This window comes from Microcaecilia unicolor, chromosome 7 (assembly GCF_901765095.1).
Source record: "Microcaecilia unicolor chromosome 7, aMicUni1.1, whole genome shotgun sequence".
In the NCBI taxonomy this organism is placed as follows: Eukaryota; Metazoa; Chordata; class Amphibia; order Gymnophiona; family Siphonopidae; genus Microcaecilia; species Microcaecilia unicolor.
Window position 1 is genome coordinate 75,410,372 of NC_044037.1, and position 72,089 is coordinate 75,482,460.

At 43.4% G+C, this 72,089-nt stretch overlaps 1 protein-coding gene across 2 annotated transcripts; it reads left to right on the plus strand.

Annotated features, from left to right (window-relative positions):
• The first annotated feature begins 2,916 nt into the window (after positions 1-2,916).
• Positions 2,917-48,792, plus strand: APLN (apelin). Of its 2 annotated transcripts, XR_003942732.1 has the most exons (4): positions 2,917-3,363; positions 38,924-39,094; positions 44,173-47,841; positions 47,926-48,792. XR_003942732.1 is itself a non-coding variant. In XM_030208715.1 (3 exons), the coding sequence occupies exons 1-2, from the start codon at positions 3,297-3,299 to the stop codon at positions 39,088-39,090; spliced, it is 234 nt and encodes a 77-aa protein (XP_030064575.1). In that variant the 5' UTR covers positions 2,917-3,296; the 3' UTR covers positions 39,091-39,094; positions 44,173-48,792. The 2 variants fall into 2 exon arrangements, 1 of the variants encoding a protein (XP_030064575.1); XM_030208715.1 differs by having other exon boundaries at positions 44,173-48,792.
• Positions 48,793-72,089: the final 23,297 nt, after the last annotated feature.

A 72,089-nucleotide genomic window follows, 5' to 3' on the forward strand; every position in this document is an offset into this window, starting at 1 on the left:
TGAATTGGTTAACAAGCCAATCAGTGCCAGCAATTGGATATTAACAAGCAATTATTGGCACTAATCAAAATTTACACACACTACTCACTAACAGCCTAATCATCAAAAGTCTACGCGAGCGTGCAAGTCCATTAGCGCTGTTTTTGCGCACGCTTTTAACAATATGGGATGATCAACGTGGTTACCGCCATAAACTGCAAGCATGCCAGGCACTTGCGCACATGACATTTAAATGTAGTCAATCTCATGTAAATAAGGTCATTTCGCGTTCCTCCTGGATGAACTAAAGTGTATTCTATAAAGTAGTCCGCGTAAGTTCTACTGCAAGTATCTCAAAAGTGGGTGTGGCCAAGGGAGGAACACGGGCGGGTTGTGGGCATTCCTAAAATTTACGTGGTTTTATATAGAATAACCCGTTCCACGCCTAAAGTTAGGCACGGACATTTACACCAGCTTTTCATTGGTGTTAAAGGCTGCGCCTAAATTTGAGTTGCGTGGATGGTGCTACTCATATTCTATGAACTGTACCTTACAGGCACGGTTTATAGAAGACACATAGGTGCGTTTCCATCCTTGCCGATTTTTTTCAGTGTCAAATATAGCATCAGGCCCATGATGCCCAATTGTGTGATTTTACAGGATTGCGCTTGAGTGGTAGTGTTGGGTTGCTCGTTCATTGTTAAATTTAATAATCAAAATTGTAGGTGGTGGGGGTGCAAGGCTGAAGGTTCATCTGGAGCATCTAACCCCCTTGTACTGGCTCTGGATTCACTGAATACAACAAAAACAGTAGGATATTCATCCTGGAGTATTCAAATCAGTTCAACTGCTGTGACTGGACATAAGTGAACCCCTAACCAGCTTATTTTCGAAAGAGAAGGCCGGCCATCTTCCGACACAAATCTGGAGATGGACGGCCATCTCTCAAGGCCAGCGAAATCGACATAATCGAAAGCCGATTTTGGCCGGCCTCAACTGCAGTCCGCCGCAGAGCCGGCCAAACTTCAAGGGGACGTGTTGGCAGGGTACAGAAGGCGGAACGGGGGCGTGGTATGAGATGGCCGGCTTCGCCCGATAATGGAAAAAAGAAAGCCGGCCCTGACGAGTGTTTGGCCGACTTTACATGGTCCCTTTTTTTTCAGGTCCAAGTCCCAAAAAAGTGCCTGAACTGACCAGATGACCACCGGAGGGAATCGGGAATGACCTCCCCTGACTCCCCCAGTGGTCACTAACCCCCTCCCACCCTCAAAAAAACAACTTTAAATACTTTTTTTGCCAGCCTCTATGCCAGCCTCAAATGTCATACACAGCAGTATGCAGGTCCCTGGAGCAGTTTTTAGTGGGTGCAGTGCACTTCAGTCAGGTGGACCCAGGCCCCCCCCCCCTACCTGTTACACTTGTGGTGGTAAATGGGAGCCCTCCAACCCCCCCAAACCCACTGTACCCACAAAGAGGTGCCCCCTTCATCTATAAGGGCTATGGTAATGGTGTAGAGTTGTGGTGAGTGGGTTTTGGGGGGCTCAGCACCCAAGGTAAGGGAGCTATGCACCTGGGAGCTATTTTAATGTTTTTTTTTAATTTTTAGATGTGCCCCCTAGGGTGCCCGGTTGGTGTCCTGGTATGTCAAGGGGACCAGTGCACTACAAATGCTGGCTCCTTCCACGACCAAATGCCTTGGATTTAGCCGGGTTTGAGATGGCTGGCCTCGGTTTCCATTATCGGCAAACCCAGCCCCAACCGTATTATCAAAATGAAAGATGGCTGGCCATCTCATTCGAAAATATGGTTGGCCCCGGCCCTTTGCGGCGCCGTCCTGGGAGATGGGCGCCCTTAGAGATGGCCGGCCCCTTCAAAAATGCCCCTCTAACTTATTATGGGACTTGTTAAGACAATTTTTGGTATTGGAGCTAACTTGGGTTTGCTGTGAAAGCCTATGCAATCAAGACTTTTTGGTTTTCTATTAATTGCTTTTTAACTATTTCCATAATAACTGTTTCTCCTTAAAAGTCGAGAGTATGTTGTGTAGATCAATGGAACAAACTCCTACTTTAATGCATTTGAATTGTATTTTGTAGATAACAGAAGGTGAAAGAAATGCACAAGGATATTAAGACATTTCCAAGGGACTATGTATAAGACATTATACATTCACCTGTAGTACCATACACAACGAGGATTCACCTGAGTTCTGAGCTCCGAGATGTTGTACTATTTCTACTGATTACTGCTACTACTACTTAACATTTCTAGAGCGCTACTAGGGTTACGCAGCGCTGTACAGTTTAACAAAAAAGGTCAGTCCCTGCTCAAAGGAGCTTACAATCCGGCGAAATGTCAAGTTGGGGCAGTCTAGATTTCCTGAATAGAGGTATGGTGGTTAGGTGCCGAAGGCGACATTGAAGAGGTGGGCTTTGAGCAAGGCTTTGAAGATGTGTGTATGTGTGTTTGGGGGGGGGGGGGAGGTGGGAATCGACCAAATGTAAATTCCCCTGTGAGTTGAGGGGTCAGTTCACCAGCTAATCTTGGGGCCAATTCTTAAGACATCACATGCCACTGTACTCTAATGCTCTGAGGTCTTTGCTACAGAAACACCTAGGCACTAAACACCAATAATAATACAGCAATAAGAGGGCAGCCCCTTACCGTTTCTAGTTAGGGAATGAATATTATCACTTTTTGTGTCTGAAGCATCATAGCACCAGGAACCTGGGGCAGCAGGAGGTGTTGGGCTGGGCACCATTCTATCACTAGATCTGATAGGGGGAGGGGGCCAGGCACCCAGGAGGAGAGCTTTTGTAATTGCTTCCCTCGCATAGATCAGAAAAGCCTAGAGCAGAGTTTCCCAAAGTTTCCTGACAGCTGGTGAGGAAATGAGGCAGGGAAACGGTTAATATTTTTTTTAAGGGGGGGGGGGTGGAGGTAAGCTTTCCTGTGTTTGCATCCAACTAGCTGGAAACCTTCCTGGCAGCGATCCAAGCTGCAGTGCAATGCGAGTTATTTGTCAAAGGCAACCGCTTTGTTGCACTAACCCTCGATCCCTCAGCCTGAAATCGTGGAGCGAGTGCTAAGAGAGAGAGAGAGTGGGGGAGGACCCCTTCATCGATGCTCGGCTGACCACATGACCAGCTGGGGTCTGATCCAAGCCAGCCGGCTCCAATACAAAACGCAGGCCACGGGCAGAGGGAGAGCAGTGAGCAGAGCTCCTCCCGGCAGAGACGAGCCCCCCTATTGCAAGGAGCGCGCCTTGGAGACAGACGCCGCCGCCGCTTGCACTCCCGCACTGCTGCACCGCCGACATGGATCTCCGGCTCTGGACTCTGGCGCTCCTCCTGCTCTTCTTAACCTTGACTTCTGTCTGTGGAGGTGAGTTTGCCTCTCCGTCCTAAGTTGTAGAAACCCGACGGCACGAGTTTTCAAAGCTGATCTGCTCGGTGTTGGAGGCGACTGTAGGCACGGTTAATTATTAACGATCAGGGCTAGTGACCAGTCAAGTTTCTGCACTTAAAAAAAAAATCACCTGTTTTCGTGCTTCTCCTGCTGCAGTAGAGCATGCATTTCTCGACTTGGTGGCAGGCTGGCATAATTTGGCCTTGACTTAAATCCACACAGACATTGCTGTTTCTATTTTATTAATTGCATGTGCATATATACATAGCACGCCTACACACGTGCAATTAATAAAATGTTATATAAATATGTGCGCATGTATGTTATGCGTGCATATATGACATCTCTACATGCATCTGATCTTTTGCGGTGTCTCTCATTTTAAAAGCAGAGAGATGAGGAATAAGGGCAAAAGAGATGTAGGAACGTGAATAGCAGTTGATAGAGAGGATAATGAATATTCCTGCACGGGTGTATTCTGAGAGAGGCAGGGCTGTAGAATGAAGCTGCAATTTCTGTGGACCTGCTGTCATCAGCGAGGTGGAGGACTTCAAGCTTGCATGGCCGGTGCCCCACTTGCGACCCTGCACTTGTTGCAAGAAATGAGCCCTTTTCATTCTGCAGCCGCTTCTCGCAGTGTCGGTTTGAGAATGAAGCTTTGTGTGCCCCGCCAGGGGGTTGTTGTATGGAAGGTGGGAGTGGAGCGAGGAACAGGTTAATGATATATCAGGGGGAGTCACCTGCCTGGGCTGTCACAGTCATGTTTGCTGTGTATCAGCAGGGTGCATGACCGATTTGCAAACCCTGCTGCTTGACATTGAAATCAAAACAGTATCACTTCGTTATTGATGCAACTGCATTTATTTATTTATTTATTTTATGAAGGTACTGCTTTGAAAAGTTTATTCAGGTCCACAGGCATTCAGGCTTTTTTTTTTTCTTCCACTGCCAAAAATGAGCAGTCCAGGGTTACATTCTGCAGAGGTTGATGTCAAATTTCTCTCTCCTACTTGACATGGTATTAATATTGATATTAATTCGATCAGCCTATAACAATTTCTACTAACAAATGAGCTGATTTAAATCGACACACCATTATATCAGGGAGCTTTTATTTTGTGTGAAAATAATATTCATGCAGCCAGGCTACCAGTTGCTATGCCCAGCTGAACTGGCTTATTAGAACCAGCCGCCCCTTAAAGGGCAAGAGAAGCTTTGCCCATTTTCTCCCTGTTATTCTACATGTTGCCTCTATGCTAGCATCTTTAAAGGCTCAGGAGGAGTTACCTTAACAGAAGGAATGAGAGACCAAGACCCACAGAGGGAAGAAAACAGCAAGTGAGGCACAGGCAATTTTTACGTGGAGAAATACAGAAGGAAGAAACTAGTTCTTCCCTTGGGGCACCGTTTATGCCCCCTACATGGGTGACTGGAGCTCTGTTGTTTATCCCATTGATAGGGGCTTGTGATCTATTCCATGCAATAACCCTTAGGAGGGAGAGAATGAGGTATGTTAAGGTTTATAACTGATATTTGTAACACTTTGTAGGGGATCCTATAGTAAGGGTAGGTAAGGGTAATGCATTTGATATACCACCTTTCTGAGTGGGTTTTACATGTTACATACAGGTATTTGTTTTGTCCCTACTGGACTTACAAGCTAAGATTTTGTAGCTGGGGCAATGGAGGGTTAAGTGACTTGCCCAGGGTCACAGAGCTGCAGTGCAAATAAATCTGTTATAGAATGTGATAAACTGATGTACTGGATAAATGTGGACCAGGAGCTGGTAAGGGATGTTGAGTGGTGAGTGACTTCCCCTGCCAGTCACGAATGGCTTTCCTCTTATGTTCCAGACCTGTCCGAGTTCCTGGAGTGATCTTGGATGCCTCACTCTCTTTAAAGCCACAAATTAATGGTGTAGTGTGCTCCTAGTTCTTTGCTGTTCATCTTATTAGGGCTATCAAGGCATATCTTTCAGTTAAACACCATTGAAGCCTTGGTCTCTCTCTTGCCACTTCTACTGCAGTGCCTCTATAACAGGGTTTCCACTGGTTCTGTTAAGGCAGGGGAGGGCAACTTTTTTACACAGAGGACCACATGAATGTCAGCACTATGCCTGCGGGGCCAAACACATAAAATGTCCTTGCTCCCCAGATAAAGTCCCCAGATTAAATTACCCCAACATAAAATTTCCCACCCCCACATAAAATTATCTCCCTCCACATAAAATTCCCCCCACAGACATAAAATCCATGTGCCACCTACATATAGCCTTCTTCATTTCTCTTCTTCCCTATCTCCCTTTCCACCCCCCATGGTCTCCAGAATCTCTCTCCTTCCCTCCCTCCCAATGGTCTCCTGCATCTCAATCTCCTTCTTGCTACCTCTTCCATCTACCTGCCCCATGCACTGTAGTAGTTCCCCTCTCTCTTCCTTGCCTCATAATTCTGTGTCCTGCGGTTGCCCTCTCTCTTCCTGATCCCACAATCCATGTGCCCTGGTTCTACTCTCTCTTCCCTGTACCATAATCCATGTGCCGCGGTTGCCCTCTCTCTCTTCCCAGCCCCACGATCCATGACCCGTGGTTACTCTCTCTCTCTTCCCTGCCCCACAATCCATGTCGCGGTCGCCCTCTCTCTTCCCTGCCCCACAGTCCATGTGCCCTGGCTGTCCTCTGTATCTCCTCTCCTCCCCCAATCCCAACATCATCCCCTGTCTCTTTCTGTCATTCATTGTAAGCAGATTTCCCTTCTTTTATCCAGTATCACGGGACTGAAGAAAAGTACCTGCCTGGCTCAGTATCGGTGATGAACTTCGGAGCGGAGGAGCCTTGGTGCCACATGAGCAAAGACCCTGCTTGTCCTGCCCCCTCTGATGTGTTCTGTGCATATACAGAATGCATCAGAAGGGGCGGGAAAAGCAGAACCTTCGCTCGTGTGGTGCCAAGTCTTCTTCATGCCGAAGCTCATCACCGGTACTGGAGCTGGGCAAGTGCTTTTCTTCAGTCCCGTGGGACTGGAAGAAAGAGGGGAGATCTGTATACAGGCCAAATAAAATTTGTTGTTGGGCCGGGCCGTAAGTTGTCCACTCCTATGTTTAGGGCTTTCAATTAGTTTAGTCCATCGCTGTGAAACTTATCCATAATGCACGTTCCTATGATCTCTTTTTTGCAGTCTGAACACTGGCTCCCTGTCTCTGCTCATATGCTCATTCTTGTCCCCGTCCATAGTGCCCTGCTCATGGTTGCACCCTCCTATCTTGCTGATTTCCTTCCTTTCTGTATGCCAAGTCACATCCTTTGTTCTTCTTGGGCTTGTCCTCTGTCTTATCTCTGGATATCTCTAGGGATGCAGCATTTTCCAGTTTAGGACCCTTACTAAGGAATTCACTTCCACTGCACTTATGGCAGGAATCCTCCCTTGCTAAGTTTGAGAAAGTGGTCATGACCTGGCTATTCCAATCAGCCTCTGCCTAGGTTCTGGCTCTGAGAGAGTACTGGTGTTGCTTCCTTTTCATGTCCATCATGTTCTTTTCCCTTTCTCTTCCTCCCATAGCTACCATCTTCTATTTCAGTATTTTAAACCATTTTGATGTAGCTTTGGGGTGAAAGGCAGTATAACAAATGTTTGTAAATAAATGTTATGTTTTCCCCATCCTTAGATGCTATTGGTGTCACTGTCCCTTCCCCTCAAAGGTTCAAAGGTTAGGTTTATTTGATTACCCGCTTAGGGTCAGTCCTTCCCTTTCCTAGGAATGGTGGACATTGCTCAGGGCAGAAGCCCTTCTCAGCAGCCCAGCCATTATGTCACAGCTTCCACTGCACAATGAGAGAGCTGCAGATGTGAAGGAGAGGCTGATACTGGCAAGAACCTCCAAATCTCATCTGACTCACTAGAGCTGTGAACCTTGTATCCTTCAATGGGGCTTGTAAGTACACCATCTAATGGAGCCGATTGAGTGCAGGTTGTGGCCTGGGTCTGTCTCAACATTTTGCCACACCCCTAGAATATTGCTGTCCTAGGTACAGGCCAACTAGGCTGGTGTGGAAATCCAGATCTGGCCACAAGAGAATGTAGTAGAGTAGTCCTCTTTCTGGTGGTTCCTTGAGATCTGAATACTTGCCCACAGTCTTTTCCAAGGCTTGGGAGAGAACAGATGCCAAATGCTTTTACCTTTATCAATTACCATTTTACAAAAATGGAGGTGTAGGGCACCTCCGTTAGCATGAAGCTTGAATAATAGTCTTGAATCGCTACATGTTTACTGTTTCCTGTATCTTTTAACACTGATTAAATATTTGTGATCAGCCTCTTTGGTTCAGTCTCAGGCTTATTTTCGAAAGAGAAGGGCGCCCATCCTTCGACACAAATCAGGAGATGGGCGTCCTTCTCCCAGGGTCGCCCAAATCTGCATAATTGAAAGCCAATTTGCGTCCTCAACTGCTTTCCGTCATGGGGACGACCAAAGTTCACGGGTGCGTGTTGGAAGTGTAGCGAAGGCGGGACTGGAGCGTGCTTAACACATGGGCGTCCTCAGCCAATAATGGAAAAAAGAAGGGCGTCCCTGACGAGCACTTGGCCAACTTTACTTGGTCCATTTTTTGTTACGACCAAGCCTCAAAAAGGTGCCCGAACTGACCAGATGACCACCGGAGGGAATTGGGGATGACCTTCCCTTACTCCCTCAGTGGTCACTAACCCCCTCCCACCCTAAAAAAAAACTTTAAAAATATTTTTTGCCAGCCTGTATGCCAGCCTCAAATGTCATACCCAGCTCCCTGACAGCAGTATGCAGGTCCCTGGAGCAGTTTTATTGGGTGCAGTGTGCTTCAGGCAGGTGGACCCAGGCCCATCCCTCCCCTACCTGTTACACTTGTGTTGGTAAATGTGAGCCCTTCAAAACCCACCAGAAACCCACTGTACCCACATCTAGGTGCCCCCCTTCACCCCTTAGGGCTATGGTTGTGTTGTACAGTTGTGGGGAGTGGGTTTTGGGGGGCTCAGCATCCAAGGTAAGGGAGCTATGCACCTGGGAACAATTTCTGAAGTCCACTGCAGTGCCCCGTAGGGTGCACGGTTGGAATTCTGGCATGTGAGGGGGACCAGTGCACTATGAATGCTGGCTCCTCCCAAGACCAAAGGGTTTGCATTTGGTCGTTTCTGAGATGGGCATCCTCGGTTTCCATTATTGCTGAAAACCGGGGACGACCATCTCTAAGGTCGACCTAAATGTTGAGATTTGGGCGTCCCCAACCGTATTATCGAAATGAAAGATGGATGCCCATCTTGTTTCAATAATACGAGTTTCCCCACCCCTTCGCTGGGACGTCCTGCGAGGACGTCTTCAGGAAAACTTGGGTGCCCCGTTCGATTATCCCCCTCTCTGTCTCCCTCTTCATTATGGACTTGTCATTGCCTTCTGGCTGCTGTTTATACCAGCCTAGATAGCTTATACATAGAACATCCATATTCTTAGTGCAATGGATGGAAAGTTTTCAGATATTGCAGGAATCCACATCTGTCTCCCTTATAATGAGTATCCTTCGGATACTGTATACATAAAAATCAAAGAGGAGAGATGTTGGTGGCAGGAATCCATGGAAGCAGTACATGATGGGGGGAGGGGGAGGGATATGAATGTATACCAAACAGGAAAGAGATCTCAGAGTGATCATATTTGATGAACTCAAGCTCATAAAACAGTGTGACAAGGCAGGGGTCAGAACTAGATAAATGCTAGGATGCCCTGGGACAGATATCACCAGCTGGAAAAAGGAGGGAAGTCTTATTGCAAATAAGAGTGTGGGTGCCACCAGTAGGATACAGAAATAGTAGAGGCTGTCCATGGAAGAGTCAGCAAACTGGTTCAGAGTCTTCCTAAAACATATAGTAGACGGCGGCAGATAAAGACCTGTACGGTCCATCCAGTCTGCCCAACAATGTAAACTCATTACATATGGTATGAAATGTTACATCATACGTATACCTGTTCTTGATTTATCCTTGCCATTTTTAGGGCATAGACCATAGAAGTCTGCCCGGCACTGGCCTTGTTCTAAAATTTTTGAAGTTGTTGTCAAAGCACCCGAAAAGCTCCACTCCAGCCCCTCCAAATCTACTCAGTCTCAATAAGGGCACAGACCATAGAAGTCAGCCCAGCACCGGTTTTCCTACCTAACCTCCGCTAAGCTTCTTTGGATCTGATCCTTCTAAACAGGATTCCTTTGTGTTTGTCCCACTCATTTTTGAATTCCATTACCGTTTTCATCTCCACCACCTCCTGTGGTGACTTAAGGAGTACTTAAGGAGCAATGGACCTCTGAAGTACATGCATGTCTCTGTACAGCGCACAAGAAGCAAACATTTTTCATTGGAAAAAAAGTTTTAGAACAGGAGGTCATGATACGAGATGGAGTAACCTTCCCAGAGAGGGTGGTAGATGCATGGAGCAACCTGTCAACAGAGTGCCAGTCACTTTGGGCTTTGGACCCCCCAAACACCGAGATCTGGCTAAGCCCCTGATGATAAGTTCCCATTTCCAATGAGTTTATCCATGTCAGTGTTTTTTTCTGGGAGTCTAAGGTAGATCTTTGTCACGTGTCATGGAAAATTAGTTTTTTGACATTTTTGGGGTGAAATTAAAAAAAAAATCTTTACCATAATGATCATTTTCTATTTCTTTTATCAGGTTTAAAAAAAATGTCCTGTGATTGCATGTATGATTTCTGCATTTTTGTTCCCTGGTTCTATGACATTTCTGCAGCTGGGAGGATCAGCTGTTGTTCTAAGAGATCATTTTCTGATTTGAGGCCAACTTATTTTTCCTGTTAGTACTTATTTGTTCAAATGGCTTAAAGATGCATGAGTTATTTTAGATGAAATAACATCTGTCATACTGCTGCTCTGCTTTGTATGGTGCATGATTCCCCTCTCCCCGGGTTTTTCCATTTTTCAGTTTACTTTTTGCAGCAAAAAAAAAACAAAAAACAACAACTCTGCAGGAGTGGTTCCCTGGTTGAGGTATGTGCATGGTATCTGTCCTTAGCCGAGACTGGAGAGGGAGGGGTCTATGGTTAAGAGCACTGACTGAAGTCCAAGCCAGGAAAAGTTCTGGGAGTTGAGTTTAAGACTCAGGACTGGGGTTAGGGGTGTAAGCAGGGCAATTGCCTTGGGCCTCCATGCCACAGGAGGCCCTAATCCTATCTCAAGCAGAAGGAAGCAAAGCCTGAAAAGGGAAGCCCTCCCCAAAGGGGCCCCTGCGTGTCTAACAACAGGTCTGTTAAAGCTCCCCTATCACTGATTCTCTGGGCTACTTACTTTATCTCCTTGTGTTTCACTTTACCCAGATTTCATGGAGGCATACAATAAAAATCATTGTTCCATTTCCTCTTCCCTGTTTAGAAGATTACATATAATCCAGGTGTTAAAAGTGTACCTCCAGGCTATTCATCTTAGTGGTGGCTGCATGTCTAGTTGTGTAATGCTACAATTGAAAAACACAGAAGGGTGGTATATCAAATCCTATTACCATTACCACATGGTAATTCTCTTTAGATGAAAGTTGCTACATAAATTCAAGTTATCACTGTTGCTGAAGCTTCCTGTTTTGTTCTTTTTGTTATAATGTTAATTTATGCATGGGCAATCAATGTTGAAGTCAAGTTATATGGTTTTCTCAGCTGTACCCTGCTGCGCATCTTGGTGGTATTTACTGGAGGTAGCTAAACTGGCCAATCAGCTTGTCCAACGAACATTTCTTGGCAAATATCGCCAAATATGATGCAGTAGAGACGAGTTATCATCAGGAGTAAGTGACTGGATAGATGTATGTGGAATTCAATTCTGACCATTCTCATGAGTGACTGCACATCCTGATGCATTCCAGACCTAGCACATTCAGGAGTCATCTTTCATCCTTTATCATAGTGGCGCTCAATATCTATGAGATGTTTATGTACGTCATTATACGACCAGAACAAAACATTGTTTGGAAAGGTGGGAGAGAGAAGTCACAGAACACTTGTTCTAACAAGAAAACAAGTCATTTGCCAACAGACATGAAAACTATTTGAGAATGATGGATGAGGTGCCAGGTAGGAGTAGGCTACCGTCTAGTGAGATGTCAGTTAAATCTGTGAATGAATTCTCCACTTATTCGGGCCTGTAAGGGCTGAGGAAGCAAAGCTGAGCACTGCATCGAGAGTAAGTGTCAAGCATCCTGAAGAGTATGATGTTGTGGTAGTTATGTATATTTGTGTGTCTGTGTGTGTGTGGGGGGGGGGGGGGGGGGGGGGGGGGAGTAAAATTGAAGTACTACGATAGTAACAGTGACATTTCTTTGAAAGTTATGAAACAGTAATGTGAGCAACAAGTAAAACTCAGTAGTTTATGGTTCTTCATGTTACAGTAAAGAAGACTTCCTGACCACAGATTTCGTCCTTTAGATTGTAAGCTCCTTTGAGCAGGGACTGTCCTTCTTTGTTAAACTGTACAGCGCTGCGTAACCCTTGTAGCGCTTTAGAAATGTTAAGTAGTAGTAGCTTCCCACTATTAGGTTGCCAGTCAACCTGAAGATGCATTTGGATTTAGATCCCTTTATGATAACAGTTTGTAGTCTAATAGTCTCTGGTGCTGGAGCTGGCCCAGCTGCCGAACTGAAGGGCAGCAAGATATAGTCATGTTCAATAGCAGCAGACTCCATTTCAATCTGAATGCACATAGGTAAGTCAGGTAGAGCAGGTTCAGACACAGGGTTCCTCTGCATTTAATACAGAGGCAGCATAGAGCTAAATGTTCAAGTTACTTGGAATTCTTCTTTGTTCCCCTTTCAAGGACCAGAGTGCTAATTTGGTTTCTTTAGGGGTGGGGGAGGTAAGATCATTTGATCTGGCCTTAGACTCCTTCCTTCCATCATTTTCCATTTTGACTGCTTGGCCCGGTGACCAGAGCACTAGTTTGTTCCCTTTCCTTTCATCAGCCAAACCTGATAGTGACTTAGGAGTCAAAATGTTAGAATTCTACAGGATCAAATGGAGCTAATACATGAAAGCAAAAATGAAAGGACTGTTAGAATGAGACAGGCTTGGTTTACTTCTGAAGTCACTGAGTGACTATGGCAAAATGCCATTGGCCTAGAGTTATGTCAGGAGAGTGGGAGGCATGTCTCTGGACTCTATGCAAACTAGCTTTGGCAGTCTCTCATGAGGTACTAGAGTAGTGGGAAGTGCAGTGCACTGTGGAGAAGGAGACCCAGGCCCATAATCCTCTCTAAGTGTTACACTTGTGGTGGAAAGTGTCAGCCCCCAAAAACCCAGCAAAAATGTACTGTACACCTGCAGCCATAAGGGCTATTGTAGTTGTGTATAGTTGGGTACATTAAGTTTTTCGTGGGTTTTGGAGGGCTCACCATACAATATAAGGGGGTAAGAGTGAGATGTGTACCTGGGATGTTTTATGTGATATGTACTATAGTGCCCCCTAAGGTGCCCCACTACTCTGCTGGGATGTGTGGCTAGTCTACTAAGAGGCAGATGCAGCAACCAAACGTAAAAAAATCTAAATCGTTAAAGTCCCTAACGATTTTAAAATAACGAAAAATGCACCAAAAAAAAAGTCACACATGCTGAGATCGGTATTGAAACGTACAATGTATCAAAGAATCACAATACACATCGTTAATCGGCCCCCAAATCATGCGCAGAGCAGCCAAGCGTTATGTTAGCTGCTCTGCGCATGCCACAAACAGTCAAAACACAGTCAAATCACAAGCACATGGCTCCCAAATCAAAACAAAAATAAAAAAAGAGGGTCGGGAGGGGGCAAGGGCGCTCATCAGGAGCGTCCTGTACGGACGGCCTTGCCCCCCCCCCGCTGCTCCCCACTTTCCGCCGCTCCCCCCACCCCGAAAAAGCAAAATTCAAGCAGCCCCTGCCCCCCTCCCTTCCTCACTACTCTCTCACCTCAGCTCCGCCTCCCGACATCCTCCGTCCTGTGCCCCGCCCCCTTTTGGGGTCGTCGCCGCCATTCCCCTCCTCCATCGGGCCCCCCTCCCTCTTACCGGGCCCGTGCAGCGCCTCTCTCCTCTGTCCGAAGGCGCTGCACGGGCAAGAAGAAAGCTGATGCCTGCCTTTGCCCAGCTTCGATGGCGCGTCTTTCTCCTGCTGGGCCCGCCCCTGTCTGACGTCAGTAACCTACGTAGGTTACTGACGTCAGACAGGGGCGGGCCCAGCAGGAGAAAGACGCGCCATCGAAGCTGGGCGAAGGCAGGCATCAGCTTTCTTCTTGCCCGTGCAGCGCCTTCGGACAGAGGAGAGAGGCGCTGCACGGGCCCGGTAAGAGGGAGGGGGGCCCGATGGAGGAGGGGAATGGCGGCGACGACCCCAAAAGGGGGCGGGGCACAGGACGGAGGATGTCGGGAGGCGGAGCTGAGGTGAGAGAGTAGTGAGGAAGGGAGGGGGGCAGGGGCTGCTAGAATTTTGCTTTTTTGGGGTGGGGGGAGCGGCGGAAAGTGGGGAGCAGCGGGGGGGGGGGGGGCAAGGCCGTCCGTACAGGACGCTCCTGATGAGCGCCCTTGCCCCCTCCCGATCCTTTTTTTATTTTTATTTATTTATGTGTTTTCTGACGTCCTTTGGACCAATCACAGCGCTTTGAGCTCTGCTAATGCGCTGGGATTGGCTCAAAGTTTGTTTATTTTTTTACTTAATGATTTTTCCTGGCACAGAGCTGTCCTAACGAGTGGTCCAGACCTCTCGTTAGATTTCCTGCCTTTTTCCTGCGTAAAGGCAATCGGAAAAGGTTAGTGCATGTCGTTTCAATGGGGTTTTCACACTAATTGCTCATCTCCATTCCGTTTTCGTTAGCTGCTGGCTTCCTCGGTAAAAGCCCTTTGATGCATGCAACGGATCAAATTTTCCTCGTTGGAGAGTCATTAAAGGCTCATTTAGCTTTAGTGCATCTGCCTCTAAGAATGCTGGCTCTTCCTACATCCCAGTGGCTTGATTGTGTGCATTTTTCACGTAGACTTTTTTTTTCGAAAAAGGTCCAAAAAGATTGATGCACTAAGTACAAAACGTCTAGAAAATGGCTAGGAAATGGCCATTTTTGAAACAAATAGATGTTTTTCAGGTTCGAAAATGGCCATGTTCACCACTTGATTTTTAGACGTTTTCGGCAAAACGTCCAAAATCAGATTTAGATGTCATATCGAAAATGCCCCTCCCAGTCAGAATTTTACCAGTAGTGCCTGGCTAACAAAATGCTGGTATAGTGATTCTCTGCCATCAGTCTTCTCATAGAAGTACCAAGTTTACAAATGCCGTTATTGTTGAATTCCCAGATCCAACATCCTGCCTTTGAAAAATGAGCTATTAGTGAATGATAAGGGAGGATAACAGTATAGGTGTAGCCAGCTGTGTGTATTATTGCACGAAAGTGTATTTAGACAGAGTCTTCTTATTTCCCTTATCTCTTTTTTGGAAATGAAATCTGTTTTATTTCCCCCTTTATACATGCATATTCGTTATGGGTATCCTGGAACCCTGACCTGTGTGTGGCTCTCGGACTGTCAGTGAATGCCATCTGTATATCCCAGCAATGTGATTTTGGATCCTGGCATCAGAACTGTTCATTTCCTTCACCGCATGCTTGATGCAGCCACAGAAATGACATGCATACAATGGAACGAAGTAACAAACCTCTCAGCTCCAGTTTTGAGAATATACAAGCAGATGGACAGAGAGGGTTATATTTAGATGCTGCATTCCAGTTTCTGGATATATGTAGGTAGGTGTAGTAGAGCAAGTGTTGAAACCGGCAGGACCTGATGAGGAAGGAAGGATACAGGCACAGCTGATGGAAGCTTTACACAGCTGGAGGTTCAGTCATTGCAGAAAGCTCTGGAGAGAGGGCTGGGGGGAGGCTGAGACAGTCGCTGAGGTGGTCTGTGAAAAATATGGGTCAGAGATTGCAGCTCTGCATTATTTCACAGAATGCATTACATAACATACACATATTTTTCTAGGGAGTTCTGTGGGTTGGTGAGAGAATTTATCTGCTTGGTTTTCTCTTCCAGTCCTGGAGGGCTGCTAGTGCGTCAGTTTTTCAGGATATCCCAAACGAATATGCATGAGAGAGATTTGCATGCAGTGGAGGTAGGAGGCATGCAAATCTGTTTCATATATTTTCATTAGGGATATCTTGAAAATCTGACCTGTAGATGGTCCTCGAGGACTGGGAGTGGCTGCTTTGGTGCACCACATAAAGGACACCAAAATTCCCTACCACTGATGTTCTGCTTCAGGAGCCACCATGTTCCTCCCCTTGCAATGTAGTACCTCTCCCCCCTCCTCTCTACTCCTGAGTCCAACATCCCCCCTCTCTTAGCCCCTCCTTCACTGCTATACCTTAAAATCTCCTCCTCATTTCACACTTATTTGTTATATAACCCCCCCCCCCCCATCACCACCACCACATACACTGTAGCAGTGGCAATGATTTTACATATGTTGCCTGCAGCCAGCCCCAGAGTTTTCCCTCTGCTGTGTCCCACTGCCTTCTGGCATAACTTCCTGGGTAAGACTTGGCAGAGGAGCCAGCCGCAGGCTGCATTTGTAAATTGCTGCCGCTACCACAGACACATTTTAAGCTAAAGTGTATGTGGTGGTGGCGGTGGGAGGAGGGGTTTATATGAAATAAGTTTGAAATGAGGAGGAGATACCTATCCTAGGGGGGAGGGGAGGGGCAAGAGATGCTGAACAGGGAGGAGGGAGACAGAGCTGATGCCAGCAAGGGGGAGGAGGGTGCCAATGCATAGGTGAGGTGAGGTGGGGAGGCAGTGATGCAGATGGAGGGGGCACCACAGCAACAGTTGACTCAGGGCGCCACAACCCATTAAGCTGGCACTAAATAACATTCAAGTAATATTCACAGCCATGAGCTCTGAATAGCTTTATGGATAATCCCAAGTTACCATAGATTTATGGTTGCCAGCTGGTCCCAGATTTTCAGAACTGTGAGATTCAGGCCTGGTTTTACCCCTTGGCATGCAGGGACTTGTAATCTTGCTTTTTTCAGGATATGTAATAGGGACATCAGAACTAAAACCCTGGCATGAACCTATGCTGAAGCTCTAGAGCTAGTTGGCAGCCCTACATAGATTAGAATGGACATGAAATGCTATTTTAATTCATTATATTTTATGCTTCCTCACAGATGCAGCTCCTCAGGTGCCAACTAGGAAAAGTAGGTGTGAAGCACACCATCTGATGTGCTTCAGAGGCCTGCTCCTTCCTCAGGGACTTTTAGAATAGATTTATACAGCAGCAAACAAACTTTAGCTGTGTTCAATAGCACTACTACAGTCAGCTACTATTATAAGTCATTTTTACAGCGCTAGATATACATAAGAAAGAGTCCCCACCCCATGGAATTTACAGACAGGGCAAATAGGCAATTCTGCAAGGGGGCACCTAGATGTAAGTGCCCCAATGGCATGTGGGTGCCCAGATTCCATTATAGAATACAAGCATAAACCCGCACCGACAAACCTAAGTGTAAGCGCACCCATGTATGCCATGTTGATATCAGGTATAAATGGAAGCATCTAAGTGCAAAAATGACAGTATTCTATAATTTGAGCGTGTATGTAGGAGACAAGCCCATGCCCCACCTGTTCTCTGCTTGTGTGAATGTCCGCTTGCAATTATACGCTAAAGCACTTATGCTGCCTTTATAGAATAGCTGCCTAGGGTGCTTAAGTGGTGCACAGTTATAGACTTGCCCATATAGGGCCAGATTCTATATACGGCGCCTAAAATATCCATGTGGTAAACTTTTCCTTCTAAGCATATTCTATAAGTGGCACCTAGATTTAGACGTGGTATATAGAATATGCTTAGTTGATATCCCAGCACCTAAAACTACATGCATCCATGTACACCAATGAAAAAGTGGTGTAAATTCTTGCACGTAGATTTTGCTGCAGTGGGCCATATTCTGTAACTACACGCGTAAATTTTGGAACCTCCATGAAATGCCCATTTCCCAGCCCAAAGCCATGCCCCTTTTAAACTGCACGCATTAGAATTTAGGCGCAGTTCATTACAGAGTATGATTAGGGATTTGTGCGCATAAATTCTAATTATTAACAATTAGTGCTCATTATTGCTTGTTAAGTTCTGTTATCAATGCTGATTATCTTGTTAAGCTAATTAAGTTATGCACATTGTTATGGAATATGCTTAGATTTTGGCTCGAAATGCTAGGTGCACTATATAGATAGGGGGTAGTAGTTTGCCTAAAGTTAGGTGCTGGGATGCTGCATGCTAAATGTGAATTCTGTAAAAGCAGTTGCCCTTATAGAATGCTAGTGTAAGTTCACAGTTATGTGCCTAACTTTAGGGTTATAAGCAGGATGAAAAGAGAGCCTCTTCCTTGATAAAGCATTATGCGAAACTTGGCCATGTCGGCGGGGGTTCCCTGTTACTGTTAAATTGCTGCCTTACAGATAAGTGAATGTTTGGAAAGAATACATATAATGTTTCACGCGTATTTGCACAGCTTTTGATAATTAAAAAAAATATAAGATTAATGATAAAGAAACAAGGGGAGTACATGAGGATTTGCTCCACACCATTTCGCTTGTGCGAAAGAACAATATTGTTCATATGGTTGTGAGAAGCAGTTAATCTGATTTTCCCCATGTACCAACTGGTATGTTGCTAAATCCTGCGTGTGATATAAATGTTTGGGACACTAATTATTTATTGTAACTTTAGGCGTGAGCATTTATGTTAGCCAAATGGTTGATGTAAATCAAGCTTGTCCACCCTATGGCCCACAGGCCAGAACCTGGCCCTCCAAGTGCTTTTTCTGGTCCTCAGAAGCTTGGAAATTCTTGTGCTCACAGCAAGATTCCTGCTTTCCTGCTGCAACTTGGCTGTCTGTAAGCTTGAGCCATGCAGTGCGGAAGTATGGGTTAGTCTTGTGTTTCAAGTTTTGCATATGCACATCCTTGATAGATAGGATAGTAGAGCTGGAGTCCTCCAACGAGCAACTTGATTGGTCTGGAGTTTGGACTGATGTGGCCGTATCAGACTTATTATGTGGGTTGTTATGGCAACAAGGTCACAAAGCTAGATGCCTTGCTTGAGTTGTGACACCAAAGACCAAGTGTTTGTACAGCTCAATGGTTTCTTGTCAAAAACTGCAATTCAGCAAACCGGCCAAATTTCCTGCATTGTGGAGTAGCATCTCCTACCCAAAATCAGGAAATTCGTCTGGCATGTGGGAGCCATAGGAGCAAGTGTTTTTGCTGCCTGCAGGCAACCACAACTGCTGTGAGATTTATAGGCAGGAAGTGTAGGTGACCAGATTTGAAGCTGGTAAGGGTTGCAGTGCTGGCAAAGAAGTGTTTGCAGGGGGGAGGGGATTGGATAGGGGTCGGGCATGGGCAGAATGGGACGTGGCATGAGCTGTGTAGGGGACAGGGCCATAATCTCTCGCTAAAACAGCACTCACCAATCGTTCTGTGGCCACAACCCCAATTCACGCAGGTGAACTAATGATGTCCTATGGAGTGCCCGCCCAGGTTGTGACCTCAAAATGTTGGTTTCACAACCCACAGCTTGGGAAGCTCTGTACTAAAATATTGCTTCTCCTTGGCATCTGTGATACAGTGCTTGCCCAGAAATGCACTTTTTTCCCCTTTAAAATGACCCCAAGGTGTTAAATATAAAGTGTGCCCCTACTATTCTGTTCTCTAAGGAAGAGGAAGGGATTGTAGATGGCATGGATAGGCAGACTAGATAGGCCATATGGTCTTTATCTGCCTTCATTTTGTATATTTCTATGTTTCTTTCACTTCCCAAAGTTTGAATCTCATGGTAGAACTACTTAAGGGCAGGGATCTCCACTTGGATTAACAAATCCATATACATTTATTTAACTCCCTTCATCTTCATAGGTTTGCTGTATATAATTATCTTGGAGCAAACCTGGAATGTTTCACAGTTTGCTGGTGCCAGTGCTGCCTGCTGCTCTTCAGAGAGGTTTTAAGAACTCAGCCTAAGGTTGCATGGCTGTATTCCCATTAGATAACTTGATTTCAAAACTCTATTGATCATCAAATAGGATTGAAGAGAGAAAAATCTATTTTTCATTCTTTCTGAATGATAAAGTAGAGGGTTAACAGTATTTACCAAAAGACTGAAAAAAATGTGAACAGTCTGTCAATGGGCTGGCAGTATCACATCACTTTATGCACAGGCATCCCACATCTGCGGTACGCTGTTAGCAGATGCATGAGCCAATGACTAAACGTTTCAGAAATGTTAATATGCTTACAGTGTGCTAAGCCGGCAGTTGACTTCCCTGGAGGCTCAAAACACCTAGGCTGGGAAGTGAAACACATTGTAGAATTCAGAGGGAGTTAGGAAAAAGGCAAACATGCCATTTGTTTCATGTACTCATCTAATCATGTGGTATATGGCAAGACATTCACATAGGAATGTTTTGGAACACAAAAATACTCTCTAAGTCAATCAGATTGAAAGTATTAAACATGCAGTAGAAAAAGTTTTTTTTTAAACAATCTATATTTTGAATATGGAGGAATATAGATATAAGAACATAAGAATAGCCATACTGGATCAGACTAATAGTCCATCTAGCCCAGTATCCTGCTTCCAACAGTGACCAATCCAGATCACAAGTACCTGGGAGAAGCCCAAATAGTAGCAATGTTCCATGCTACCAATTCCAGAGTAGACAGTGGCTTCCCCCATGTCCATCTCAATAACAGGTTATGGACTTTTCTGCCAGGAACTTGTCTAAACCTTTTTTAAACCCAGATACGCTAACCGCTGTTACCACATCCTCCGGCAAAGAGTTTTCCAGAGCTTAACTATACGTTGAGTGAAAAAATATTTCCTCCTATTTGTTTTAAAAGTGTTTCCATATTACTTCATTGAGTGTCCACTGGTCTTTGTACTTTTTGAAAGAGTGAAAAATCGATTCACTTCTACCCGTTCTACACCACTCAGGATTTTGTAGACCTCAATCATATCTCCTCTCATTCGTCTCTTTTCCAAACTGAAGAGCCCTAACGTCTTTAGCCTTTTCTCATATAAGAGGAGTTCCATCCCCTTTATTCTTTTGGTCGCACTTCTTTGAACCTTTTCTAATTCCGCTATATCTTTTTTGAGACCAGAACTGAATGCAATACTCAAGGTGAGGTCGAACATTAAATTTCGTCTGCCATTTGGATGCCCATTTGGTGTGTTTGTGGGAGGTAAGTTTTAGGGATGGGCTGTCATTTACAACAACAGGGAAAATGTCAATGACATAGCCCATGTCATTGCATGTTGTCATCTTGACATCTTTTGCTTTTTTGTGTGTGCCGATAACCATGCACACTCCTTTCGAAGAGTGCACACACTTTCCCAATAGTGCGTAGGTGTCCGAACCATCAAGAGTTAATGGCCAAAAGACCCCTGAGTAAAACAAAAATACCCATAAATGACATGACAAATGATAGTGAATTAAAAATTCTCTGGCTGTCCACCCCTATTGATTTTATAAACCTTTTTTGTGCCGGAAACCCTGTTTTATGCACATACAAAGATTTTATAAAACAAGCCCAGGAGTTATGTGCAGTACATTTGTGTGCTTATTCTGGGGAGGATCTGGGAAGAGCATGGGTGGAGTCACAATTCAAAAGTAGATACATTCTTTATAAAATGGGCGTGGTTCGCACACATTGTACACATGTACATTTACATAATCTCCTGAGCTGTTATAAATGTCCATGGCTTCAATCTAACCACAATTAATAGCCTCATAGGCATTGTGTGTTTATAAAACAGGCTTGATTCAAATACCTACTTTGCTGTCAAACGTGGGCAGCCTTATACAATTACCCACTAACTGTTCATATCTTGGGTGCTAGAAGTATTTGGCAAGATATTTATGGGACGATAATTTAATTTAACATAAACCCCTTAACTTAGGTGGGTTAATATATTATGACAGACAGCATGATAACCCAATGAATATAAGGGGTCTGTTTAACCATCTCCCCCCCCCCCCCCCCCCCCAGGTATCAAGCCGTTGTGGAACAAGTAATTTTATGTTTCATTAAAACAATTACACCTGTGTACTTAGCTACCTCAAAGACAAAGAGAAGAGACTGTAGAGCAAGTTTGGGCAACACCGTGGCACACAATCATCTTTCTTGTATATCGCTTTCGTTCACATGCCCGTACTGCAAACTCTTGAGCCGGCTGTTAGTTTGGCATTACACATGGTTTAGTGCAGCCAATCTGTATATTTTGAAAATATCTGGGGTATGGCTGCATGTGTAGAGAGGGGACTCCATCCTCCCCGTTGATGTTTCAAACATCAGAAAAGGCTGCTGACTTCTTCCGTAGAGTGTGCTAAATTGAAAATGCCATTTTTTCTGTTTACTGAAATGAAAATGCTTATTGTCTATCTGTAAGGTACATTTGTACCAGTACAAAATATATTTATTTAAGATATTTATAGCCTGCATATTAACTAGGTGGGTTACAAACAACAAACACAATAATCCAATAAACTCATATACAAACAGCATAATAATCATATAATGGTCACATCATCATAAAATACAGGAACAGGAAATTAAAACCCTAAGTATGCCCGTACAAATAACAATGCCTTGAGCTGTTTCTTGAAAAGCAAAACGAGACAATGTAAAGAAGCCTTGGGATAAGAGATGGAACAAGAGGTCTGGAAGAGCATGAGGAGCATAATCGAACGGGGACGACCATCTCTAAGGGCGCCCATCTCTAAGGATGGCGCCACGAAGGGGCGGGGAAACCTGTATTATCGAAACAAGATGGGTGTCCATCTTTTGTTTCGATAATACAGTTGGGGACGCCAAAATCTCAACATTTAGGTCTACCTTAGAGATGGGTGACCTCGGTTTTCGCCGATAATGGAAACCGAGGACGCCCATCTCAAAAATGACCAAATCCAAGGCATTTGGTCGTGGGAGGAGCCAGCATTTGTAGTTTCACATGCCAGGACACCAACCGGGCACCCTAGGGAGCACTGCAGTGGACTTCCTAAATTGCTCCCAAGTCCATAGCTCCTTTCCCTTTTGTGCTGAGCCCCCCCCAAAACCCACTCCCCACAACTGTACACCTCTACCATAGCCCTTATGGGTGAAGGGGGGCACCTACATGTGGGTACAGTGGGTTTTGGGGGGGTTTGGAGGGCTCAACATTTACCACCACAAGTGTAACAGGTAGGGGGGATGGGCTTGGGTCCGCCTGCCTGAAGTGCACTGTACCCACTAAAAACTGCTACAGGGACCTGCATACTGCTGTGATGGAGCTGAGTATGACATCTGAGGCTGGCACAGAGGCCGGAAAAAATGTTTAAAAATTTGGGGGGGGGTTGGGAGGGGGTTAGTGACCACTGGGGGAGTAAGGGGAGGTCATCCCTGATTCCCTCCGGTGGTCATCTGGTCAGTTCGGGCACTTTTTTGAGGCTTGGTTGTGAAAAAAAATGGACCAGGTAAAGTCTGCCAAATGCTTGTCAGGGACGCCTTTCTTTTTTTCATTATCGGCTGAGGACGCTCATCTCTTAATCTTGCCCCAGTCCCACTTTCGGTACGGTGCCGACACGCCCCCGTGAACTTTGGTCGTCCCCACGACGGAAAGCAGTTGACGCCCAAAATCGGCTTTCGATTATGACGATTTGGGCGACCCTGAGAGAAGGACACCCATCTTCCGATTTGTGTCGGAAGATGGGCGCCCTTCTCTTTCAAAAATTCACCTGTATGCCATCTTTTGTAAGCAGGGCTGTGGATTCAGAGTCAGTCAGAAGAAATTTTGGGTGGAGTCAGGGTCGGTAAAAATGCACCCTCAACTTCAAAATAAAGACTTACAACATAATGATAAATGGTAAATTTATCATTTTATACTTAAATATTTTTTTGTTCTGGATCTAAAGTGCTGGTAATGTTTACCAGTACTTTAGATCCAGGACAAAAAACTTACACTGATATCAATTCACTTTTTCCAGGGCCCTTAACCAATAGAGATACACCAACCTGATATGATGTGCTCTCTGATTGGTTGATGGCCAGTATTTAAGACCATCATCTACATAGTAGGAGTCAGAGCTGGCTCTGCAGCCCTGTCTGTAAGTATCCATGGCAGTGTATCTAACAGATAACTTACTCGTATTTTGAGCTGAGTGTTTTTTGTGCAGGTGTAGGTATGGTTTATCAAAGAGTGTCCTCTGCATAGAGGGGAGAAAACTCCGAGGTATACTGATCCGACCAATAAATCCTTCAAGATATGCATTCTGAATAAGGTTGTTTAACTAGGGAGGTATATCAGGAGCATTGTAGTCTTACACATTTGCATATAACTTTCTATATTATGCAAGTACATGTGAATGATAGAAGTCACACGGGTGAAGGGATCTGACTGTTCAAAGCAGCATGTAGCATGTCAGAGGACCTGGCCATGCAAACTAGTGGAAAGCAGGGTGTAGGGTTAATGGAAGCATGAATGTTGACGACAGGGATTTGATGCACTGCTCTTTCTCCCAGCATCCAAAGACAAAGCTCCTTTCATTCTGATAACAAAACACATCCTGTTGGGGACAAGGTCTTCTGGAGCAAAACAATAAATGATAGCAAGCCTTTGCCCCCAGCTCCTGGATGCACTGGTGCCACTGCGAATGAATACCCCAATGTAGTTACCAGAGGTTTCGGCTCATTCTCAGGGCTCCATTTTCAAAGAGGACTGAAAAGGTTCCGGCAGTTAGATGGTTTAATTTTCACAGATTTCTGCATGCACACATTTTTTTTGCTAAATGTGCACTTTTGTTTATTCTGTGTGCAAGTTGGTCATTTGAAACTGCACAGTTGTAAGAATACTAAGTGTAAGATGGATCAGAAGTGTGCCAGTGGGTCAGTTTCTAAAGCAAGTACAAAGAGGTTAGAGAAATGAACGACCTCTCTATTAAAGTGCTTGCTACATGCATTGCTTCCCAATTACACACTGTTCTTGTCACGTAGAAATCCAGTATACACCAGCGATGCTTAATGCTTGTTCATCGGACACCATATGCATCTCATCACATTCGCATTGGCTCCACTTAAAGAGCTGTTTCGTTCTTGTCCTCCAGGCCTGATCATTTCACACCAGCTGACCATTTTTTTCAGCTGCCATCACTCAATGCACTTGCTGGGGATGTGTTACAATTATACCCCGGCCTATTGCATAGGAATAAAGAACCTGATTTATACAAGGGAGCTCTCTCCAATCACCAGACCAAACCCATGGTTTCTGAAATTTGAACTAAGTGTAGTTGTTCACATTTCCCAGAATTCCCAAAATAGGTTTGGTGAAAAATAGAACTGGGGGGAGCCGTGACTGTTGTTCTGGTAGTTTCCTGCTCCCGACCCCACGATCTTACTGTAGAGGTAAATCCCTCCTCCCTGAGATGTGGATTAATTTTTATGTTACCCTCTCTTGCTTAGTTGTGGATTACTGTGCAGGTGTCTTCTCCTCCCCCCAATTGAAATCAAGATTAACCTGCCGGTATCCCCCCTCACAGAAAGATCTGGATTTTTCTGCAGGTGATGCCTGATGTAGGAGGCTTTACTTCTCTGATTCTGCCCCTCATTTTCAGCTGTGCAGCTGCTCAAACTTGTCACTTGCTTTATCATCATGACAGTTCTCAGGAGCTGACGTATGGGTTTCAGAACCACTCTTGTAACAGTAAATCAACCTGTTGCATATCTCCTTTTCAGGGAACAAAGGCGGCCAGGCTTAGTGGGCAGTCCCGCTTGATAAACGGCTGCGATTGAACTCTGCTTACTTGTTCTCCAACAGCTCCCCATCTGGGCAGGACCTGTTGGAAATAAAGGAGAGGCGATCTTTTCTCCTAGTCCTGAATTGGCATGAGAAGGAATCTGAGAAAAATGCCAGATCGTCCCCATTTAGAAGTGAGCTACCCCCTCTTGCTTGGCCAAACCCATCCACTTTCCCTCTTATCATTTTCTTCCTGGCTGTTTTGGTGATAGATGAAGTCAACCCCCCTCCTCTTTTTCTCGTACTGCCGTACACTCTGAATAACTTTCAAATGGGTGCACATATGAAGAATATCTTGGTTTCATTAGTAGTGGTCAAGGGGGCACAGTTGAGACTGACTGACTTTGGTGACCGGGATTTGAACTGTACATAAAGGGGAGTAAATGCCTTTTTTAAAAACTTGGTGACCTGTTAGCACAACCCAGAAGACGATGACCCTTCGCTGTACCATTTGTATCATTCCAGTGCATTTGTTCTGAAATCCTTCAGATGACTGTGAAAAACATGTAGGAAATCAGTTTAAAATATATTAAAAAAATTATAACAGTCTTCCTGTGGAAAAAGAATTGAAAACCTATCAAGTTAAGCACTGAAGACATTAAGTTCAGCACAGATATAAGAAGCATAAAACTTAAGAAAAGCAATGCCAAGTCAGACCAAGGTCCATCAAGCTCAAGTTACAAGTATCCAACAAATCCCAAAACATTGATATGTTCATTATAGCACCTTATAGCAATGGCTTTCCAAATTCTACCCAGCTAATTTTTTTTATGGACTTTTCCTCCAGGAACTTGTCAGAACTTCTTTTGAATCCCTCTGGGTTAGTCACCTTGACCACATCTTCCAAAAAGAGATTCCACAGCCTAATTATATGCCATGTAAAAAAAAAAATCCCAACCCTTTCTACACTTTATTTTCAGTCTGCTGGTCATTAGTTTCTCCATAGTTTTTAATTTCCAGGGTCAAGGTGAAGGTAGCAAAGTTTTTCATGTTGGGTGTAAGAATAGATATTTGAACTTGCAGAGAATCCAGCTTTCTTAAGAAACCACATGGTGTCCTGAACCTTGCATCACATCATTGAAAGATTATTGTGAGTGTAGGAGGTTATAGCTCATTCAATACATAGCATGTGATTCAGCATTAGTTTCTAGAAGATGATGCTAATTAGTTTTTAAATTAAGAGGATCAATTTGCAACACAAAATTCCCTAATGCTGCAGAGAGTGGACTCCAGTGGAATTGCTGGCATTTTTTACTGGATCAACCTACATATTGCTTTCTAATATACTTCCTGGGAACTGTGGGGGGTCAGCTTTGTAGTTTTCCTTACACAGCCCACATTGATCTCTTGCATTTCCTAACTGCTGACTCCTTGCAAAGGTATAGAAGAACTATAATAGATATAATCAAAGCAGACAACTCTTTGAATGAACGCATGTGAGAAAGACTGTGTGTGTGTAGGAGTTAATAAAATGTAATGTCATGACACCTAAGCAGGGAACCTTTGGCCTAGCTTGTGTGTGTTCATCTATGGCAACCTCCTTTCCTTTTGGGTTGAATTCTCATACTCAGAAGTAGCCAGGACTTTAAAACATGAGCCCACATAGAGTAGTATTGCACACTCATTATCAGATAGGAGGTAGGATAAGAACAGAAATTAAAGTCAGGTATATGGACTCCAATCCCAGTAGCAGTCAGGCCCTATCGTGCTTAGTTTTTGAGAGCAGACAGACACAGGGTGGTTTGGCCATAGGCTAAGATACATCAGTGAGAGAGGACAAAAAAAAGTGTTTTAAATTATTTCAGAGGAACCAATCAGAATAAGTCACATTATCAGGAAAGCAGGATCAGGAAGTTTCTTGCAATGGCTTGAAAGCTGTGGCCCCTTCATACATGAAGAGAGTGCCCTGGGGGGGGGGGGGGTAAGTATATGCAAATATAAGGGGTTGTCCCAGGTATCAGGGTGGTCCATCACTGGATTGCATCCCAGAGCCCCCACAGGATATACAGTATTTCTATCCAGTCCTCTCCCTTAATCTCTCTCAGCATGCACACCTGTCTTCAAGAGAGCAGGTTCTCCACGGGGTTCAGGGGCTTCCATTCAAGGTCCTGGCACAGTAGTTCCTCCAAAAGATAACTCAGAGACCTGAAGGGGGGTGCACCAATTCTCTTTACCATCTCCAGTGCAAAATAATTGCAGTTCTGAGATAGTTTTTCAGTCCTGAGATTGTACAGCATTGGGTAACACTGTAAGCTCCATACTTTACCTGTATTTGTGTTTGTGATTCCTTTAATATAATCAGTCTGTAGGATGATTGGCTTCCCAGGTGCTGAGATACACCAGCTCTATCCGGAATAAATCTTTCTGTGAGCCTGATATTCTGTGCCTATAGAAAGAATCTTCGATGACCAGTCCCTATTGGCAAATCACTAACTTCTTCTGTTCCTCAGCTTAACCATACTTGATCAAAAATACCAGTTGAGATTCTTCTACTAGGAGAATAAGAGGATAAGTTATTTGTAACGAACTGCTGTCTACTTGAGTTGTGTATGATTCCTAGTGATGCATATAAATTTTAAAATGGCTTCTACTTTCAAGATTTTATAAAGAACGTTACTAAGCAATCCAGCTAGATAGGACAGAAGTCTTTCTTCCGCAGTGATGCACAGTATACATCTTTTCAGTGCCAGATGCATGTACAGTATGACTGCGCTGCCTGTGTGTGACATGTTTACAACTGAAAGGAAGCATCCTGAGGAAGATTGGTAATTAAAACCACGCTACTTCAATGGGCATATGGCAAGCGAGAAATATTGTAGGTCACTGATGGCATCATTAGTTAACACTGTCTGGATTGTATATGAATGAACTAAATAAAATCTAGAAAGTGGTTAACAGTGTTTACTTGCTTAATTCTGTTCCTGTTGCCTTCTCAAGCCCACATGGTTGTAATCCGAGTACATGGCAGTTTTCAGTTGTCTTAACAACGGAGTAACAAGATCGTAAATGCTAATGTATTTTACTGTTATTTATAACCAAAGCTGGTAATCATGTTTTTAATATAAAGGTAAGTGTTAAATGCACAGTACATTGGGAATCACGATAGAGAGGTTTCAATAATGGTGAAAGAAAGCCAAGAGTGTTCAACTGGAGAACAGAGTAAAATATGCAAATTATCCCCATTAACTTCAAAGCAGCCTGTAGATTCAAGGAAAAAAAGACAATTTGAAGTGTCTGTATACAAACGCTAGAAGCCTTCAACATCTTCAGTCCTTCTGTGACTGTTCTCTTGTGCTTGACTGCTTAAATATTAAATGCTTTACTTTTTTGTCTATTTAGATTGTAAGCTCTTTGAGCAGGGACTGTCTTTCTTCTGTGTTTGTACAGCGCTGCGTACACTTTGTAGCACTCTAGAAATGTTAAATAGTAGTAGTAGTAGTAGTAGTAGTAGTATATAGCACTAAATGAAGAGGTAGATATAATAGGCATTTCAGAAACATGGTGGAAGGAGGACAATCAATGGTACACTGTGTTAGCAGGGTAAAATTATATTGCAGTGGATCAAATTGGGGGGGGGGGGGGGGGGGGGGGGGGGTTGTTGTGCTATATGTTAAAGAGGGAATTGAGTCAAACAAAATAAATGGATAGCAGAATGGAATCTTTATGGGTAGAATTCCAGGTGTGAAGGGAAGGAGTATACTAGTAGGATTGTGCTACCGTCTGGAACGGACAGAGAGATGAAAATATGTTTACAGAAATTAGGAAAGCTGGCAAATCGGGCAACATTATTATAATACATCAAGGAGTGCTAGGGAGGTAAAATTTCTCGATATCTAGATATAATAAATGACTACTACTTGGAGCAACTGCTCCAGGAACCAACAAGAGGGGGAGCTATTTTAGATCTAATCCTTAGTGGAATGTGGGGCATAGTATGATAGGTAATGGTGTTGGATCAAATTTGAGCTTCTGGAGTGAAGTCACTAAGGAAATCTACTGTAGCAGCTTGGAAAATGGTTAAAAAGAAGCTGAAAGAATCGGCTGCAAAGGTTAGGACTTTAAATCAGGTGTGGACGTTGTTTAATACCATCGTAGAAGCCCAGACTAGATGTATTCTATGTATTAGCAAAGGAGGAAAAAAAGAGCAAACGCCAGACAGCATGGTTAAAAGGTAAGGTGAAAGAGGCTATTAGAGCCAAAAGAACATTCTTCAAAATATGGAAAAAGGATCCAAATGAGGAGAATAAGAAGCAACATAAGCACTATCAACCCGGTTAGAATGCATTGATAAAGACGGCTAAAAGAGAATATGAAGAAAAACTTGCAGTGGAGGTGAAAACTCATAGCAGAGCTTATGACACAGTTCCCCACAGGAGGCTCTTGAATAAACTTGAGAGGCTGAAGATAGGACCCAACATGGTGAACTGCATTAGGAATTGGTTGACGGACAGACGTCAGAGGTTGTGTTAAATGGAATTCACTCGGATGATGGAAAGGTGAGTAGTGGAGTGTCTCGACTCTGGGCAAGTCACTTAACCCTCCATTGCCCCTGGTACAAAATAAGTACCTGAATATATGTAAACTGCTTTGAATGTAGTTGCAAAAACCTCAGAAAGGCGGTATAACAAGTCCCATTTCCCTTCCCTTCCCTCAGGGATTGGTGCTGGGGCCTATTCTATTCAATATATTTGTGAGTGACATTGCTGAAGGGTTAGAAGGTAAAGTTTGCCTTTTTGTGGATGACATCAAGATTTGTAACAGAGTGGACACCCCGGAGGGAGTGGAAAACGTGAAAAGACGCTAGAAGAATGGTCTAATGTTTGGCAATTAAAATTCAATGCAAAGAAATGGAAAATGATGCACTTAGGGAGTAGAAATCCATGGGAGACGTATGTGTTAGGCGGTGAGAGTCTGATTTGTACAGACGGGGAGAGGGATCTTGAGGTGATAGTATCTGAGGATCTGAAGGCGATGAAACAGTGTGACAAGGCGGTGGCCATAGCCAGAAGGTTGCTAGGCTGTATAGAGAGAGGTGTGACCAGCAGAAGAAAGGAGGTGTTGATGCCCCTGTACAAGTCGTTGGTGAGGCCCCACCTGGAGTATTGTGTTCAGTTTTGGAGGCCATATCTTGCTAAGGATGTAAAAAAAAATTGAAGCGATGCAAAGAAAAGCTACAAAAATGGTATGGGATTTGCGTTACAAAACGTATGAGGAGAGACTTGCTGACCTGAACATGTATACCCTGGAGGAAAGGAGAAACAGGGGAGATATGATACAGACGTTCAAATATTTGAAAGGTATTAATCCGCAAACGAACCTGTTCTGGAGATGGGAAGGCGGTAGAACTAGAGGACATGAAATGAGGTTGAAGGGGGGCAGACTCAAGAAAAATGTCAGGAAGTATTTTTCACGGAGAGAATGGTGGATACTTGGAATGCCCTCCTGCGGGAGGTGGTGAAGATGAAAATGGTAACAGAATTAAAAAATTTGTGGGATAAACATAAGGAATTCTATTCAGAAGGAATGGATCCTCAGAAGCTTAGCGGCGATTGGGTGGCAGCACCGGTGGTTGGGAGGCGGGGCTAGTACTGGGCAGACTTCTACGGTCTGTGTCCTGAAAATGGTAGATAAAAATCAAGGTCAGGTATACATAGGTCAGCAGTTTTAGTGGGTGCAGTACACTTCAGGCAGGCGGACCCAGGCCCATCCCCCCCACCTGTTACACTTGTGCTGGTAAATGTGAGCCCTTCAAAACCCACCAGAAACCCACTGTACCCACATCTAGGTGCCCCTTTCAAACCTTAGGGCTATGGTAGTGGTGTACATTTCTGGGGAGTGGGTTTTGGGGGGGGGGGTTGGGGGGGCTCATCACCGAAGGTAGGGGAGCTATGCACCTGGGAGCGATTTGTGAAGTCCACTGCAGTGCCCCCTAGGGTGCCCAGTTGGTGGCCTAGCATGTGAGGGGGACCACTGCATTACGAATGCTGGCTCCTCCCATGACCAAATGCCTTGGATTTGGTCGTTTTTGAGATGGGTGTCCTCGGTTTCCATTATCGCAGAAAACCGGGGACGACCATCTCTAAGGTTGACCATCTCAATATCCTAAATGTTGAGATTTGGGCGTCCCCGACCGTATTATCGAAATGAAAGATGGACGCCCATCTTGTTTCGATAATAGCGGTTTCCCCGCCCCTTCGCCGGGACGTCCTTAGAGATGGGCGCCCTTAGAGATGGTCGTCTCCGTTCGATTATGCCCCTCCACGCTACTATGTTTCACTCATTCAAAAAAAATAAATACCGAGGACACTCAATGAAATTGCATGGAAATACTTTTAAAACAAATAGGAGGACATATTTTTTCACTCAAAGAATATTTAAGCTCTGGAACTTGTTGCCAGAGGATGTGATAATCATATCTGGGTTTAAAAAAAGTTTGGATAAGCTCCAGGAGGAAAAGACCATAGTGTGTTATTGAGATGGACATGGGGGGAAGCCATTGGTTGCCTTGGGATTGGTAGCGTGGAATGTTGCTACTAATTGGGTTTCTGTCAGGTACTTATGACCTGAATTGACCTCTTCCTGAAGCAGGATACTGGGCTAGATGGACCATTTGTCTGATCCAGTATGGCTATTCTTACATTTTTATGCTCTTTTGACATGTTCCAATGTACAACATTCCTTCTCAGAGGCCATTAAGCTCTATTAGCTTGGGTTACGCCACTTACCTTCTGTGATAGCTGCATATGCACTCACAAAAAGCCAACATTGCACTGGGAACTTGTTTGGGTAAAGGAAGCTTTAGGGGAAGGAACTCCCTGATGCTTAGTTTGCAGGGTTGCCAACTCAGCTTGTACTTATTCCTGGAGGTTTCATCAACTGATGTAATTGTTTTAAGGACTGAACTTATTTATTTTGGAGAAAGTAGCTAACTTTCAGTTGGCATCCATCAAACTCAAAAATAAGCATAGTGTGGGTATGTTTTTAATTTTTCACATGCATGTGACATTCAGTCACATTACATAAACACAGCGTTGTTGAAAAATCATGGGTAATGCTGTGAATCTTATTTTTAAAAGGATATCGGAGATTAGTATATCTTCTCCCATTCAGTTCTTGGTATGTTATGAAACAGTTGGCACATCCCAATTGTATTCATGGTACTCAAAAGAAATGAATATTGGTGCATTTGTATTACTGAAGATGGGTTTCCTAAAATCAAGTTTCTGTGTTCATGTTCTCTTTCCAAGGTGCTCATCTCCAGGAACATATGAAAGCAATAAGAAGCTGATAATGAAATAAAGCAGATTCACTAGTCAATATTCATTTTTGAGAATTCCTTAGGAATTTTCTCCAGAACTGCTTCTGGCACTCTTGACCTAGAGGTTAACTTTTTAGCTCTTGGAGACTCCTTTTCGATTTCCCAGTGAAGCTGCATTTTATGCTGACTATTATGAACCTAGATACATCAGACAAAACAGAAAACAGGATATACGTTAGATTAGTGCCATGAGTATATCTTCCATTTAAGGATATTGCTGCTGATACAAAGGATTTTGTTGTATTTTGTAGTAGCATAAAACCATGCAGGAATAAAAATATTTCTTATTGATTTAAAAAGTGCACATTTGGGGGTATGTTTACTAAGGTGCGTTAGCGTTTTTAACGCGCCTGTAAATTTAAGGCGCGTTAAACACTAATGTGCTTATATGTTTCTATGAGTGTTAGTGTTTAACGCGCGTACACCATTTACACGCGTTAGAAACAGTAACGCACCCATAGCGCCGCTTAGTAAACCTAGCCCTTGAATTTTTAATTGACACTATTAAAACCTACTTTAACAGAACTCCTGGGATTCAGCATCTTCTCTTTCCTTTAGCACTTTCTGCTCCTTTATGGAACGGCAACCAAAGTTTTTATCGGTACAGAATGACACATGGACTGGCTCCTAAAGGAGGAGAGAAAGAATAGAATCTGGGGTCTTGTTCTGTAATGCTTCATGTACTATGGTGCTATTTTGTATTTGAGAGAAATTCTAGGGTACACAATTGGAGATTGGTTCTAGGAGGATGTTTAAGAAGGCTGAAAAATTGCTTGGCTCAAAAGAGGGTTGATGCTTCTTTGTTCACTCAGAAGTATGAGTTATACATATAAGAATACAGACCATTCTTTCAAACTGTTCACATTTTATAAGAAGGGACTAGGAGGATGCGTATGTGCCATAATGGGGGGCCAGTAGGGATGGGCACACAGAAAATTGTTTTTGTGTTCAAGTTTTTTTTGTTTCAAACAAATGTCATTAAGAGAGCACACAATGGACTAAATTCGACCATCCACCCAAGCTGAGAAAAATGATTTCTATTGTCATTCATAAGCAACTTATGTGTAACAGTAAAATGTGTTAATGGTTAATTATCAGAAAAAGGGGTCACGATGCCATTGCAGGATGTAATGAATGCATCCAAGTTTAAACCTTTTCCCTCTGGTCTTTCCAAAATTAAACTGCAGCGCCGTGGATTTATGGCTTCAGTAGGAAGGAAATGATGTTGGTGAAAGCTGTTGACAGGATGCCTTGGAACAGGGTTAAACAAGGAGAGTGAAATGTTACTTTAAGATGAAATTTTAAGCTTGATCTTTCACCTGCCCTTTTTTTTCCAGAAAAGGTTTGTTTGTATTGAGTAAACTGCAGAGCTGGGCAGAAGGCCAGGGGAAGTATTAGGCCATACTTTGGCTCCCCGCCCTTGAACTGGGGAGAAAGTGAGGAAAACCTTGGTCAAACAATGACGTGGTCATTATGACTCTAGCCACAAGACTAATCCACAATCGCATGGCATGCTTCAAAGGATCACAGCCTTCACACAATTTGTGAAGTCAAAGGAAACTGCAGTCTATGCTATTGGACAGCAAGCTGATCTAAACATAACCCAAATTCTGAACTGTGGTAGTATAAAGTAAAACCCTTGGATAGCTTTTTCAGTAGTGTCAGCACTGTTTGCCATATAGATAATAGTTTTTTCATTGAGGTATGCCAGATTTGCTTTAAGCTATCACTCCATTGACTCAATGGATTCTTCAAAAATAAGCTACCAGAGAGTTGCAAGAGGTATAGTATAACACCACTTTGAAAATTAAGACTGAAGGCCAGCAAAGTCGGGGGGGGGGGGGGGGTGCTGAGCAAGATGGCGGCTGTGTCACTGTGCTCAGCATGTTGCCTAGACATTCCTTTCCCCTTTCGTTACGGGCAAAAGGAAAGATAGGCTACACGCCTTGGGGGGCAGTTTCCTACCTCTTTGACGGTTGGCCCTATAGATGAATATGCTTTTTGAACCTTTAACCTGTCTGGAGTCCCCACTGGGTGGACGTTGGGAGGAACACTGAAAAGAAGAGAGTCTGTGTTTCCCTTGGCTGAAGAAGCATTGTTGAGCCTTAAGGAGCATAGATAACTCCATACCCTGAAACCGCGGCCTCAGAGGAAGTGGTGGAACAGAGGAGCAATACACTGCCAAGTGGTGCGCTGGGTTCTCCAGTATCGGGGGGCAGAATCTGCCATGTGGTTGCTGGATTGGCCAATGTAAAACAACTTCCAAACCTGCTTTTGGGCTCTTGAGCATGCAACATGGAGCAATGGTGCTAGATTTACAACCTCTTCAGCATTATTTGCTTCAAAAACTACAAGTAATTACTCTTGAAATGTATGGTTATCTATTAATAATGTGGGGAAGGCTCTGTTTGACCAATTGAAAGGTTTTGGTATTCAATTAACCAAATTATCTGAGGTAACCTCAGAGCATACTAATCTGGAAAATTTTACAAAGAGCAAGAATTTGTACTTCATAAAGTTTCCACATAAGAACACTAACCACTGCCACCACCTCCTCCGACAGTGAGTTCAAGAGTATAACTATTCTTTGAGTGAAATAATATTTCCTCCTATTTGTTTTAAAAGTATTTCCATGTAATTTCATTGAGCATCCACTGATCTTTGTACTTTTTGAAGGAGTGAAAAATTGATTCACTTCTATCTGTTCTACACCGCTCAGCATTCTACAGACCCCAATCATATCCCCCCTTTCACCAGCCGTCTCCCTTCCAAGCTGAAGTGCCCTAACCTCTTCAGCCTTTCCTCATATGGAAGGATCTCCATCCCTCTCATCACCTTTGTCATTCCTCTTTGAGCCCTCTCCAACTCTGCCACATCCTCCTTGAGATATAGCAACCAAAATTGAACGCAGTAGTCGAGGTGAGGTTGCACCATGGAGCGACACAGAGGCACCACAATACTCTTGGTCTTATTTTGCATCCCTTTTCTAATAATTCCTAGCATCCTGTTTGCCCTATTGTCCACAATGACACCTAGATCTTTTTCTTGAGTACTGTGTCTCCAAAGGATATGTTTAAGAAATATTTGGTGGGTATTTGGGGATTTTCGGTAGACCAATTGGCTTCGGAGACCCATGTGTTTTATATCCCTCCTCTCCTATTGGAGTTGTGGGAGAAGAACAAGCTGAGGAACAATTGATATCTTCAGATAGTTTGAATATCTCTGGGTGCCTCTGAAGCTTTTGGTGATAAGCTTCAAGTGGCTACTATGAATATAACTTTCATCTTGGAAGTAGATCATGAACTGATTTTGAGGAAGTTTTATAGACATTGGATTGAGTTATTTTATAATATATTGGTGTGGATCTTTCCAGATGTGGCCAGGGTCATACAGAAGAAGAGGAAACAGTTCTTGCTGTTATGTCTAGGGCTCAGAAGGTTTTCTTGTAAGTGTGTAATCAAGTAATGCCAAATATGTCTTTATAAATCTCAATCATCCTTCGGGTAAGGAGACCTAAGTACAGCTGGATGGTGACTTGCTCTCTGTCTGGATGTCTGCAGTGATTAGATTATCCATCAGCACACTTACTGATTTTCCTATTTCTTCACTTTTATTTTCTCCTTTTGATTGGCGTTCTCTAACCCTCCCTTCCCCCTATTTTGAGGACTTTTAAGTACCAGAGGTGAAATTTTGTTACTTTGCAGATAGAACATTTTTATTTATTTGTTTTCTATGTATTGCTAACAGAAATTTTTGCCTTTTTGTTCTGGTAATTGCTTGTCAAGTGTACATTTGTGATGTTTTGTTAAAATTTGCATAGATAAAAAAAATTAAGAGAAAATGAAGGGCTTCTTTTGCAAAGCTGCGCTAGCGATTCCCACGCGACAAATGAGAGGAAGCCCATAGGAATTGAATGGGCTTTCTCTCATTTGCCGCTTCGAGAATCAGTAATGCAGCTTTGTAAAAGAGGCCTTAAGAGAGAAACAAAATATTAAATAGAAAATTAAGAGCCAAAAAAGGTAAGGGGTCAGTATTCAAACTATTTTAATCAAGCAAGGTATTCAAAGTATTTTAACCAACCAAGGTTAAATCACCTGTGCGGGCTATCCACGGATACTAAGTGGCAGTTAACTGGATAATGGCACTGAATATCCCCTGTAACCGCTTAAGCCGAAACCAAGTATGTTGCGGGTGGTCCAGAGTGGAGTTGGCACTTACACACTTAAGTGCGATATTCAGCACTAAACTGCATACGGTAATTGGGCAAATCAGACTGCATAAAACTCAGTCCTGTCTTTGTCCAGTTTCACTTATCCAGTTATGGGCTGAATATTGGCCTTAACCGAATAAGTGCCATCTGGCTATACATACTTGGATATTCACCTCCAGTGCCCGAATGTGGCTAAGCATTGAATATCTGGGCATAGAGGGTCCTTTTACAAAGCAGCAGTATGCCCAATGTGGGCATACCACTTGCTAAAAGGGAAGTACCATTGGGCTAATGCAACAGCCCTGTGGTAGTTCCCACCCTCAGCGCATGTGTACCCAGCAGTAATTGGGCAGTGCCACAAAGACCTGCCTTTTACCCATTACGGTAAAAGGGGGCCTCGGCATGCATCAAAAACACAGCCCCCCCTTTTGCCACAGCTTCGTAAAAGGGGCCCAAAGCCAGCGATGGCCAAAAAATCGCTCACTGCCACCAGCTGAATATTTATTCCTAAATTCTCAGGCTTCATATTCTGATCTGACTTGCAGTAAAGTCAGTGAAAACATGATTTAGCCAGTGAGCTGAACAGCAGAATGATCAGGTTCCACTTCTGGGTGGAGATGCTCCCTCTTATTAGCTCTAAAAGTTACCTACCAATATAAAAACTGAGGGGGTCTTTTACAAAGGTGTGCTAGCGTTTTTAGCGTGTGCTAAGTTTTAGCATGCGCTAAATGCTAGAGACACCCATATATTGAAGTATAAACCTTCAACCTTAAACATCCCAAACCACTCTCTCCCAATCTTGGATAGCCTAAAACTGTTTGGCGTCATAATTGACCGCAATCTGACACTTGAAAGTCAAGTAAATTCCACTACAAAGAAAATGTTCCACTCAATGTGGAAACTTAAACGTATAAAACATTTCTTCCCACGAGACGTATTTCGCAACCTAATACAATCAATGGTACTAAGCCATTTAGATTACTGCAATGGAATCTATGCAGGTTGTAAAGAACAACTAACAAAGAAACTTCAGACCGCACAGAATACAGCAGCCAGACTGATATTCGGAAAACCAAAATTTGAAAGTGTCAAACCCCTTCATGAAAAACTGCATTGGCTTCCCACCGTATTGCCTTCAAGGTTTGCACTGTTGTCCACAGGATTATTTACGGTGAAGTTCCTGGATACATGTTGGACCTCATAAAACTACCACCCAGAAACCGTACCAGCCTATCCCGAACTTATTTAAATCTGCATTATCCAGACTGCAATGGACTTAGATACAAATCAACTTATGCATCCAGCTTTTCTTACATAAGTACACAACTGTAGAACGCTTTGCCCCAAACCGTGAGATCTATCAATAACCATCTTAAATTCAGGAAACTACTGAAAACCAACTTGTTTAAGAAGGCCTACCCCCATGACCCAAATTAACTTTCTACTTCCTGCGACACGGCAAAATATGGACCGTACTAGACTTCTATCACCATCCCCTCTTTTATTCCTTTGTTGCTTTATACTGATGTTTCTTACATGCTTACTACTGTACTATGTATTTGTATTATTGAACCAGAGCCTACCTCTACGGTATTGTGTAAGCCACATTGAGCCTGCAACTAAGTGGGAAAAAGTGGGATATAAATGTGTTAAATAAATAAATAAATATTCCTATTGGTGTTTCTAGCATTTTAGCGCATACTTATTTTTAGCATGCACTAAAAACGCACACCTTTGTAAAAGGCTCCCTCAGTTCTTCTAATGTATGTTAGTAGAAGACTATGGCATATGTCTCCCTCATAAGAGCTTGTAAATGTTGGTTTGTCTGGAATGTATATGCCCCTCTAGAAGTATGGAACAAATCTATCTAGGAATGGTTTTTCCATACCATGCCCTTTATGTTTTCATGCTTTTAGATTTTAATGTATTTAGTTTGGCAAAGCTCATGAATGTAGTGGCTGGGGAGCAATTAAGAAGGGCAAAGGGAACAGAAGAAAAAACTGAATGCTGTATGTAATCTGTCAAACATATCGTCTCAATTTTCCACACCTCAGGTGATGACAGGACCTCCCGTCTCTTCTTTTTTTCTTCCCCACCCCTCCAGTGCATCACTAAGATAATTTTTTTTTTTTGCAGGACCCCTAGCTGAGTCATCAGATGGAAATGTACCTGAGGAAGATGGCATTCGGAACCTGGTGCACCCAAAAGGAGTTCGGAATGGAGCAGGACACCGGCAGGGGCACTGGAGAAAATATCGGCGTCAGAGACCTCGACTGTCTCACAAGGGCCCAATGCCTTTCTAAGGAGGTAATAGAGAAAACCTGAACTGAGTTGAAAATGTTTTCCTTGTACATCCTGGTCCTCCCCCCCCTCTCTCTCTGCATCCCACTCTTCCTTTTACACAGCCGTTTTTTAAAATCCCCATCTTGTCACTCTGCACACCCCTTTTTCTGCATTCCCAGTTATGAGTAAATAAATCAAAAACCTTAATATTTCTGTGAAAATAGGAATACACTTGGATACGTCATTGAAGTGACCACCTGCTGAGATATCAAACATATAGTTTAAAACCCAGATCAAATGAAATCAGATTTAATGACCCGTAAGAGTATGCTGAGTTTTTTTCAGAGAGTTTCTTGGAGTGGAAGAGAGAGTGTTCAGTCCCCTGGAGGCTCATAAAGTAATGCTGAGTTCAGGAACTGACAAGAATAGAGAGACTTTGGCACAGATGTGAGGTAGTTTATAAAAGCCATGGTGTTTCTGAATGAGGCTTCGCAGCCACTGAGTAGTGACGGGTTTGATAGCTGTCCTTGACTGCACGGGCTGTTCATAGGCGCACTGTTGTTGCACTGAAATCTCTGAAGGGTAATGGTATTGCCAGAGGTCTGTTAGTACTATTTTTAAAAAGTAATTTAAGTGGGTAAGAAACGTACACTAGCTGGGTAAATTGGTTTTCCTGAAAAATTGCCCACCCTCATTGGGACTAAAATTCCATTATTATTTCATAGACTTTTATCCTTTCTTTGAGATTCACTCATCCAGCTGGGACTGCTGGTGATGTTGCCACAGATGAATTCATTTTTAGCTATACTGAGCGGAGATTCCACAGGGACATGTTTAGGTAGGGGGCATAAAAGTATGCATAGTAAATTGTATTTTCAAACCTATGCATGGATTTGACAAGCAAAATCTACCCCCGGGTAGGCTCAAAGGTATCTGATGCCCTAGCGATCCTTAAGCCATGCATCCTTCCAGTCTGTGTGGTTCAAGGCTCTACCTCCTTGCCATGCTGCAAAAGTCCCTACCATCTGACCTGCGTATGGCAGCTCAGGTCCCATCTTGTGTCTATGTATTAAGATGTTATATGACAGAACAAAAAAGGCAAAGATCTGCCACAGAAATAGCAAACCAAAAGAAAAAAAAAGCAGATCAAAAAAGACAAAAAAAATGGAACAGGAGGGTAACATAAGAAGTTGTTTATTACAAGTTACCCGACGTGCCACGTTTCGCCCTCAGTCTGCGTCAGGGTACAAAAACTAGTAGGGGTAAAAAGCAAAGTGAACCCCTAAAAGTAGTCATACAACCACCTACACAGTGCTTCCCAGCTTACTCAGCAGTCTTAGCAATGCTATGTTGACTGGCCATGTCTGGTAAGGTGTCTATTAGGGCAGCATGCAGGTCCCTGGAGTAGTGTAGTGGTCGGTGCAGGGCACAGTGGGGGACCTGGGTCCCTATCTCACTTTACCTGTCACACTTGTGGTGGAAACTATGGCCCCTCCCAAAGTCCACCAGAACCCTACTGTACCCACATATAGGTGCTCCCTTCACCTATAAGGGCTATTGTAACGGTGTACAGTGGGGGACAATGGTGTTTTGGGTTCTTTTTGGAGGGCTCAGGGGACAAGATAAGGGAGTAAAGGTGAGATGTGCACCTAGGAGCATTTTCATGAAAGGGAAAAGAAAGGAAAATGGGATGGGACTTGATATATTGCATTTCTGTGGTTACAGTCAAACAGTGGCACAGCTACAGGGGGGCCTCGGGGGCCCAGGATCCCCATTTTGTGTCTCAGGGCCCCCCAACAATAGTGGCCAACCAGGCAGTTTTTTTGCTTCCTCAGGTTCCCTGCACCCTGTCCCTGTGTCAGGCAACTGAGCTCTCCCTCCCTTCCTTCGAGTCCAGGCTGGCTACATCTCTGCTCCCTGTTTGCAGCAGTGAGCTGCAGCGCTGAAGGCAGCTGCTTCTGGCCGGTCAGTTCGCTTCTTCATCCCACCTTTTCAACTTCCTGTGAGTGGGATGAAGCAACGAGAATGTAGGGTGGCAGCAGGCTGGGCAGGGGGGAAGGAAAGAGGAGGAGAAGGGGGAAGTAGGAAGGGGAGGGGAGATACTGGACTATGGGGTGAGGCCTTGAACCACACCAGGTTGGGGTGGGGGGAGGAGAGGGTCTTATTCATTAGAATGTATTAACCACTTTTATGAAGAGATTCACCCGAATTGAGATACAACAGTACAATGTAAGCTGTTCATATAAAACAACTTACATTGTACTGACAGAATAACAATAGTGAAATAACCAAATGTCAGCATAAAACACATAGTTGAAACAAGGAGGTAAACCTGGAGATAGTCAACTTAAATCCTAGTAATAGCAATAAGGATGTGGAGGGGCATTTTCAATATGACCTCTAAGTCCGACTTTTGATGTTATGCACAAAATGTCCAAACTCCAAATAGGAAAGAAAGTTATTTTTGGAAAAAGAAAAAATATCTTTTTTCTAAAATGCTGTTTCATATAAGGTTTTATGCTTTGGACGTTTTGTTTTTTGGTCCATTTTTGAAAAAAACACCCAAAACAAAACAAACTCGAATAAGTGCAAAACATACAGATTCATGCCATTGGGATGTAGAAGGAGCCAGCAATTTTAGTAGACTGGTCCCCCAGACACAGGGGGTCTGGGCCCGGCGCAGGCAAGCTTCTTTCTGCCTGCTTCTGGGATGGGTCTGTCTTCTTTCAAAGAGATTGACTCTCTCCTGCTCTTGTTTCATGTCGCTCAGGACCCAGATGATTGTGTTGACGCGATATTGCGGTAATGCAATCATCTAGGTCCTAGGCGGCACCAGGGGCGTATCTGCGTGGGGCCACAGGGGCCTGGGCCCCTGCAGATTACGCCTGGCCCCCCTCCCGCCGCCAGCCCTCCCCCTGCCGTTTCTTACTTTTGCGTCCGCTTCCTCCTGCGCCTTTAAAAATATTTCTTCAGCTGGCGGGGGACCCCAACCCCGCCAGCCAACCCAGATGACAACTTGGCAGGTTCTTCCTCCGCCGTGGCCAACAGGCTGAATCCAGTTCAGAGTCTGACGTCAGACTCCGAACTGGATTCAGACGCTTTCAACTCCAGCCTGTTGGCCATGGTGGAGGAAGAACCTGCAAGTTGTCATCTCGGGTTGGCTGGCGGGGGTTGGGGTCCCCCACCAGCTGAAGAAATATTTTTAAAGGCGCAGGAGGAAGCGGACGCAAAAGTAAGAAACGGCAGCGGGGGAGGGCTGGCGCGGAGGGGGGGTGGAGAGTCGTTGGTGGCGGTGGGGGGGGGGTCCGGTAATGGCGGAGGGGGGGGGGGTGTCGGCGGCGGGGGGGGGGGGGTAAATGTGCCCCCTCCCTCTGGCTCTGGCCCCCCCTACCGCCGGTGGCCAGATACGCCCCTGGGCGGCACGCTCAGAAGAAACACAAGAGGGCAGCAGCAGTTGGTAAGGCGGGCGGCACAAGTTGGTGCGGCGGCGGTCCAAGTGTGGGGGGTAGTGTGGTGGCTAAGGCTCAAATGGGGGAGCACAGTGGTCCTGTCCTGCCCCAGGCCCAGCTGGGTCTCTCGGCGGCCCTGCAGCATAGAGGTTTTGGGTAAGGACATTGTGTTGGTATTGTGGGGTTTCTAATTGCTGGAAGATCTTAAGTAGTACCCTGGTTTCTATAGCCACCAAGACAGTGTGCCGGTTTATTTAAAATTCGGTGCTAAAAACAATGACGTTCTTGAATACTAACCTACTGGCCTCACAAATACAGGGTTGAAGATGAGAATACTGTTACAAAAAGTTTTTTTTTAATTGGCTTCTTTGCAGGCCCTGCAGCATTAGGACAAGCCAGTGCTTTTATTCTGAATCTAACACTCTATGGTGTTCACAGAATCTAATCCCTTTGAGCTCAACATCCAGCTCACAGGGTTATTGTTGATTAATCATGCCTGGCTCTTAACTCATTCAGACTAGAAACACCTGTGCTGTAGCTCTGTGGTCTAAAGAATTAGATTCTTCTTATTGGCAAGGACTCCAGCTCACCCTCATTTCAAGGGATCTTGATTGTTTAGTATAGTTTGAAAGGCTGTCGACCAAACTATCTATGTTATGACAGTTGTATTACTTCATCGCTGTAATGTATGCTTAGAAAATATTATTTTGTGGGACCAGGCAGCACCCTTTCAGGTCCCAATAAGTTCCTCCTTTGAATTTTGTGATGTCACACATCTGGAGTGCCTTGCTTCTGATACACTCTAAGCTAAACAACTATTTAAGGGGGTCTTTTACAAAGGCACGCTAATCATTAGCTCGCCGAAATGCTAGAGACGCCATAGGAATATATGGGCATCTTTAGCGGCACCCGGTCAAAAAACCAGACAAAAAAGCTCCAAACAAAAAAGTTCCCGACATAAAAGTCCTGACAAATAGACTCCGACAAAAGGGCCTGATGAAATAGATTTATTTTTGAATGGTATGAATTTGAAGGGTACAAAGAAGTGGAGGAGCTAAATTACTGAGAAAGTCCACGGCTTGTCACTTGAAAGTCCTGGCACCTGCCTAGGGCTTGACTTCACTATCCACACTTGGTATCTAGTGAGATTCATAAATCTGCTTGAAAACATAACCAGCTTGATTAAGAGTCTATTTTGTTGTGGGTTTTTTTGTATAGGTTTTTTTGGGGAGGGTTTTTTTTTGGTCTGTTTTGGTTTTAGTCTGTTTTGTTGGGTTTTTTTTTGTATGGTCTGTTATGTCGTGGTGCCATCTCTAGCATTTAGTGCATGCTTATTTTTAGCGCACCGTTGTAAAAGGACCACTAAAAGATTTAACCACAGTCTTATGATGACAACAGTTATTAGAAAAATGTTAAGCTTTAGTCCAAGAGCAATCCAGCCTCTAATCTGTTTTATGTTTTCATCCATAACTGGATTATAAAAAAGAAATATAGACCACTTCAACAAAGTTACAAGCTTGTTACTCTCGTTGTATGCTAACTTTAAACTCTGAAGCAATGATCATGATAAAATCCATCAGCTTTTCTTAAATAGGGCTTTTTCATGATCTTAACTTATAATTTCTAATGGTTTGTTTTTATTTTCATTTTCAGGCTTGTGTGGGTAGAAGGATCCTACTGGCTTGTGCAGCTTGGAGCCCTGAAATTTGATTCTAACCAGCTGAGATGCCTGGGCCCTGCCATGACCCTCCCAGTCTCTTTTGCCTCCTCTGAGGCCTTGGATGTGTTTTTCAGCCTATGAATCGGATGCTCCTACCAGCTCCCAGGAAGCCTTGGACATCATGCTCCTAGGAAGAGAGTTTTGCCTTTCTAGAAAGCCATTACTTCCAGCTGCAACATAAACAAGTCACCTCTAGAATGTCCTTGTTCCATGGAATCCCCTACTATAACTGGGTAAACCCAGTTAAGTAATATTACTGCACTATGATTAGTTCATCAACATTGCAACTGTAAGCCTGGATAGAGTTCTCACAGCCCCTCATCCATTCCCTCTTATCAAGTTGCAACTGCCAGGGTAGATTATGTGTAAATAGTCAAGTCTGACTTTGCAGGCCTGTCCACGTTTTTTGGAAGTCAGACATACTAATCCACGTACTTTGATTGCAAGTGCTTCTGGTGCTGTTGATATCCAATCATTCTCCCATGTATAGAGAATGACTGACTGACTGAAAGCAGTGCTGTTCCCACCCTCCTATCATTGTATTCATCTGCTTATCCGTACATTTGGCCATACGTCCATCAATCCATGAGTCCTAAGGAGGAATCATTAGAAGAAGAAAAGGATCTCAAGGATGATCTTGCTTCTTGTTTTAAAGCCCTTTCACACATACACTTGGATGTTATCATCCTCATTAATATTGGATTTACTATAATCCATTAAAACTTAACTCTCAGTCAAAAAAAAAAATCCTCCTAGTCGCCCTCATTAGTGATGCAGTTTGGAAGATCTTTCTCTCAGAGACTGTTTGTGTTCATATGTAGGTAGAGGGCAAGCTTTCCGCTGGTATACTAGCTAAAAGACTCACTGCTGCCTTTGGGGAATACATGAGGAACAAAAGCTGAGATGAGCTTCAGTTGCTGAGTTTTCAGATGAAATGCCTTTCCTCCTGATAATTCTGTGACCTTTCAAGGTGTATGTTCAGTTGTCTGTTCAGCGATAGGGAGTCAATGTTAGCATCTGAAAGTGAAATGGAGACCTAGTATATATCACCAATAGTATTGAAAGGGGACTTTTTACTAAGCGAAAAAAAGCCTAAAGCAGGAATAGGTATTGCGTTCTGTGTTAGTTTTATGATGTGCGCGGGCTAACCATGTGCTAATTATTTTTGTAATTCTTTTTGAGTTGGCGTGTCAGGGCTGGAGTGGGCTTTCCTGTGCTAACCAGTTAGCGCAGCTACATTGTCACATGCTAACTGGTTAGCGGACTGATAACGTGGGAGCCTTGCCACCTACAGAATAAGTGGCAGTAAGTACTCCCGCAGCAATTTTTAAAAATGATCACTAATAGCAACAGCACACGGCAGTTAATGAAATAAATAGTAAAATTGGGGGGATTACAGCCACAGTAAAAATGGCCTTAGCATGTGGATTGGCCTGCTTAAGGGTCCACCAAGGCATTTGTTAATGCAGCTTAGTAAAAGAACCCTTAATTTTTTTTAAATCACCAATATGGACCATGGTCTGTGTTGGGAAGATGCTCTATGCTACCTGAAATATCAAACAGATATGCCTCTTGACTTATTGAGTTGATAGGTAAATGGTGTAGCCAGTGAGTCCGGCCATAGCACTTACTCAGCAAGAAGAACCTTATTGTGATATGTGTCTTTGCATTCCTTCGGCATTAGCAGATGCTGCAGGGATATGACCACCAGAACTAAAGAATAATGGCCCAGAAGATGAGGGATTTGTATATGATTCTAATTGGGTTTCCAGTATAGCTCAGTATTAATGAATGAGATACTGTGAAAAAGCACTTTGGATCAAATGGAAATATGGATCTCCTAGGTCCTCCACTGTTGCAAAACTATTGAGCATGCCAATACTCAGAATTATTGTAATCTCAAGACGTCCTCACCCCTTCTGTGTTAGCACAATAGAAAATGATATATGTAAGAGGAATATTATTATTTTTGTTAGATATTAAAGGCTACATTCTATTTATTTTGAGTTCTAACATGCCTCCATATCTCATTATTTCAATGCTTAGAAATGGATACAAGCATCTTGAATAATGAGCTTGTAATGATAACATTGAAGTTAAAATAATTTCCTGTTATCTGATGGAAAAAGTCACCAAGGTCCATATTACAACAGATATTTTACCATGAGCAATGGCCCAAACAGGGAGAAAATGCTGAGCAGAACCCTTTTTAAATGAGTGTTTCCAGGATTCTTCAAGGTTTCACTCCATGTTCAGCATTTTGCAACAATTCCTATGGCATGTGCAGATAGAAAATGCCAAGGACCCTGTTTACTAAGGTGCACTAGCATTTTCAGCACACGCTAAACACTAGAGTTGCCCAAAGTTGTCTTTGGGTGACTTTAGCGTTTAGCGCATGGTAATCAGCACACGCTAAAAATGCTAGTGCGCCCTTAGCACAGCTTAGTAAACAGGGCCCCAAGTCATGGACTGGTCAGTTAGGGACACATACATGTCAAAGGTAGTGTTTCCCAACCGCTGGTGTGTCTTCAGACCTGATCAGTTGTGCCACGGAAAAGAAGTCGCCAGTGTCTTGCTGCAACGCGAGACTCCAGTAGTGGCTCTGAAATTTGCAGGAGCTGCTTTCTAAGCACATGTGTAGGCAAACATGCCTGTCTCCTTCCTGGGTACATCATGAGCCCTATAGCATGGGAATTAACATGCACCATGTATGGAATAGAGAACTAGGTGCTCCTTTGTGCATCACACAATCATGCTGCACAAGGAGCACCTCTTCCTCTTCGTCCCCCTCCTCAACCATTTCCTTTGAGTCCTACAGCCTTTGGTTGGACTTGCAGCACTTCTGTATCTTTCCTTTGGTCATATGAGTCCTCTCCCATATCTACACTACCTGCTGCAGGGAAGCTGTGTACTGCACATCATTTTTGAAAATAAAGGGTTTGAAATATTGAGAAACACTGATCCAGGGCACTTCAAACAACCAGATAGTAGAAATATGCATTTGTTAGTGGGCATTTGGTCATTAGCGTGCCTTTAAGAAGTTAGCACACATTAACCTTTGAATTAAAATGTTGGTTAAGCCAATTAGTGTATATTAAAGTTTTACCGTGCATTAAACTTTTTTATTAAAATGAATGAAGTCCATTAATTGGAGGAAAAGGCCAATGTACTGAAAACAAATGGAAAAATTTGACCTTGTGCCCATCCCTACCACATAGTCGAAACCAGGCCAAATTTTCAGTACATGGAATTGTAACGGTAGTTTTTAAAATATGAAGGCACCAGAGAGTAGGGAAATGAAAGGCACACCCTTAAGTCAACCAAGGGAAAACACTGATCTAGAAGAACAATCTCTATTTTTGTTTTTTCCCTTTTTAGTTCTTCATCTTTGATGGCCCCTCTGGAACAGATTGTGAAAAACAGGGACATGTTGAGTGAAAAAAGGATATGTCCCAGCTGCCTGTATGTCTTCCTACAGTTTCTTCCTGGTCAATCGACAGGATGGATTGCTGCTGGTGCAGAGGACATAGGGCACAGAATTTGTTTATGCCACAGGTTTCTATTTAGTTAAAAGCAACTGTTTCTGTTCTGAGCATAGAATTGTGATTGCCGTGTTGGTTATGTGGAAATAAGGGTCAGCAATCAAGTTGTAGGTAGTACCTTTGTATTGAACTAACATTTGCGAGCTGAAAACCATCTATAGAAATCCCCATCACTTTGCTGGACAGTTTCAAGAACGGTGGTCCAAGTCTGGCTCCAGAGTGATGGTCACTTGGGGGGTTAATTCTATAACAGTGCATCTTTAGTTAGGTGACCATTGAATAAAGGAACGTAGGCACCTATTTTCCTTTATAGAATACTAGTGTAACCGGTTATATGCATGCATTTGCTGTAAGTCACAAGTTCTTATGCCATCCATAGTGCTATGCTCATGCCTAAATGCCGGAGATATGTGCATAACTTATAGCAATCTATAAGTTACACACTTAAGTGTGAGTCCTGCCCATGCTCTGCCAACACTGTGCCTATGTGTATGTCTACCTGTAAAATATGTGCTATGTAAGATGTGTGTACTTACAGAATAGCGTTTAGGCACATTTTTTGGCATTTACATTCCCCCACCCCCACCCCCTAGTGCACTTCATCATCTCGTAGCATTTGAGTGTCTAGAACCATTCCATAAAACAGTGAGGGACAAGGAGCTAAATTTATGTGCTGCAGTCTTTCTGGACACCGCAACAGTTGGAGCCTGAACTAGTTGAGGCCTCGGTTTCAAAAAGAACTGAGTGTGGTGAAGTGGCAGGTGAATTTCAAAATGTTGTCAGGGCAAGGTGAAAAGTAAATTTAAAATGTTAAATGAAACCTACAAGGTGGCCCAAATGGTAACCTTATTGAGTCAACAATGGGGTGATTCTAAGTGGGCCCCAACTTTTAGGTAACTCATGCCGCAAGGTGACAGCCACTTTCCCTCTAAGCTGAGCGGGAGTCCTCCACCTATAGTCCCACCAATGGCGGGTGTTGTTTCACTATCACATTTTCAATAGTGAGCAGGCAAGTTCTGCAGGACTCCAGGAAACCTACTTGCCCGTAGTGACTGAAAACACAATATTGAAGCACCACCAGGATTCCCTCTCAGCAACATGGAAACGTATAAAGATGGGTGCCATGTTACAGAATTGCCCTGTTAATGTTTTACAAGACAGATTTCCCGCCCAAAGATGGAACGCTAACATCCTAAAAGCTTGCACTGCCCCAAACTTTGTTAGCCCACAGTAGTAAGATATTGCCTTAACCCCAAATACTGTTGTTGATTTTTTAAAACAAAATTATACTTGCTGATGTAATACAGTACCCCTTCTCCTACTTTCCAAACTTGTACAAAACTTACTCTCCCATGTGTTGCTCAACAGTGTTGACTCTGAAACATCAAAACGTTGCAAAATGGTCTTAGTAGTCAAGGATTTATCCCTGTCATAGCCTCAGGATTATCCGTCCCAGGTTAAGTGAGTCACCAGCTGGACCACAGCACTGCAGCCAATCATGTTTGGTGCTTTCATTTCATATATAATTTATATTTGCATAGCCATATACATATATATACATATATACATGTAATCATATATATAGATATGCCATAGTCATATATCTATCAGAGGGAGCTACTGATTGTTAGAGGTGGGATTTAAGAAGCAAGTTGTCAGAAATTGTGGGAGATATTCTAGAAACATCTTCACATATAAATAGCAGCATTAACGTGTAGATTATATACACATATAAAAAGCAATTTCAGAAAGCTGCTATTTACACATGGAGATCCACACCACAAAGAGTTTTCAAGGGGGTGTGATTTGAGCGTGCTGGGCAGGACAAAAATCTACACATTTTCCCAATTCTAAAAAAGGAATACATGAGCATGGAAACAAATTTCCCCATCAGATTTTACACCAGCTCAAAGGCACACATACATTTTTAAAAAGTGTTCCTTTAGGCCACAGTTTTACACAAGGGATTAAGGGAATAATTCTCCTTAACCTCTCACATTGACGATGTCCATCTCCAAAATGAAGAACAACAAAAGTAGCATATTCACTACTTAATTGGCTGCTGTTACACATCTGGGTTTGTAAAATGGAACAGCTACACACGAAAGCGGCACCACTTGCATGTGGAAGTTGTGTAGCCACTGCTCTCTTGTGGAAGTGATGACACTTCCACATGGAAGCTGTTGGGTTTGTACTGCTTATTTTTCCCACGTGTATTTTTGTAAAATGGCTGATGCCACTCTGTTTGCTAGAAAACACAAGTGCACTCCTGCACGCCTTATAGGTATTTTACAAAAGGCTTTGCATTTAGCAGACCTTTTTTAAAAATATTACTGGGATTGAGCAAATCCGAACCTGGACATCTAAATTCCATTGTAAGCGTTCTACTTAAAATGGGGCTATAAACATTTATTAGTTTCCTCACTGTCCCCAACTATGCTGAAAGCTGGATATGAATACCCCAGCTTCTGTCCACATGCACTTCCCTGTGTGTCAGTTGGTTCAATGTTATGGTTTTAACAGACATTCTAATTCTGTATACATTTCCTGCTGAACTGAACTCAAATGAGAACATAGGATTTAAATTGGACAAAAATGCTATAATCTATGGAGAGCTCAGCTGAATTTCTTTCTTCAGGATTTTATAGAGCTTCTCAACATTTCTATGCTGTCTGTAGGACTTGTATGGAACTTTTGAGCATTCTGTAAAAAGTCTTTTGTAAAGAAATAAATTCAGTTATTTGTAATCTTGCCACCCAAGGTTGTGATCTGAAAAAAATTCCCATTGGACACCCTAACTTGCCATTTTTTCTGCAATGGTGCCAGGAGCTGGTCTAATTCTCTTTCAGGCTAAAGCACAGCACAGAACAGGGAGATGGATATGAAGTGTGGTAGACAGTTGTCTGTCTGTCTATTCACAAGGCTGTCTATGACAAAAGTTGTTTTTTTTTTTCCCTTTAGGAATCACTAAGCCACAATATGACAAACAAGACCAATCCTCTGTTAATAATTGTCAGCACCTGGAAGAAGACTAGGCATGCTTGGTGGGAGCTGCATAAACAGAAGCAGATAGCTTTACCCAATTAGTCTGGCATTGGAAGGCCAAGGAGTGATCAATTGGGGTCTATTTTCAATGCTGCACTGGGTCAAGACCACTTTGCTTAATGCCCCTCCCCCACTGGCTAAGTACGAGCTGAGATGTAGGGCAGCATCACTGGGAAAAGAGTGGAATGTTTCTATAAGAGAGGAAAATGTCAGATCAGGAGTTGCTACTTCTGTAAATATTTACGGTAGTTGGTTATTATTCTTATACAATACTAATTTATACAAAATGAAAAGACTCATACTCTGAAGGAGCTGTTTCTTATTGGTAACTGTGTGTTTTCTTTTGTCATGGAAAGATTGTACTATGTAAATATATCTTTATTTTAAAGCGCTAAGTTTAAAATAAACACTTATTTTCAGAGGTAAATGCTTATGCAGCTCTCCTTATTCTGAACAACTTGTGTCAACATTTCTTGTCTGAACTGTTGAGCAGCCACTCAGGGATGAATTTGCCTGCTGGGAGGGAATCGACTTGAGCTGAGACATCTGTGTTCATGCCATCCAGTGTAATCACAGTAGGGAATATACTCTATGCATATCCAATGTACAGCAAATGTTGGTAATGTTGAGTGAAACAAAATAACACCTCTATCACAATGCTCATAGCACTAGATAACACTAGGATTTTAGAGTGCTTTACAAAGCCAGCCAGGTTTTCAGGTTGTCCACAATCATAGTTGCCAACGTTTCAGAATGTTTTGTTGTGCCAAACACAATACAAATTACCCCTCCCTAAACACAATGAAGGAAGTTGCTCAACATTAGGGGTTCTCAGCACCCAGAGAGCTGGTTACTATATCCACCATGATGATGAAGTAAATGTACATATGCTGGGAGTGGGGGGGGGGGGGGGGGGGGGGGGGGGGGGGGGGGGGGGGGGGGGGGGGGGGGGGGGGGGGGGAGGGGGGGGGGTGGGGGAGGGAGGTAGATAATCAGCCGGTGGTGCTCAGCGTTTCACTGCCACTGCATGGCAAGGCCTCATTCACCACAGCGGGTAAAAGGCAAAAAAAGGAAATGGCTGTGTGGTAAGTACCAACTTATTGTGCATCCATTTCTGGGGGGAGTCCTTACCGCCTCCTATTGAGGAGGCGGTAAGGGCCCCCACGCTAACCTGGTAGTAAAAAAAAAAAATTCCTGCTGGAAATGGTCACAGCATTGTCACAGTGCCAGACTGGCGTTGACAACGCTTTGGTAGCTCTACCACAGCGTTATAAAAGGGCCCTTATTCAGCACTTAAGAGGCTATGATGGACTGCATAAAGATCAGACTGTGTTTTATGTGATCCTATTTATGTAGGTATCTAAACCTGTTCGGTGCTGACTCCGCCCTAGCACCATCCATAAAATAGCCGGTTCCGACTTAGGCACAAACCGGGCACTTTGAGCACTGTCCAGTTAAGTGCCCAGTTAGACCCGGACATGTGATTTAAATGACCAGAAGCTTTGAATATCGAGTCCTGGGTTTCCTGATGCAGATTTATTTCCTGTATGTGTATTGTGGAGACCTCAAAGCCTGACTGGCTGTGGACTCCCCAAGATAAGTTTAGGAAGTCCAACTCTTCAAGATGCTGAAACTACATGAAGGACAGTTTATTGCATTTTGCACAACAAGGGGGTGGGGGGAAGGCTGGCAAGATGGAAAAGTCAATCTAATAAAAAAATACATTTAAAAATAAAGCACATGTGTCTTAAGTAATCATTATATTGACATGTGACCTCATATAGTCCAGACAGTCCATTTGTGTTTGCAATTATATGTTAATATCAGAATGTTTAGTTATGATTGAATATAAATCAGTTTTCTGTTCTTTTAAGTCTAATAGGTGGGCTTTGAGGATATCCACAACTATTGTCTGCATATTCATTGAGGATATTCTGAAAATCCAGTGCCTATGAGGAAAGGTTGAAGTGGCTAGGGCTCTTCAGCTTGGAGAAAAGACGGGTGAGGGAGATATGATAGAGGTCTATAAAATAATGAGTTCAGTGGAACGAGTAGACGTGAATCGTTAGTTTACTCTTTCCAAAATACTAGGACTAGGGGGCATGCGATGAAGCTACAAAGTAGTAAATTTAAAATGAATCAGTGAAAAATTTTCTTCACTCAACATGTAATTCAACTCGGAATTCATTGCCAGAGAACATGGTAAAGGCGGTTAGCTTAGCGGGGTTTAAAAAAGGTTTGCACGGCTTCCTAAAGGAAAAGTTCATAGACCATTATTAAAATGGACTTGGGGAAAATCCACAGTTTATTTTTTTTGTTTGTTACATTTGTACCCCGCACTTTCCCACTCATGGCAGGCTCAATGCGGCATTTCTAGGATAAGCAGCATAAAATGTATTGAGCTTTTTGGGATCTTGCCAGGTATTTGTGACCTGGATTAGCCACTGTTGGAAACAGGATGATGGGCTTGATGGACCTTTGGTCTCCCAGTGTGGCAGGACTTATGTACTTATGGCTAGGGGAATTGAACTGGGCAAGAACTGTAACTGTTATGTTAGTTTACTTGGATATTTAGGTAGAGTCAACAACCAAGGTGCAGGTAATTACGTTACCTTGATTGTTGGCTCTTATTTCCACATGTTCAGAATAGTACTGCCAATTTATTATCCCCCTCCAAAAAACAAAACAAAGAAAAACAAAAGATGACAATAAAGACATAAAACCTAAAAACCATTGATGTCACTGTTGCACTGAGGTTCAACTGGAGAAGCTGGCACATGCTCATTCCTATATATAGAAATTCATACAGGATTTGCTTTGCCAGTGAACATGGCATCTCATCTAAGAGTTCAGAACAAATGAACATGTGAGACTCATGCCTTTTGAAAAAGGGAAAGGCATTCAAAAGGCAGTAACTTTCCACTGCAGACTTTCACCAGGCTAAGCTCACTTTTCACCGCCACCTCACATCTGACAACACAGCTGGAGCATGCTGCTTCTACACTTAATCCACACCTTGTTGTGGCTTATTGCTTTGTATAGTACAACCTCAGTTTCATTGTACAGCTTGAGGCATGAAAGTATGTGCCCAGATAGACAAGGTTATACAAATGTAACAAAAATAAAAAATAAATAAATCACTAAATGGTGCCCAAATTTGGGCACTGAAAAAATCTGTGCAAATTGTTATTCTATGAACAGCACTCTGAGTTGTGCACCATTTATAGAATAGCGGTTAGAGCAATTTCTGTGCCAAACTTTGGGGTGAATCCTGGTGTAAATCCTGGCTTGGAAGTTGGGTTCAGATCCCCAGTATTCAGTAATACTGCACTCATCTTTAGTAAATGCTTCGATCCGCTCATGCCCCTCCCATGGCCACATCCCCCTTTGAGTTGTGCGCTAAAATACTTGCGGGCAGATCTTTATAAAATAGCGCTTAGCAAAATGCTTGTGCCAATCCAAATAGTTGACATTTATCACCAATAATTGCTTGTGAGCCCTCAATTTTTGGTTGTGTGCACATCTCAGAATAAGTGCAATTTTGTGCACATACATTTGCACCATTTATAGATCTGGGGGTGTATGTCTGGTGATGTTTGACACACAGGGGTAATTCTATAAAGTGGGCACTAATGTTTGAGCCCAGTTACAAATAAATATTCAGAATACTATCATATACTTTCATTTGCGTGACCGTCTCTAGGAAAAGGTGACCAAAATCACCAGAAACAAAAAAATGAGGTCTTAGTGAATTCTGTTAGAACAAACAATTCCTAATACAACAGTCCAAACCCCAGAGTTCAAACATGTATGAACCCGTGATATGAAAAATCAGCCATTCTCAACATTTTGGATCCACTTAGGCCCAGATGCACAAAACATTTCCACCTCAGCATATTCTATGAGCGGCGCCTAAATCTGTGCACCTCCATTTACACCAATGAAAACATGGCGTAAATTCTGGTATGTAGATTTAGGTGCAGAGGGCCATATTCTATACATTTTGAAACACCCACAAAAAGCCCATTTCCCCACCAATAAACACACCCCTTTTTGTCTGCGCGCATTAATATGTAGGTGCTCTGAATTACAGAATATGCTGAGCCATTTGTGCGGGTAAATTCTAAATATGGTCAATTAGTGCTCATTATTTCTTGCTACGTGCTCTTGACAACACTGATTGGCTCATTAAGCTAAATACATTACGTTCGCTTTTATAGAATCCGCTTGTATTTCAGCGCAGAATGCTAGGTGTGATGTACAGAATCCCAGGGTGCACGACTCCAAAGGGGGCATACACATGGGCAAATCCAGGTGTGTCTTGCAGTTGAGTGCATAGGTTGTAGAATACTATCACTTACGTGTGCAGCTGCAAATTTGAGGCACAAATATTTACACCAGCCTTTGACATGGCATAAGTGCTCATGTCTAAAGTTTGGCACATGCATGCTGATCTACACTCTATTCTATAATGGCTATTTCACACCCAATGGCCACTATAGAATTGGCACTTAGGGATAGACTCGAGAAAGAGTGCCAAACTGTAGGCAACAGGATGATGCACGCTAAGCGTAAATTCTATAACGTGAAATCTGTGCATACCTTCCATTGTAGAATACTAGCGTAAGTCTGCAGTGTCATGCCTAACTTTAGGGACGAGCACTTATACCATGCCAAAGGCTGGTATAAGTGGTCTTACCTAACCTTAGTATTCTATAACCAGTGGATCTAACTCCTAGGCTTGCCCCTGACCTGCTCATGCTCCTCCCATGTCCACACCCCTAGAAATTGTGATGGAAATTGAGCACACAACTTCTGAAATAACGACTAAGGGCAGTTGCACATGCAAATGCTAATTGGTGCAAATTAGTGCCAATTAATACTAATTTAAGTGAACAATTGACTGGTATCTACAATTAACAGCCATTTATTAAATTGAGTTGCGCATATTCTATAAATTGTGCTCTCAACTTTGTGCACTGAGGGCTGGATTCAATATGGCACCCAGATTTGCACGCTCAAATATGTGTGCATGCCCAAGATGCGCATGCAAATTAACTGCTGCCATCAGTAATTTGGTACTAACAACCAATTATTGATGTTAATTGGCACTCATTAACATTTGCATGCATATATGGCTGCACTATTAAGGCAGTGTGCCTAACTCCCATAATGCATATTTTGAAAGGGGGTGTGGCCATGGGAGGAGCATGAGTGTGTCACAGACATTCTGAAATTTGCACGCATAGTTATAGAATACTGGGTCAGTGCACCTGGCTTGGACACCAGCATTTACACTAGGTTTCAGGAGGCATAAGTCTAGTGTCCGACGTGTGTGAGATCCATGCTTAAGCGCTATTCTATAAACGCTACGTGACCTTTACAGAATAGTGCTTTGCACCATTTTTCCCACCACCTAATTTTAAGTGCCAATTATAGAATATGGCCTTAAGTGTAACGTTTGATGCCCAATTCTATACAGTTAGGCGGTTACCCCCCAAATTTGGTCACGTGGAGAGACACTCGGTGTATTCTATATACCATGTGGAAATGTAAGCCTATTCTCTAAAATGTAGGTGTACTTTAAGAATATGCTTAAGTGTATTATTTTGCACCTACGTTTTGGCGCACTTTCTTGAATCTACCTTATAATACCTATTCGAGAGCAAGTGCAAATAATAGTGCATATTTTATGTGCATACGTGTGCAAATTGTGACATACTCTGCCCCATGCAGACCTATTGTAAAAGTACGTGCTAACTTGCACTGCATGTAGTTATAAGAGCCTGTGTATGAGCCTAAAACAGTATTTTAGATGTGAAAATAGTTTATAATATTACACTCTAAATGCTGGAGTTGGGGTGGGGGGAGGAATATTTTGGCTCCAGGTGACATCTAAATGCAATGAAGACATCTAGATTGAAAAAAAATAAGAGTTTTATAAATACTGTTAAAATAAAAAAAAAGTGTTCATCCACAGGCCAATCAGCTGATTTTCCAGATCCAGTGAGAGCAAATCTCCTACACTGATACTCAAAGGGCACTCGGTTCTATGGGTATTCAAGGGCTACAATGCCCACTGCCAATAGCAGGCATCAACCACGTAATTCTAGCAAATGATCTCAGATATGTTCTACATCCCCTGCCTGTAGCCCCATCACTCACTTTGCTTATCTAAATAAGTTCTGCAACTGTTCAGACTGGTTTTAATTCTTTTGCTGACAGTTCCTTCTAGATATGACATTTACCATAAGAGCTGAGGTAGTCCAGAGAGAATCTGGGTTATTGCTTTACCTGTCTCACTTACAGACCATGTGGGATACTGCAGCTGTATTTCTTACAATTATTCTTATCCGAATACTGAACTGTCAATTCATCCCCTATGTCAGAACCTGAAGTAAAATCATGAGGTTACTACTCGTAATATCCTGAGATAAGCAGCATATCATTTGTTTTATTCTTTTGGGATCTTGCCAGGTACTTGGGAAGTGGATTGACCACTGTTGGAAATAGGATACTGGGCTTGGTGGACCTTGGTCTGTCCCAGCATGGCAAAGCTTAGATACTTTATCCAGTGTGCTCTGTGGTACTGTGTACTTTCAAGGTCTCATGGTTTATTAAAATTTGATACACCGCACTAAGGAAATCCATCTAGGTGGTTTACAATCATTAAAATATAAGATAGGGGAAATTCTGTAAATGGTGCTCAAAATTCAGTGCTGAGAAAAATTGGCATGAACAGTATTCTATAACAGGTGTTCTGGGATCGGCACCCTATATAGAATAGCACATAGTGCCGTGATTTGTGCTCGACTTTGGGCATGAGGAATTACAACAACTTAAACCAGGTGTAAATCCCAGCAAACAAGTTGGGTGCAGATCCCCTGAATTCTATAACACTGTGTACATTTTAAGGGAATTTTCCAGCCCACTCATGCCCCTCTCATAGCCATGCCTCTTTTGAAAACACACACTATTCCATAAATGGGCATATAAGTGTGTTTTCACACAGATCTGCCATTTTTGCCACATTTCGGCTCCTGTATCTGGTGTAACACCTTTTCGCACTGAAAATTCAGTGTGGAAGTAGCTCCTAACATTCGGTACCATACAAAGAAAAATACCAAAGGTAATATTAGATTCTATCTATCTATCTATCTATCTATCTATCTATCTATCTATCTATCTATCTATCTAAAATATCTTTATTTGCATATATATAGCGCTAAACCTCTCTGATTAAAATTGCACTGGCTCCCAATTAAGGATCACATTACCCTCAAAATCTGCTCTTTGGTCCACAAGATTGTCTACAGTGATGCCCCAAGATATATGATTGACTTAACATAGTAACATAGTAGATGACGGCAGAAAAAGACCTGCACGGTCCATCCAGTCTGCCCAACAAGATAAGATAAACTCATAGATAGATCTTCCGACCAGAAACAGAACCAGAGCGTCACGCACCTATTTGACCCTCCACTATCCAAGCTGCATTGGACTCAGATACAAATCAACATATGCATCAAATTTTTCTTACTTAAGTACACAAATGTGGAATGCACTACCAAAGAGTGTGAAAATGATTCACGACCATCAAAACTTCAGGCGATCATTAAAGACCTATCTGTTTTGCAAGGCCTATCCTACTGGCCCTACTTAAATGCCTCAACTCTGCAATGCATCAATACCTTACATCGCATTGGACATTATATATTCCTTTATTTCTTTGTCCCTTTTTGTACCTGTTTACTCTAACCTTACCTGACCCTTATTTTAAACTGTATTTGTTTAACATCTACCGGACTTGGCGATCGCCTTTATGGTATAATGTAAGCCACATTGAGCCTGCTAATGGGTGGAAAATGTGGGATAAAAATATTACAAATAAATAAATGTTATGTATAGTCAAATTCTATTATAATTCTATTTTTATAGTAAGACAAGACAAAGATTAAAATATTTTAGAGAAGTTCTAAATGTATTTTCAAACTGCATTGTTTTCAATGTGAAATGTGATGTGACCCTGCTTGGCGCCACAGATCTTCTTTATTTGTAGAGGAATATTGGACAAACATAGTCTTAAATCATGTTCCACTGACTGAAGTTCAGATCTGAATTTGGTCTTAATTTGAGTGAGGCTAGAAAAACCTGCCTCACATAAGTAAGTGGTAGCAAATGGCAACTGAATTGAAACAGTATGGCTAGCAATGTCTGGATATTCTTTGCTAATGGTAAGCCACAGTTTGTCCCAAGTCTAGTTCGTTGAATTTGAGCAACAATGTGTGATCCATTCTTAGCTCACTCAACTGTTTTTGGACAGTTGGGTACAGTTCAGTGGAACCTGCTACAGCGGATTGGTTGAATGTTCCTCACCCAATCATATTGTGCAACATCAATGTCAGGAAAATAAGCAGCAAACCTTCCATGAAGAATCTCTACTTATTGGCCAATGTTTACGATCAAATTCCTGCCTGCTTGGTCAGTCACTGCAAGCAGGAACATTTCTAATGCTCCCTGTACAACCTCTTCTCACCACAATGCTAACTTCAGCTGGAAGCCACGAAGCTTGTTTGTAATAGACATCAGAGATTCATTTCTACCCTCATCTTTGTATTTAAATCATTAAGATGCTGGAAAATGACTGCCAGATATGCAAGTTTTGCCCACCACATATCATCGCTGATAAAATGTTCAAAATCACAGCCCTTGGAAGTGAAAGACTGCTTCATCTATTCTCTGAGTTCATACACGTAACAAAACTTTGCTGTGACTCAACCAAAGTACTTCTGTATGCATCAACAGATTTGTATGAGCAGCTCCCACTTCTTTCACGCAATGCTTCAAATTGTTGTGACTTCAGTGGACGGGACTGAATCAAGCACTGATATGAGTTCCAGTGGTAAAGTTTTAGCAACTAGGACTTCCTGATGCAGAAAACAATGATTAGTTTTTACATCAGGATTTTGGCCAGAAATCTCTTCACTTTACCAGTCATGGTAGGTGCTCCATCTGTGCAAATATGCAGGTTTTCCATTGCAGACCTTCTTCCTCAAAATATTTTGAAGTCACTGTAAAAACCTCTTCCCCTATTGTATGACCGGGATTTCTGTGCAAAACAGAAAATTCTCAGCAATACAATTGCTGTCGACATATCTGACATATATGCCAAAAGTTGAGCCTTCCCTCTTATATCTGTGGATTCGAGTTGTAAAGCAAAGCTACATTTGTTAACAATTTTACCCGAAGTTCGGCCAAGATATTGCCTGACATATTTTCAATTCAACGACTGATTGTACTGTCAGACAAAGGCACTTTCGCAATTTTTTAGCAGCAGCTTCTCCTATCATAACTTTGACTAATTCTTGACAGCACAGCATTATCAGACTTTTGGCTATCATGTGGGATTCTTGGCCTTCGCAACAATCTCAGCAAGGAGGCAGCTGGCTTCCAGTGCTTCTCAGAAACTTTTGTTACATCAGTCATAAACTGTGCTTGCTTTACATTCTGGTTTCACAAATATATGAAAATCTTTACATCTTTGTGTGACAACAATGAATGTTTACTGTCGAGATGTCTTACTTGGTACCATGGATCCATTTGAAAGTGTCTCACCACATACAAGGCATAATGGTACTGGGCATGAAGAATCACCTGTCTACGAGAATCCAAAAGGCAGATAATTTCTCTATACTGTCTATTGATTATCATAGCCTTCTTTGCATCAAGTTCCTTCACACTTGTATCGGAGGATGAAAACTTTTCTTTGGTAACCAGATACTTATCCCTTGTGAAAAAAGCAAACGGTAATAATACAAATAAAATTCAAGTCAAACTATTGAAGATGGAATAGCTAAACTTAACAGCGCTGCTGTACTAGGGTCATGACGCGTGTTGGCTGACCGACGCCGACCTCCCGAGTCAGAGGTTTATAATCTGTTGGTGCTTAATCTTGGCCTGCAGCTGAGCATGCTTGGCTCCATGGTGCTGTGCAATCGAGGGAACCCAGTTTACGTATATCAGGATCTTATGACTGGGCTGAAACCCAGATGATTCGCTTGCACACGTCAAGGGTTGTTCTGTGAATCTTGACCCTCTTTGTAGGACAGGTGTTGGCTAGCTGGATGGTGCACTCGGGTAATGTGGCAGGGTGAATTTCTCTCAGCTGAATATTCTTATCTCAGCCATCCATTAAAGTTAAAAACTTTGGTGGTACACCTCCAGCTCCCTCGTGGCACAACATTTGAGAAACCATGCCCTAGAGCACAATGAAGAAGCTAGCATTATTCATATCCTGGCTGTATCTACTCTTTGAAGGAACATAAGAGTACAGCATTTTTAGCAAAAGGTCAAATGTATGATCTGTCCAAGCTTGTGACTGTCCAGATTGTTCCTTGCTCCTTTGCAAAGAATCTCAGTAATAAAACTATACGCAATACATACTAAAGAGAACATGTGAATATCTCTGCTCTCCTGATACTCACTGCATATAGTCCCAAGACTAAGATGGTCTCAAGGCAGGGAGAAATGTTGTACTTGTTATTTCCTGGACCATGAAGTGCAAAGAACTTGGGTATAATGAATAATTCTCATGGGATGCTCATGATCCACACCAGATACAGTTTTCAAGAGTGTTCTGGACTGAATTATTTGAATTAAACCTTACTACTTGGGAAAGTAACTAGGAGACAATTTAAAGAGTCCCTTTTCCCAACACATATCCCAGAGCGTCAATAACTATTTTAGAGATATGTCAAGGTTACTGATTCATAGTGAATCACTGGCTGAAAGGTAGACTGCTGAAAATTGTTGTGAAGCTGTGGATACGCATGCATGGAGTAACACTATTTTATTTATATTCCATTGCCTTATAGCTCCTAAAATATATCCCAAGACTGATGTACTTTGCTAGCAAATGCATTTGCATGTAGTCACAAAAAACAGATGTTTCTTCATGAACAGCCTTTGCAATAATTCACAGTAAAAATGTTTAAAGAATGCACTCACAAAAAAGTTAACATACACATCAAAATGTCACTTAAGAGCAATATGTGTATGGTCATGGTACAAAAATATCTCTGATGGTGTAGTCATACTGCTATCGTGCAAGGAAACCCAAAAATAATGTGAGTAAATACTGACAGGAAGGTAAATAGTGTAATCATTAAATGTTCTGTTTTCCACTAGACTTCTCATCTTTGCTTCCAAAAGCTAAGATGTAAGCCTGGCAGATGGGGATTATTTACTAATGCTGAGCTGAGTGATGAAGTACTAGACCTAGTAGTAGAGACAGACTGTCATTTGCAATGAGAGAGGCAATGTTAATGAGTCAAAGAGTGGCCTAGTGGTTACAGCACAGGTCTTAGTATCCAGAGGTGGCAGGTTCATATCCTGCTGCTGCTCCTTGTGAGCTTGGGCAAGTCACTTAACCCTCCATTGCCTTAGGTAGTGTTGAAGGTATATAAATTCATAGAAAATAAATATATTGTCCCACACAGGATCAGTAAAATTAGTCTCTTTATTAGAGATTCATAATATATCTTATTGCAATAAGGAGGGAAGACTGGGAGAGTAAGCTGTCCTTCCGAGTCTCCCTGAAGTGTGACAATCCAAATGCTTACATTTAATCACATATGAGGTAATTAATTCATCTATGCAGTCTTTCATAGCATACCTCTAAATTGTTCCAGTCAAATGGGGGTAGAAGCCGACCTTTTCATTCTAAAGGGTCCAGCAGTTCTTGCTTTGGCAGCAAAGGTCAACGCTGGGAGTGACAAGGTTTTCAGAGAAAGGGAGATGGCGGACTGCATGCAAGCAGAAGAGATTGAGAGGAGAAAGGCATATCTGAGGGTGGAGGAGAGTAGGGAGAGGATGCTGGAAAATAGGAGTGAAGAAAGGAGAGATGTTGGACCTGGGGACAGAGAGAAGGGAGTGAGAGATATTGGACAATGGGAGGGAAGGGAGAGGGAGAAATGCTGGACAGTGGGGGACGGGGTCAAGGACAGCATAAAAGAGATAGGGAGAGATACTGGACCACAGATGGGGGCAGGAGGTAAGAAAGACGGCACAGGGAGATGCTGGGATTAGAGAAATAAAGGTGTGAGCAAAATCCAAATGAATAACACTATTGGTGTATATTAGAGCCCTTTTACTAAGCTGCAGTAAGCACTAATACATGCTTACTGCAGGTAAAAATGCAGTATTCAGGGACGGACTGAGGGTGGTGTGTGGGCCCCCCTTTGGCTGCCGCTGCCCCCGCTGCCCCGTCCTACCTGAAGGGCCTTGGTGATCTAGTGGTCTGTGTGTGTGTGGAGGGGGGGGGGGGGAAAGCATGTTCTTTCCTGCTCGTTGTGCTGCTGATATTCCCCCACCTGCCAGTGCTGCTGTGTTTTCAGAATGGCGGCTAAGACTTCTACGGTAGTCTCACGGGTCTCGACAATCTCGTGAGACTTCTGCAGGGAGTCTCACCACTATTTTTAAAATACAGCAGTGCCAGGCAGGGGGATTAGAGGCAGCACAACAGGCAGAAAAGAAAATGTGTTCCCCCCCCCCCCCCCCCCAGAGGCCACTAGATCACCGGCAGTGCACTTAAAGGTAGGACTGGGGAGGGCTGTAGTGTGTGGTGGGCATCCGGGCAGAGCATCAGGGCCCCCTAGAACCTCTGGGCACTCAGGCACTGCTCGGTTGCCAAGGGGTCAGTCTGCCCCTGGCTGTATTGCAGGGCACGCTCAGGCATCCCTCAGTATTTTTTGCAGTGTGCATTCTACCCATGCGCTAAAAAATACATTTTATTTTTTAGTGCTGGGGGGCATCTGAGGGGACAGAAAGTGGGTACAGCTATACTTCAAACATGTGTGGATAACATAAAGTAATCCTGTTCAGAAGGAAGGGATCCTCAGAAGCTTAGCCGAGATTGGGTGGCGGAGCCAGTGGTTGGAGGCGGGGCTGGTGGTTGGGAGGCGGGGCTAGTGCTGGCAGACTTCTACGGTCCGTGCCCTGAAAATGACAGATACAAATCAAGGTAAGGTATACACAAAAAGTAGCACATATGAGTTTATTTTGTTGGGCAGACTGGATGGACCGTGCAGGTCTTTTTCTGCCGTCATCTACTATGTTACTACGTATGTTAATTGGTTAGCACATGAGCATTGCCATGCACTAAATGATTAGTGCAGGATTAGCGGGTGAGCCTAACTGCCTACACAATAGTTGTTGGTAAGTGCTCATGTGGTAATGGCCATGTGCTAATGGGAAAATTAGCACGTGGCCATTCTACTTGTAGAAATAGGAAATGTGGCTATTTACCAGCAGAGCTAAAAGTGGCCTTAGTGCTGGGAATAGCAGAGGCTGCTTTTTAATGCTGATTAGTAAAAACCCCATTTTATGCTGCAGGGACTATAGAAAAAAAAGGGGTCCTAAGGCAGAGAAGGCATGTTAATGGTATTAAAAAGTACTGTAAGTCAATGACCCCTTGGTGTTTTATTTACACTTACATGGGAGTGAAGTCTGGAGTCCATACAGGAGGGGAGAAATGCCAAAATAAACCCTGCAAATCCAGTTCTGTAAATAAATCCTGCATTCGTAGAAATTCGTCCATTAGCTGGGTAAAAATTAATAGTCTTGATTGGTATGTGGGTTTTGCATCTGGGGTGTTTCCCCTTACTATTCAACTGGCCAAATAAATTCAAATCCTGGTTTCACCCTAGGAAGAGAAACACCAGCCACACTGTGAAATAATGTAAAACGCTGCAAAAGACACACGTGGAACATATATAGCAAATGTATCATACCAAAAAGCACTAACAACCAGGACTCAAATTGCAAAACACAACCCATGAAACATTTTACAACAGGTGCTAGTACACCAATACACCTCCAACTGAGAAAACAGAACAAACTGGACTGCTACAGATCGATACACAAACTACACATACAGAACACCGAGAGAGGGTCTCACCAGATACACAGTTTCCCTATAACAAGCCAGGCTAGAAAACAAATTTATTCCTCCCTTCTGTATTGTCCCTCTTCCCTGCAACATCCGAATGAACACATTTAACAGGCCTGCATTCTGTGTATGGCATATCTCCTTCTCCCATGTTGCGCATCATAAGTCATTTTAAGTTTTTCTGTCACATATCTAGACCAGGAGCACAGCTATGTTCATTATTTAAAACCGTGTTCATTATTTCTAATTTTAGAAGGCCCTTGGCATTTGGTTCCTCTACTGCAGCAACTTAGTTAATATTTACCAGTTGTTTCCTTACACTAGGATTTACAGTCCAGGTCTTCATTTTGTCTGGAAAAAAAAATCTGGAATGGGTTACCTATAGCTTTCCTCAAGAGCTTATTTGTTGATTTTTATTTCCACAGTCTTCCCATAACTGAAACCCACAACAGATTTGCCAACCACATTACTTAAGCAGAAGAGGAAAACATGACTATGCTTCAAAGTTCTCGCTATTCCCATACATCATTTCAAGCATTTTTGATGCTGATTTTAACTCCTAACCCTTACTCACTTGTTCAGTACCCTTATTTTATCATCCCCCTTAGTAATTCCCTTATCTCTTATTTGTCCGTTTTGTCTGTCTTAATTAGATTGTAAGCTTTGTCGAGCAGGGACTGTCTCTTCATGTTCAAGTGTACAGCGCTGCATACGTCTAGTAGCGCTATAGAAATGATAAGTAGTAGTAGTAGTAATTTTCAACAATAAAATAATTAGAGAACTATACTGAAAATCCAGACCTGCAATGCTTACCTAAATTTAGATTGCTCTGGCAACTGGGTCATCTCCTGTGGTCTTCTAACTTTGAGGGCCTAGTGGATGGAATAGATAGGGCAGGATCAGGGAGACATGGGCAGACAGGCTAAGCAGGAGGAGCAGCACACAGCAGCAGATACACAGTTACCTGGACAGACATTACATAGTCATGCTGGAGTAAAGCCCTTACAGTGGACAGCTCTACATTCACAGAGCTACCAAGGTGGCCCAATTTTAAGAGGGAGATTTTAGTATATGCTCCAGTCCCACACACTCTGCCTCAGCCATGCCAACTCTACCTCATGGCTCTGCCCCTACTGTGCTGGTTGAGCAGTTCAGAAGATGACGATGCCAGCACTCCTGAACATCCTCAGTTCATGGCACTTGAAAATGGAAGATAAGATGATACCTTTTCATTGGACTAGCCTAATATATTTTTGATTAGCTTGCAGAGGCCAAAACCTCCTGCTTCTGGTCAGGTCAAGACAGCCATACTACTGCTATGGTATCTTCTCCTGATCTGAGGAAGGAAGAGTTGGTCTCTGAAAGCTAGACAAAAATGTGTTAAATTAGTCCAATATAAAGGTATCACCTTATTTTCCATCTTTAATTTGTATTTATCAACCTTTATTAACACAGCTACCACATTACTTTTCTACCTTGATGTCTGGTGATTTTCTTGTTCTAATTGTGTTGGTCCCAGCCGCTGGTTTCTGCTTTCCTTCATCTTCTCTTAACTCTCTTGTCAGGGCTTCCTGTGCATTGTCATTTTCTCTCCTTCATTCTCTCCTACACCTCCATCCAACGTCTCCCTCTTTCACTACCCCATCTTTCTATCCAATACCTACCCTCTCTCCCGATCCTTCCATCTAGCATCTATCCTATCTCTCCCCATCCTTCTACCCAGCATATTCTCTCTCTCTCTCTCTACCATTTTCCATTCAACATGTCCTCTCTCTCCCCATCCTTACATCCAGCATCTTCTCTCTCCCCATCCTTTTATCTAGTGTCTCCCATTTTCTCTCTCCATCCTTTCATCAAGCATCTCTCTTCTTTCTTTCCCTATCCTTCCATCCAGCATCTCCTCTCTTTCTTTCTCTACCCTTCCATCCAGCATCTCCTCTCTTCTTTTCATCCTTCCATCCAGAACCTCCTCTTTTTGTCCCCATTCTTCCAGCATTTACCTCTTTCTCTCCATTACTTCCTTCCTTCCTTCCATCCAGTGTCTCCGCTTCTGTTCTCCATCTTTCAGCATCTCCTCTCTTTCTCTCTCCAGTCCTTTTTCATCCAGCATGTCCCCTCTTTCTCACCCCATCTTTCCATTCATCTTCTCTGCCTCTTCCCCTCATCCATCCAGCATCTACCCTCTTCTAGCCATCTTTTCTCCTCCCCTCTTCTGTCTTTTCTCCCTCCTTCTGTTCATCATCTCCCACCTCTTCCTCCTTCTTCCATGCAGAGTCTTCTGTTTCCTGAGGGCCGTTGCTTCTTCTCCCAATGAGTGGCAGCAGCAGCAGCAGCTGCAGCAGCAGCTACAGCAGCAAAAGCAATATGAAGCAGACACTGGAGCTGCAGTTTCCTGGCATGCAATGTTAGCTCTGTCGGTCCCCTGCCATCTTTGAAGTCAACTTCTTGTTCTGGGGCAGGGGACCAGCAGAGCTGCTAGCACATGCCTTAAGACTATGGTCCCGTGTCTGCTTCCTATTACTTTGCTGCCGGAAACAGCAGCAGTAGCGGTGGCAGCAGGTTCATCGGTGGCAGCAGCTCAGTGGGAGAACTTCCCCGCTTTGCAGGAGATGACCCGCAGGACTGTATTCACAAAGCACAGCCCAGCCAACAAACTGGGGAAAGGGAAAATCCTAGAATTATTCTGTATGTGCATGCTCAGAGGTGCAAGGAGAAAACCATGGGTGAATAGGCACAAATGCCATACATCTGCTACTGCCAGGGGTGGGGAAGCAGGGAGAGAGGAAGACTTGCTGAGCAGGCTGCATAGCAGCAGTGGCCATATAAGTCCTGGGCTTGCATGATTGCAGTTGTGTTGGAGCAGAGCCTTTATAGCAGATGGACATCTGCAACCATTAATCATCAGCTCTGGCTGCATGATCTGACCCCAAATCAGCAATGGAAAGCGCCATAATTATTCTGCATCAGGAGTATTGCTAGGGGGGAGGGGAGTTCAGGGTGCTGGATCCCTTCACTTTTGTCTCAGGCTCCCTCAGCCAGATCATTGATGATGAGTACTCACTGTCCGGTGGCAGACCACTAGTGAAAAGAAAAGGGAAACAACAGTCTTCTGTGCATGCACATACCAAAAGGCTGGGGATGGCTGAGTGATGGGAACATGAAGCTTTTCAGCATGCACAGGTGCAGAAGGCTCCTCACTTCCTTGATCTCTTAGCTACTTGGCCTGCTGCTCATGATTCCTGCTCTTCCAGAATATTGCAGTACTGAAGTAACATAGGGAGAAAGGAGATTTTGTGAAGCATACTGTGACCACGTCTGTTCACGCTTTCCAAAAATACTAAGACCTAGGGGGCATGCGATGAGCTACAATGTAGTAAATTTAAAACGAATCGGAGAAAATGTTTTCTTCACTCAACATGTAATTAAACTCTGGAATTCGTTGCCAGAGAATAGTGGTAAAGGCGGTTAGCTTAGCAGAGTTAAAAAGGTTTGGGACGGCTTCCTAAAGGAAAAGTCCATAGACCGTTATTAAATGGACATAGGGAAAATCCACTATTTCTGGGACAATGGAGTATAAAATGTTTTATACATTTTTGAATCTTGCCGGGTATTTGTGACCTGATATGGCCACTGTTGGAAACAGGATGCTGGCTCGATGGACCTTTGGTCGTTCCCAGTATGGCAATACTTATGTACTTATAACTGGAGAGGGGATAGGGTACAGGACAAGAAGCTAATGGATTACACCGGGGATGGGGAAGCTGAACTGTAGGGGAAAGAGAGAGGGGTGGGAAGATGATGGACTGTGGAGGGAGATGAAGAGAGAGAAGGAAGAAGCTAGAAAACCAGGAGGAAAGGAAGGAAGGAAGGTGCTGAATTATGAGAGAGGGATGCTGGATTCTTGGGGAAGAAAAGGGGTAGGAAGATGCTGACCTGAGGGGGTGGAGATGAAAGGAGCGGAGATGGGGAGATGCTGAACTAGGAGGGGAAGATAGACAGGAGAGATGCTGGACTAGGAGATGGGAAGGGAAAACAGAAAAGATGCTAGACTGTGGGGAAGAGGGAGGTGTTACACTAAGACAGTGGGGGGGGGGGGGGAAGAGGTTGTTGATGTGATCATTGTTCATTTATTTATCATATTCTCACTTGTTCAGCATACAGATGGTCACTACTTTCTAAAAGAGAGGAAGGGCTGACAGGAAAAAAGGAAGTCACATTTTCTTAGTATGAGTCTCTGAGACCTCATTTTGAGAATTGTGTGCAATTCTGGAGCCCACACTTTCAAAGGATATGAACCTGATGACATCAGTATAGAGAGTGGCTACTTACATGGTCAGTGGTCTTTGTCATAAAGCATATGGGAACAGACTTAAAAATCTAAATATATAAACCTAGAGGAAAGGTTGGGGGGGGGGGGGGGGGGGGGGGGGGGGGGGAGATAATACAGACATTTAAATAACCTCAAGATATAACTGTATGGGAAGTTGGCCTCTTTCAATGGAAAAGGGGGCTATAGAACAGTACTGCTCAAACCTTTCCAGCTGTGACCCTATGACCATGGATGCAGCGATGCCCGCAACCCTGCTGAGGCACATTATGACATGCATACGTAGTGCCCTCTCGGTCACAACCCCAAACACAATACATATGACCTATTTGTGGTTGCAACCCACAGCTTTGGAAGTGCTGACGTAGAATGGGAGGTTATGGTAGAATAATCTAAGGCAGTGGTTTCCAAACCTGGTCCTGGAGGTACCCCAGTCAGTCAGGTTTTCAGGATATCTACACTGTAGTGGAGATGGCGGTGACAAGGACTGTATTTGAGTTCAAGAAAGCACGGGACAAGCACAGGGGATATCTAAGGGGGAATTAGGGACTGTAGAGCAGGGGCATAGCCATGGGTGGGCCTGGGCGGGCCTGGGCCCACCCACTTTGGGCTCAGGCCCACCCAGCAACAGTGCACCCAATTGGCCTTCTTTCCGCTCCCTCCCCTTCCATCTCCGTCGGGCAGCGCCAGCCTAACTCTACAACAAAGCTGCACGGCACCGGGTCCATCAGCATGCTACCGCTACGCTCCTACCTTGTCATCTTTTGGCAGAGGTGTTAGTTCTGCTGCTTCTGCAGCGGATCCAGGCGGTGCCAGGGCTGTCTGTATGCTGCTGCGACTGCTTCCTCTGCCCTAGCCCTGCCTCACCTTCTCCGATACTCTTTCTGAAGAGGCGGGGCCAGCGCAGAGGAAGCAGTCGCAGCAGCATACAGAGAGACCGCCCTGGCACCACGTGGATCCGCTGTAAATTTAGCAGCAGAACTAACACCTCTGCCAAAAGATGACAAGGTAGGAGCGTAGCGGCAGCATGCTGATGGACCCGGTGCCGTGCAGCTTTGTTGTAGAGTTAGGCTGGCGCTGCCCGGTGGAGATGGAAGGGGAGGGAGGGGAAAGAAGGCCTGCAGCATGCCGACGGTCGGGTGGCTGGGAGGTGGAACAGAAAAAAAGCACTTCAGCATGCCGGTAGGTGGTGCCTGGGGAAGGGATCAGCAGGTGGCGGGGGGGGGGGGGGGGGGGGGGGGGGGAGAGAAATATCCGCAACATGCCAGTGGTGGCTGGGGAAAGGGCGGGGAAAAGCCTGGGAGGGGGTTGGGGCAGTGGCATAGCCAGACAGCCAATTTTGGGGAGAGGGGGGAGAGAGAAAATTTTGTGCCCACCCACTTTGTGCTCAGGCCCACCCAAAATTGGCTGTCTGGTTACCTACTGCTGTAGAGCAGAGTAGAAGGTATGGATGGACAGAGTGGATGGGCCAAATGGTCTTTGTCTGTCATCATGTTCTGTGCTGCTCTTTTTTTTTTCTATCTACCCAATATAAATTTATTCTACCTAGTGATTGCATAAGGCCAATTCTACTAGTAACTTTAAACTAACTCAGTATTTCTCTGCAGTTTGACCTGTGTTTTACATTTTGCTAGCATTGATTCAATGAATTTTAGAGGTTTTATACAATGTCATCAGATTTCCACTCTTATGCCTATTAGCTGAGTAAGCTTATTGAACAATCCCTTCTCTCATGTATTCAAATGTAAAAAGGTTTCTACCTTGTTGCACCGTTTCATTTACATGGACTTCTGCTTCTCCCTTTTTTTTTTCTGGCTCATGTTTTACTGTTGACAAGCAGGGTGGCCAGGTGTTTTAGGAAATGTTCCTGTGACATTTTTCAATGAGAACAGGGTGTTTTCCAATCTGCCATACTTGGAAACAATTTGGACTTCCCTTTTCTGGAAGGGTCATGTACAAGATTACTGTTGGGTAACTTTAATGTTGGCCCATTGAAAAGAAGGCATCATAGCTTGCAAAGCATTCTTTCAGCAAAGTATTACGCTTGCCTTCCATTTTGCTTGGTATATAAGGATAGAAACTTGGTGCTGCACAGGAATCAGACAACAAATATGACCTGTTGTAACCACTGAACCCAAACGCTATGGATTAAAGGACCTGTTCCGGTTTTGAAGGCTCATGGTGCTTTTTTGCTTTTGTATCCCAAACACTATTACACAGCACAGTTCAAATACAAGGAATTTCAATACAAGTTCCTTCAAGTTGGTGAATGGGTTTAATTCAAGGTTATTGCAGATAGGTAAACACTGGATGAAACAACTTCTTGTTACTGCGATTGGTCCCCGTTATCTTCCTGTACAATGTTTGCAGTACATGGCCAAGGCAGGAAAGACGTGACTGAACTGCCATCTCACACAGATTACTTCCTTTCTTATCTCATTGCCCGCTAATGTGCCCCATGGAACAACCACAGCTTGCAGGGAAGCCGAGCTGATCCTAGGACTCCATTAAAGCACTTTATGAATGTTAGTAGAGAATACATCCCTGTGGTCCTACACAGCAGTGCCCCACCAGCAGAAGTTCTCAGTCTCTCAGTAGTGCCTTCACCATACAGAATAAAGGAAAATGACATTTAGTAAAGGAATATCAAGAAAAACTGATTTATGTTTGGAAACCGAGGTTTGTAGAGCATGAGGTTAAGTGGCTTCCATACTGTTTAACCTGCATTAATAGTTCCAGAATCACATTTCAGACCCACTTAGGCCTTTGGGGGAATGGGGGAGGGGGCAGCTTCTGCTCATAGTTATGCTCACATGCTAATGAGGACTCGGGTGTTGCATGAGATAGTTCATTTTTCTTCTATTGTGTTATTGTGTCAGCATTGCATTCTGGGGTTTCTACACTCATGTTCAGGTGCCAGGGAGTGCACAAGTGATCCCTTCTCTTATGCTGTGCTCTGTCATTTCACTGCAATAGTCCTTTAGAATT

Bases quoted from the DNA above. Each gene is read 5' to 3' on its own strand.
- APLN (XM_030208715.1), top strand. From the start codon at position 3,297: ATGGATCTCCGGCTCTGGACTCTGGCGCTCCTCCTGCTCTTCTTAACC. The intron at 3,364-38,923 runs GTGAGTTTGCCT...TTTTTTTTGCAG, and splicing joins CTTGACTTCTGTCTGTGGAG to GACCCCTAGCTGAGTCATCA.